This window comes from Myotis myotis, unplaced genomic scaffold, assembly GCF_014108235.1.
Source record: "Myotis myotis isolate mMyoMyo1 unplaced genomic scaffold, mMyoMyo1.p scaffold_m19_p_1, whole genome shotgun sequence".
NCBI classification, from domain to species: domain Eukaryota; kingdom Metazoa; phylum Chordata; class Mammalia; order Chiroptera; family Vespertilionidae; genus Myotis; species Myotis myotis.
In genome coordinates this window covers 64164077-64236165 of record NW_023416313.1, presented here as the reverse complement: position 1 = coordinate 64236165, position 72089 = coordinate 64164077, and the positions used below count along the sequence as shown (strand labels likewise).

The 72089-nt window shown below is 40.0% G+C and overlaps 1 protein-coding gene across 1 annotated transcript; it reads left to right on the top strand.

The window, feature by feature from the left end:
• The first annotated feature begins 21485 nt into the window (after positions 1-21485).
• LOC118655282 (THO complex subunit 2-like) lies at positions 21486-27162 on the top strand. Its single transcript, XM_036306965.1, is given in 3 exon segments — positions 21486-21887; positions 21890-26191; positions 26990-27162. Coding segments are annotated over 3 exon segments (4665 nt in total). The 5' UTR covers positions 21486-21697.
• The last annotated feature ends 44927 nt before the right edge of the window (positions 27163-72089 follow it).

Genomic DNA, 72089 nt, shown 5'->3' with positions numbered 1-72089 from the left:
AACCAACTAAGATGGCCACAGCCATGGAGCTGGAGCAAGCAGGAGGCTTGGGTTGCCCCTGGTGATGGAGGAAGCTAAGCTTCCCACCTGCCCTGGCTGGCCCTGGGCTCCACTCAAGGCTACAAAATTTCAATTATAGAAGATAAATAAATCCCCAATACCTGTTTCCAGCTGGCTGTGGCCTCTGCTCAAAGAGGGGCTGGGAGCCTGGGTTGCCAGGGGCAACTCAGGCTTCCAGCAGGACCTGGGCTCTGCTCAAGGCTACAAAGTTTCAATTATAGAAGATAAATAAATCCCACATACCTGCTTCCAGGCTGCCCTGGGAAAAAGAAAAAGAAAAACAGGAGAGGCTGGGAGCTTGGGTCGCCAGGGGTCATGGCCAGCCTGAAAATGGCCCTCAGCCCCTCACCCAGACTGGCCAGGCACCCCAGTGGGACCCCCCAACTCTGAAGGGGCTGTGGGCAGCCTGAAAATGGCCCTCAGCCCCTCACACAGGCTGGCCACACCCCCATGGGGTGAAGGTCCCCACTGGGGGGATTGGCCAGCCTGAAAATGGTCCTCAGCCCCTCACGTAGGCTGGCCAGGCACCCCAGCAGGACCACCACCCTGATCTGGGACACCCTTCAGGGCAAACCAGCTGGCCCCCACCCATGCACCAGGCCTCTATCCTATATAATAAAAGGGTAATATGCAAATTGACCCTAACAGCAGAATGACTGAGAATGACTGGTCACTATGACACACACTGACCACCAGGGGGCAGACACTCAATGCAGGAGCTGCCCCCTGGTTGTCAGTGTGTTCCTACAGGGGGAGTTCTGCTCAGCCACAAGCCAGGCTGACAACTGCCAGCACAGCAGTGGTGGTGGGAGCCTTTCCCGCCTCCTCAGCAGTGCTAAGGATGTCCGACTGCAGCTTAGGTCTGCTTCCTGCTGGCAAGTGGACATCCGCCGAGGGCTCACGGGCTGCCAGAGGATGTCTGACTGCCAGCTTAGGCCTGATCCCCCCGGGAAGCGGGCCTAAGCCAGCAGGTGGACATCCCCCGAGGGGTCCCAGACTGTGAGAGGGCACAGGCCGGGCTGAGGGACCCCCCAAGTGCACAAATTTTTGTGCACCGGGCCTCTAGTCTATACTAATAAAAGTGTAAAATGCTAATTAGATCGGGTCAACCAGACATCTTCTGGTCATCCTGCCTTCCTTCTGGACAAAGCCATGGTAGCGGGAACTGAGGTAGAGGCAGTTACTGGCGATCAGGCTGGCAGGAGAGAGCAGTTGGGGGAGGGGGGGCAGTAAGAGCAATCTGGCCAGCAGGGGAGGGAAGTTAGGGGTGATCAGGCCATCAGGGGAGGGCAGTTAGGGGCAATCAGGCAGGCAGGCAGAGGGGTTAGGGGTGACCAGGCAGGCAGGCAGGTGAGTGGTTAGGAGCCAGTGGTCCCGGATTGTGAGAGGGATATCAGATTGGAGAGGGTGCAGGCCAGGCTGAGGGGACTCCCCCCCCCATGCACAAATTTTGTGCATCAGGCCTCTTGTACTGTCAAAAATATTCAGAATAGGAATAAAGAAAAAATATTCCTAAAGTTTCCTGAAGGTAAAACAGGTCATGAATAAAAGATCAAGAATAAGAATGGCATTAGACACATCAAAAGCAAAACTGAAATATAAAGAAAATAGACCTATACCCTCACAACTTAAAAAAATAAAGTAATTCCCACTCAACTAAGTGTGGGGATAAGGATATTTTCAAACTTTCAGGCTCTCAAAAAGTGACCACCCATTTATCTTTTTCTTCTCCCAGGAATGAATTGAAGATGTCACACTGACATGAGGCAATAGACCAAGAAAAAGGAAGAGACAGAGTCCTAAAAAGAGGGAAAGACATTGTGAAGGGAATTGTCAGCGTGATGACTGTGTACCAGACCTCGAGAGCAGCCAGTCTAAATTGGAGCAGGAGAATGAGGAGCTGAACTGACATCTCCAGGATAGAGTCTCTGAAGTAGTAGAAATTTTTTTGCCAGGTCTGGTTGAATTTTGGGGTAAAATTAGAGATTGGCACGTAACAATCAACACACACAAAAAGAATATTAACTAGGAAAATAATCATATGAAACATCAATTTAAATTGTAGTATACTTGGCAGCAAACAATACTTACATAGTCACAGTTCTGTAACTCTGACTGCTGGTCTAACAAAACAATTGTAATGTTACTGGTGGAAGTGGAATTCTTGTGATGTTGTGAGAAAAAGAATTTCCTGAGACTCGCACTGGAGGATGAGTTTCTAATGGGCCTTTTCTCTATGACCCGCCATGGAAGAAGTCCAACCCTGTCTTCAGCAGGGCCATAATAAAGGACACTGCCCATCGTTTCTGCTCCATATTAAAGTACAGCCATGGGCTATGCCGGCTGCTAAGGCCAAGTGGCTATGAAGAGAGAATGTGCAAACTCCTGGGCGAGTTCGGGTCACAGAGCAACAGAGAACAAGAGAGAGGAAATTCTTTGGGGATTTTAACCAAGAACTTCTTCAAACTAACCAATTAACTTTCCAAGATTTTGTGTGCTTCTGATGGGGTCCACCCACTAACCGAGCCATTGTTCTCCAGGCTAGACTGACCAGCAAGCACCTCTCCTGCATCACCCCAACTTCTGCACATGTGCCTGCCTCCCACTTTGTTCTATCCCTTCCCCCAAATCCACAATCTGGTACTGGAGGGTGGGAAAAGGGGGTGTTAATCCTCTTGGAGGAATAATGCTATGAGAAGTTGTAGCTTCCTGATGAAGCTTCCTTTCAGACCATGCTTACAGTGTCTGACTTCCCTTTGCTTTCTTTCCTTTATTAATGTTAACTAGCCAACTATGACAATAACATTAATATAAATATATTGGAAAGCAGCAGGTGAGGTGGGATAGTATCTATGAGATTACTAAATCTTCAACTATTTCCACTGCTATTTTATTTTTAAACTATAAATGTGGATTTCTATAATAAAATAGAAAATAATTATAAGCATGGATATATCTATAATTTATATTGAGTCTCCAAAATATTTTTTGAAATAATCTTTTTAACTTAGACCTGCTATCTATGCTTTCAGAACTGATCATTGCAATGCTGATCCAACTGTAAGAGGAATGCAGCTATATATTTTAAGATATTATAGGCAGTCTTCAAGCTTTTACAAGTATTCATTCTAGGCCAAGCTCCATCTCTTGTTTAGATCAATATCCTTTAGCCTCTGGTTTTTAGTGACTGTTCAAACAACTAAAGTTCCCTGGGGGAAAATAGTAATAAAGTTCCATAGAGTCCTTGGTAACAGGTTTCCTTATCCTACAAAAAATGGAAAATAGATGATTTGATGAATAAGGGTCTACCCTAAACAGAATCAAAAGGAATTACATACCACATTTTTATTATTTGAGCACAAGAGTTATATCTTTCAGCAATCATTTTAAATTGCTTACTCTTTCTTCTAACCCTTTGTTCTCCAGAGGTCTTGTCATGCTCTCTGAATAGAATATCTTTCCCACTATTTGCCTCTCAATCCATATTTGTGCCCCTATCAAACATCCATTTAAAATAAGTTTTCTTCATCAAGCCCACTTGAATAGTTCTACTTCACACTGATCATTCCATTATTCCATTTCTCTGAGTGCTGATGTTTTCTGTTGCATTAATTTGTACCTGTTTTCATGTCATCTTTGCATGTGTTGTTATAGCTTTTCATTTGCATGTGTCTCCCTATTATATTGTAAATTCCCTGAGAATGAGGACAATGTCTTCAACTTCATTTGCATATCTCCATGACATCCAGTAGAGAATGCCATTTGAAGGCAGCACTCATTAAATCACATTTTCACTGACAAAATCATGTCTAGCTTTGGAGAATATGGTTTATGAAGCACTCAATGTAGTTATATCCAAAATACAAATTTCATATGTCATGTAATGAAATAGCATTTATATATATGCTATTTAAAGTGACCACCCACAAAGGGTTGTATGTTTTTTGAAACATGTATCTTCTACATAATATTGTGTATGTGTATTTCCTGAAGACTTTTATATAAGATATATATATATATATCTTCAAAGGTTGGAAAAATAAAATTAATTCCTTCCTTCCAGTAATATCCAAAATAAACAAAAGAATATAATTTCCTAGTATGTTCTTTCTTCCCTTAAAAAGTGATCAGACTGAACGATACAATTTCTAACAGCCTTGGTGTTCTATAGTATCTAGAATATATATAAACTCTTTAGCTTTTTTAAAATATAAATTTGCCTCAAACTCCTTTTTATTTTTTTTTTTTTTTATTTTTTTTTTATTGCTTAAAGTATTACAAAGGGTATTACATATGTGTCCATTTTATCCCCCCGCCCTAGACAGTCCCCTAGCCTCCCCTATCCCCCAATGTCTTATGTCCACTGGTTATGCTTCTATGCATGCATACAAGTCCTTTAGTTGATCTCTTACCCCCCTACCTCCTGCCCCGCAACCCTCCCCGGCCTTCCTGCTGCAGTTTGACAATCTGTTTGAGGCAGCTCTGCCTCTGTATCTATTATTGTTCAAAAGTTTATAATGGTCTCTATTATCCATGAATGAGTGAGATCATGTGGTATTTTTCCTTCATTGACTGGCTTATTTCACTTAGCATAATGCTCTCCAGTTCCATCCATGACGTTGCAAACGGCAAGAGTTCCTTCCTTTTTAGAGCAGCATAGTATTCCATCGTGTAGATGTACCACAGTTTTCCAATCCATTCATCTACTGATGGGCACTTAGGCTGTTTCCAGATCTTAGCTATGGTGAATTGTGCTGCTATGAACATAGGGGTGCATATATCCTTTCTGATTGGTGTTTCTGGTTTCTTGGGATATATTCCTAGAAGTGGGATCACAGGGTCAAATGGGAGTTCCATTTTCAGTTTTTTAAGGAAACTCCATACTGTCTTCCATAGTGGCTGCACCAGTCTGCATTCCCACCAGCAGTGCACAAGTGTTCCTTTTTCTCCACATCCTCTCCAGCACTTGTCGTTTGTTGATTTGTTGATGATAGCCAGTCTGACAGGTGTGAGATGGTACCTCATTGTTGTTTTGATTTGCATCTCTCGGATGATTAGTGACTTTGAGCATGTTTTCATATGTCTCTTGGCTTTCTGAATGTCCTCTTTTGAAAGGTGTCTATTTAGGTCCTTTGCCCATTTTTTGATTGGATTGTTTATCTTCCTTTTGTTAAGTTGTATGAGTTCCCTATAAATTTTGGAGATTAGGCCCTTATCGGATATGACATTGGCAAATATGTTTTCCCACACAGTGGGTTTTCTCGTTGTTTTGTTGATGGTTTCTTTTGCTGTGCAGAAGCTTTTTATTTTGATGTAGTCCCATTTGTTCATTTTCTCTTTAGTTTCAAGTGCCCTAGGAGCTGTATCAGTGAAGAAATTGCTTCGGCATATGTCTGAGATTTTGTTGCCTTTGGATTCTTCTAGAATTTTTATAGTTTCCTGTCGTACATTTAAGTCCTTTATCCATTTTGAGTTTATTTTTGTGTATGGTGTAAGTTGGTGGTCTAGTTTCATTTTCTTGCATATATCTGTCCAATTTTCCCAGCACCATTTATTGAAGAGACTATCTTGGCTCCATTGTATGTTCTTGCCTCCTTTGTCAAATATTAATTGAGCATATTGGTTCGGGCCGATTTCTGGGCTCTCTATTCTATTCCATTGATCTATATGCCTATTCTTGTGCCAGTACCAGGCAGTTTTGAGAACAGTGGCTTTGTAATACATCTTGATATCTGGTATTGAGATCCCACCTACTTTGGTCTTTTTCAGGATTGCTGCAGCTATTCGAGGTCTTTTTTATTCCAGATGAATTTTTGGAGAGTTCGTTCTAGATCTCTGAAGTATGCCGTTGGTATTTTAATGGGAAGTGCGTTGAATTTATAGATTGCTTTGGGTAGTATGGACATTTTAATGATGTTGGTTCTACCAATCCATGAACACGGTATGTTCTTCCATCTGTTTATGTCTTCCTCTATATCTTTTTTCAACGTCCTGTAGTTTTCTGAGTAGAGGTCTTTTACCTCTTTAGTTAAGTTTATTCCTAGGTAGCTTAATTTTTTTGGTGCGATGGTAAATGGGATTGTTTTTATAATCTCTCTTTCTGAAAGCTCACTATTGGTGTATAGAAATGCCTCGGATTTCTTGGGGTTAATTTTGTATCCTGCTACATTGCCAAATTCATGTATTAAGTCCAGTAGCTTTTTGATGGAGTCTCTAGGGTTTTGTATGTATAATATCATGTCGTCTGCAAATAAGGACAGTTTTACTTCCTCTTTTCCAATTTGGATGCCTTTTATTTCTTCTTCTTGCCGAATTGCAATGGCTAACACTTCCAGTACTATGTTGAACAGGAGTGGTGAGAGGGGGCATCCCTGTCTTGTTCCTGTTCTTAGGGGAAATGGTGTTAGTTTTTGTCCATTGAGTATGATGTTGGCTATGGGCCTGTCATATATGGCTTTTATTATGTTGAGGTATGATCCTTCTACTCCCACCTTGCTGAGAGCTTTTATCAAAAATGGGTGTTGAATTTTGTCAAATGCTTTTTCTGCATCAATTGATATGACCATGTGGTTTTTTTCTTTCAATTTGTTTATGTGATGTATCACGTTTATTGATTTGCGGATATTGTACCATCCTTGCATCCCTGGGATAAATCCTACTTGGTCATGGTGTATGATCTTTCTGATGTACTGCTGGATCCGATTTGCTAAGATTTTGTTGAGGATTTTGGCATCTATATTCATGAGGGATATTGGCCTGTAATTCTCTTTCATTGTGTTGTCTTTACCTGGTTTTGGTATTAGGGTGATGCTGGCTTCATAGAATGAGCTTGGAAGTGTTCCTTCCTCTTGAATTTTTTGTAGTAGTCTGAGGAGGATAGGTTTTAGTTCTTCCTTGAATGTTTGGTAAAACTCCCCTGTGAAGCCGTCTGGTCCTGGGCTTTTGTTTGCTGGAAGCTTTTTGATGACTGCTTCAATTTCTTCCATAGTTATTGGCCTGTTGAGATTTTTAGATTCTTCCTGATTGAGTTTTGGAATGTTGTATTTTTCTAGGAATTTGTCCATTTCCTCCAGGTTGTCTAGTTTGTTGGAGTAGAGCTGTCCATAGTATTTTTTAACAATCATTTGTATTTCTGTGGGGTCTGTTGTTATTTCGCCTCTATCGTTTCTGATTTTGTTTATTTGGGTCCTCTCTCTTTGCTTCTTGGTGAGTCTGGCTAGAGGTTTGTCAATCTTGTTTATCCTTTCAAAGAACCAGCTCTTGGTTTCATTGATTTTCTGTATTGTTTTTTTGGTCTCTATGTCATTTATTTCTGCTCTAATCTTTATTATCTCCTTCCTTCTGCTCACTCTGGGGTTTTCTTGTTGCTCTCTTTCTAATTCTTTGAGTTGTAGAGTTAGATGATTTACTACCATTTTTTCTTGTTTTTTGAGATAGGCCTGTAGAGCTATAAACTTCCCTCTCAGGACTGCTTTCATTGTGTCCCATAGGTTTTGGATTGTTGTGTTTTCATTGTCATTAGTTTCCAGGATGTTTCGAATTTCTTCTTTGATTTCATTGGTAACCCAATCAATATTTAATAGCATGCTATTCAGCTTCCAGGTGTTTGAGTGTTTTGGGTTGTTTTTATTGTAGTTTATTTCTAATATTATGCCATCGTGGTCTGCGAAGACGCTTTTTATGATTTCAATTTTCTTGAATTTGGGGATACTTTGCTTGTGACCCAATATGTGGTCTATTTTTGAATATGTCCTATGAGCATTTGAGTAGAATGTATATTCCCTGGCTTTCGGGTGAAGTGTTCTGAAGATGTCTATTAAGTCCATCTGATCTAGTGAGTCATTTAGGATTGCTGTATCTTTGCTGATTATTTGTCTAGAGGACTTATCCAGTGCTGTCAGTGGTGTATTAAAGTCCCCTACTATGATTGTATTGTTGTCGATGTCTCCTTTGATATCTTCCAGGAGTTTTTTTATGAATTTGGGTGCTCCTGCATTGGGTGCATATATGTTTACCAGGATTATATCTTCTTGTTGTATTGATCCCTTTAGTATTATGAAGTGGCCTTCCTTATCTCTTGTTATGGCCTTCACTTTGAGGTCTATTTTGTCCGATATAAGTATTGCTACCCCAGCTTTCTTTTCTTTTCCATTTGCCTGAAAGATATTTTTCCATCCTTTCACTTTCAGTCTGTGTGAGTCCCTTCTAATGAGGTGGGTTTCTTGTAGACAGCAGATGTATGGGTCATGTTTTTTTATCCATTCAGCCACTCGATGTCTTTTGTTTGGAGCATTTAGTCCGTTTACGTTTAAAGTTATTATTGAAAGGTACTTGTTTGTAGGCATTTCTGTTTTTGTGTGGCTGTTTTCTTTCTGAGCTTTTTATTTCTTATTTTTATACCAGCCCCTTTAGCATTCCTTGCATTGCTGGCTTGGTGGTGATAAACTCCCTTAGCCTTTTTTTGTCTGTGAAGCTTCTTATTTCCCCTTCAAGTTTGAATGATAGCCTTGCTGGATAGAGTATTCTTGGATTCAGTCCTTTGCTTTGCATCACTTTGTAAATTTCCGTCCATTCTTTTCTGGCCTGATGTGTTTCTGTTGAGAAATCATTTGACAATCTAATGGGAGATCCCTTGTATGTAACTTTCCGTCTCTCTCTTGCAGCCTGTAAGATTCTCTCTTTGTCCTGAACATTTGCCATGGTAATTATGATGTGTCTTGGTGTGGGTCTTTTAGGGTTCACCTTGTTTGGGACTCTCTGTGCTTGTGTGACTTTTTTCTTCCCCACCTCAGGGAAGTTTTCTGATATTATTTCTTCTAATAGGTTTTCTAATCCTTGTTCATCCTTCTGTTGTTCTGGTACCCCTATTATTCGTATGTTGTTTCGTTTCATGTTGTCCCAAAGCTCCCTTAGGCTCTCCTCCTGTCTTTTCATTTTTTTCTCCAATTGCAGTACATTTTGGGTGTGTTTTGCTTCCTTGTCTTCTAAATCACTAATTCGGTCCTCCGCTTCTCCTAGTCTACTGTTGATACTTTCAATGGAGTTTTTCATTGCAGCTATATCACTCTTCATATCTTCTTGGGTCTTACTTAAGTTGTTGATTTTTTCATCTGTTTCTTCTAGCTTCTTCCATATGTTATCGATTTTTTCATCTGTTTCTTCTAGCTTCTTCCATATGTTATCGATTTTTTCATCTGTTTCTTCTTGCTTCTTGCTGAGGTTGTCGATTTTTTCCTCCATCCGGTTTATGCACTCTAGGACCCTTATTCTGAATTCTTTTTCTGTCATGTTGCATGCCTCTGAATTACTTAGCTGCTTTTCTGGAGAGTCCTCCTTCTCTTTCCTTTGGGGGTTTCTTTGTCTACCCATGTTTGATCTCACTGACATATCTAGACGTTGAGTCGTTCAGTGGCTGCTCCCTTGGTGGCAGTGACTCCTTGGTCTGCGGTTCCTCTTCGGGCGGTTGCGGTAGCAGCTGCTCTTCAGTTGGCAGCAACTCCTCTGGTGGGTGCTGTTCACAGCTGTGGTGGCTCTTCTGGCTGGTGGGGCGAGGTTTCACGTACAGCTGCTGTTCCTCAGCAGAGGGTGTGGTGCTCAGGAGGTTGCTGTTGCTTGGATCTGGTGTGTTGATTTAAAGGCACAAAATACAACACAACAAGGCACCACGTACCAGGCACTATACACAAATATATTCACGATATTAATAACCCCAAATAAAGGTGACCACCTGAATTAAGAGAATTAGGGGATAAGGAAGTAGGAAGAGAAAAAGAGAAAAGAGAAAAAAGAAAAGAAAATTAGGGACCAAAAAAAGGAGTGCAAAAATGAAAGTGGGAAAAAGGAGGGGGGAAAGTAAAAGCGAGAAAAGAAAGGAAAAGAAAAAAAAAGGGCGAAAAGAGAGAATGAAGTGGAAGAGGGGAAGAGACTTTTTATATGAGGAGAATGCTCCTATAGAACAGCCATTAATCCCAACAAATTCCAGCAACAGCTCCCTGGAGATAAATGCAAACTAGAAACAACCAATAATATAACGATGAAAATAGAATGGAGAACACTAATCCCAAAATAAAATAAAGAGAAAATAAAATGGCACTTTTAAAAAAATGGTAAAATGGTAGCAGTAATAATACTGGTTAAAAATAAGAAGGTAGTAATTAAAAGGGTAAAATCAGGTGATGGAAAAAAGAAGAAAAAAAAAAGAAGAAGAGGAAAACAAAAAAAAAACAAAAAAAAAAGAAAAAAAATTGGTTTCTTAGTTAAAAGGTGAAAAAAGAAAAAAAAAAATATTGCAGTAGTGAAGGTCCTTCGGTTCTTCTATTCTTCAGTGTGGCTCGCCTTAGACCTGCCAGGTATTCAGGAGAGTGTTGAGTTTCCCTGCGATACACTGTTCCTCTGTGTTGTAAACCACAGTCCTTATTTTAAAGCAAGCCGCATTTGTTTCCCAGACTGCCTTATTTTGTGTTTAGCAAAGAGTCAGTTTGTGGGTCAGCCTCTGGGTGGCAGTGTTCTGGGGTTGGCCTCTGAGGCTACAGGGCCTCTCTGTCCAGTGGAAGTTCACTGCCCAGAGCTGGCTGCGTAAGAGTTACCAGTGCTGTGTTGTTGCTGGGATTGAAAATCCCTCTATAGGCCAGACCCTGTTAACTCCCAGGGACTGATCAGGTTATTTTAATCCTTGATCTTCTACAGGGTGGAATCTGGGTGTGGCTGTGCTCCTTGCCTGGGGGCTGGGGGGAGGAGTCTCACTCTCCGGAGAGAATGGCTGCCTCAGACGTGGGCTCAGGGGTGTCTCAGCACTCAATTCGCTGCCACCTCTCCCGGCCCCCCTTCTCTCCTCAGTCTCTCCCCAGATTCCACTCCTCCGCACACTCTCCCTCTCTTCAGCACAGGTGAGTGTCTGTATCCGAAATGTCCCATGAACAGGGTTCAGTGAAAACAAACAAACAAACTCCGGCCGCGGAAACGGGGAAGGCTTGGTTTCTGTAAGCTTCTTCTCTTACCAGGACTGCATGGTCTGATCAGCTCTTCAGGCTGCCCCCTTTAGGCTCAGTCCTCTGTGATCACAGACCGAGCTCTCAATTCCCCCGGCAGCGCCAGGAATCCCGCGGTTCTCCTTTCCCCTGTTAGGGGCTGTGCCTGTCCCAAGGGACGCGGCTGTCTGCCACGCGGTCTCCCTCCGACTCTCTGGGCTCAGAGGTCTGGCAAACTTTCCTGCCCAAATCCCTGGTTTTTTTACCTTTCCAGGGGAGTTCTGCTCTTCCCGGCTGTAAACTGTCTCGCCAGCTGAGGAATTTCGCCAATTCGGGGTGGATGTTACTAGTTTCAGCTGCTCACTCCATTTGCTCAGGGACACGACCTGGGACGCGTCTGCCTATACCGCCGCCATCTTCCTGAATCCTCAAACTCCTTTTTAAAATCTCATCAAAATTGCATCAAATTCTCAGTCCCAGAATTCTGCTTGTTTCCCTAAACTCAGAATCTTAAAACCTAAAAGCTGGAAGAGTTCATATTTTAACAATTTCTAAATATGCCAAAACAACAGGTTCAGGAAAGAATTCATAAAACTGAATATTCCAAGCTCCACTATCAGCACTTATCATATGAGATAGGGCCTAAGAATTTGTTTTAACAAGGACCCTACTTATTCCTGATGTTTTGGGAAACCAATGACTTTGTCTGGTTTCTTTGTTAAAGATATAAATAAATGAAGACATTATACGTGTGTGTGTGTGTGTGTGTGTGTGTGTGTGTGTGTATAGCTACACTAATAAAAGACAAAGATGCTAATTGACCATACCTTCGGTATGCCCTAAGCCATGCCCACCAGCCAATCAGAGCGACCATATGCAAATTAACCCAACTAAGATGGCGGCCAGCAGCCACGCAGCTGGAGCAAGCTGGAGGCTTGGTTGCCTGGGCAATGGAGGAAGCCAAGCTCCCTGCCAGCCCCGAGCCAGCTGAGGCCTCCACTCATGGCAACAAAGTTTCAATTATAGAAGACAAATAAATCCCAGATACCTGCTTCCAGCCAGCCTCCACTGGAAGCTTGGGTGGCTGGGGGTTGTGGCCAGCCTGAAAACAGCTGTCAGCCCCTCACCCAGGCTAGCCAAACCCTCATGGGGTGAGGGTCCTCGCTAGGGGGCTTAGCCAGCCTAAAAACGGCCCTCAGCCCCTCACCCAGACTGGCCAGGCACCCCAGCAGGACCCCCCACCCTGAAGGGGCTGTGGCCAGCCTGCAAACGGCCCTCAGCCCCTCACCCAGGCTGGCTAGGCACCCCAGTGGGGTCCCCCACACTGAAGGGGCTGTGGCCAGCCTTCAAACAGCCATCAGCCACTCACCCAGGCTGGCCACACCCTCATGGGGTGAGGGTCCCTACTGGGGGGCTTGGCCAGTCTGCAAACTGCCATCAGCCCCTCACCCAGGCTGGCCAGGCACTCCTATATAATAAAAGGGTAATATGCAAAATGACCCTAACAGCAGAACGACTGGGAATGACTGGTCACTACGACACACACTGACCACCAGGGGGCAGATGTTCAATGCAGGAGCTGCCCCCTGGTGGTCAGTGCGCTTTCACAAGGGGAGCTCTGCTCAGCCACAAGCCAGGCTGACGGCTGCCAGTATAGAGGTGGTGGCGGGAGCCTCTCCCACCTCCTCAGCAGTGCTAAGGATGTCTGACTGCAGCTTAGGCCTGCTCTCCGCTGACAAGTGGACATTCCCCAAGGGTTCCCGGGCTGCCAGAGGGGTGTCTGACTGCCAGCTTAGGCCAGATCCCCCAGAGAGAGGGCCTAAGCCAGAAGGTGGTCATCCCCCAAGGGGTTCCAGACTGTGAGAGGGCATAGGCCAGGCTGAGGGACCCCCTGAGTGCACAAATTTTTGTGCACTGGGCCTCTAATGTATATATATTAAATGTCATGCTGCTCTTCAGATCTAGAACTGTCATTCTTAATTCCTCCCTGTCCCACACCCCCTATTCCCCTCTATTCCCTGGGCAGTTTCATCTTCAATGCTTTGCCTAGGCCTTGCCCACATACTTTCTCACGTCGAAAATCCTTTCTTTCCCTTTCTTGCCAAATCAGTCTTTATGGTGCATATCTATCATGATGCCATTCCTGATCTCACATTTATATAGTCCTATTTCTTCACTGAATTCTTTGTTGAGTCATTTATCTGACATTGCCTCAGATACCCATGGCATGAAGATTCTCTGTGGATAATATTAAATTCTATTCTGGCTTGTGTTCCCATCAAACCTATTAAAAATTCTACCACTGGGAAAAAATTCTACCACTAGGAAAATACAATTTATCAATGCCAATAAATCCTTACTTATTTTGGGAAGTTTTTTTAACTACTGGAAAACCATATCAATGATCTGTGTAGTATGAAAGTACTATGATAACTCATTTTCTTAGCAAAGTGGTTCTCAAACATTAATGTACAAATAAGTCAGCTGCATTAGAATCTCTTAGTCTGGTCCTGTGGTATTTTAATATGCACATATTGTGTTATTACATAGCTTTTGATTTAACTTTATTTCTCATTAAATTTTAAATCTCACAAAGCATTCTATCTTCTCCACGTGCCCAATAACATCTGTGTTTCATATACATAATAAATGATTAATAAACACTTGCACTGAATAATTAAATTTGTCAAAGACTGCTAACTAACTTTCTAATCTTAAAATATCTTATTAAAGACTACTAAAGAGAAAAGTTTGATTGCAAGAAATCTAAAATGCACCATAGAAAATCCTTACTTTTCTGTTTATGCCAATAATTAAAGGTAAGAAAAAGGTAAAAGATGTCATTTTCAGAAAGGAAACTCCACAATATGTAAAGAATGGGTTTTCTTTTGGTACCATCAACCAGTTCACACAAATGTTTATATAAAACTTACAAACTAAATTACCTTTCTTTTTAAACAAAATCATCAGTGGTAAATTTTGGAATTTAGGAATAACACTCACCCATGAAGGATTAATAACTGTTAGAATAGATGCTCTTGTCCCAGCTGGCTTTAGACTATAACTAAAAAAATCAGAAAGGCCTGTTTCTTGAGAAGAGCTTTGTTGGAATCAGAGCTTTGTTGTAGAGAACGCTTTCCCTATTATCAGGTTGTTAATCAACTTGCATCTCTTATATACACATCTAAAAGTCATGTGTGACTGAGACTTAATGGATCACCAAAGTAGTTAATTAGGGATCCTATCTGACAAGGGTGCAGGTAGTAGTAGGTAGTAGAAGACACTCAGTGGACTTCAGACCCTCATTCCTATGAGTCTCTTTGCAGTAAATACTTCTGGAGATGCACAAACTTTTTCAGATTTCTAGAACTCATTTAGACCAGTGACTATCATAGTTTTTAATCAAGAATTTCTTCTTTTGGATTAAGGCTCAATGCTTCACTTGCTATAATCACAAACATTATTCAGTTCATGAACAGATGGCTATATCAGTCTAAATCCATTTACAATTATCCTTCATGTCATCTTAAATACATAAAGAAAAAAAAAGCCACTAAATTTACAGTTGTATATTTTTAAAATTTTGTTTTGGCTCCTCATTAAACTGGAAAGCATTAATTTTGTTTGCAAATTTTGTTATTATCAAAAGACATCTATTTCCAATTTACTTGAGAACTGCTTTCCCTTGCTTATAATTATTTTATTAGTGACTATGGATAATATCTCTGAGATATAGGTTGGTATTGTTATCTTCATTTTATGGTTACTGCATTTAATCTTATTTTATTCTTATCTCTGGTCTCATGTTTAGGGCAATATGCATCCTGGCAAAAGAGTCCAATTTCCCACATTCCCGTGATATAGCCCAAGCCCTTTGTTCCACATTTAACAATGTACCCTCCTCTAAACCATATTATCGCCATAGGTATGCTGATTTCTGCAGGTTTTCTAGGTGTGAAGTTATAGCCCATATTTATTACCTCCAGTAAACATTAGCATTGGGCTGTGATTGAAAGTGTGGCAAGTGGGATTTTATTCTCAGCATTCAACAATGAGGAGAGTCCTTGCATGCATCTGTGGTTCTATCAGAGACTTTCCATCTTGTGTTCTCACCCTCCCTTATTTTATTTTATCCTCTGACAAAGACATTCTCATTTGTTTATAAATGAATTTCATGTTCTCAGATACAGGGAGGAGCTGAAGAAGGAAAAATAGAGAACCTCAGAGACTACATGGGAGAAGGTTCAGCGCACAGACTGCAGACACGTGGCCTGAGTAGTATCAGGGTCTGCCACTAATGGTCCAGTATTTGGGGAAGTTACTTTACCTCATCATGCCTCAGTTTTTCTATCTATAAAATGGGGATAAAAACCAGAATTCTCCTAATAGAGTTGTTCTGAGGATTAAAGGAATTCGTATTTGTAAAACACTTAGAAAGATGCCTGGAATAGGAGTGATATATAAATAGGTAAATGACAGGTGTTCTGGGTGATTGAAATGGACAATGGAGAAATAACTAATTATAGTTTTAGGACTTTGCACCATCTTAAGAATTTGAATCATTTTAATATACACATTTATGTAGAAAAATCAAGGCCTCTATATTTCATACACTTCTTTGTTGCTTTACCAGTGGTCGGCAAACTGCGGCTTGTGAGCCACATGCGGCTCTTTGGCCCCTTGAGTGTGGCTCTTCCTAAGCCTTTGGAGTACCCTAATTAAATTAATAACAATGTACCTACCTATATGGTTTCAGTTTAAAAAATTTGGCTCTCAAAAGAAATTTCAATCGTTGTACTGTTGATATTTGGCTCTGTTGACTAATGAGTTTGCCGACCACTGCTTCAGGCCATTAATTAGACAGTGGAAGAGAAATCACATGAGTAGTTTTGGTATGTTCAAATGGTTATCACAAGAGGCACTTTTTGGAGATCGTTAAGTCCATCTTGTAAATAAATATAAAAATGGTACTTGTTACTTCCTCCAGGAATCTCTTGCACCATGCTACAGACTCTTTGCTTGAAAATTCCTGTAAATAAGTGGCTAACAATTTGCTAATGAATGAATCATTAAGTATATCATTGGTTTTTACCTACACAAGGAGAATACTTTTTTCCAAAAACTCTCTTTCCTTTCAGGCATAGCAAGGCCTGAAACATTTGCACAAAAATTTTTTAAATTAATTAATTTATTTTTTATTGTTGACTAGTGACCCATCGTGCGAAATCGTGCGAGACCAGGGACCACTCCTCAAGCCATGGGACCTTACCCGAAGGCTCTGAACACAAACCCCTGCACTTGCTACTGGGATGAGGTTCATGCAGGCAACCATCTTGGCTACGCCCCTCATGCCGGTCACGTCATTTCGCTTATTCACATTATGCCCCTGTCTGCCCAACAGTGCTTTAAACCACACCCTGGCCACACCCCCTAAGGGCACCTTGGCTTTGCTCAGAGCCTCTTCCATGGTCAAGCACCTGCATGCTAACTTGTCCCCGCCCCTGTCCTCTGCCTGGGTTCAAACCTCCTTCTAGCAGGACTTTTTTCATGACGCCTCTGAGGGCAGCAAAGCTATACCCTACAGACCGGGCGTGCCCCCATGTTCAGGGTACGTCCTTGTGTACACTACTCCATGGCACCTCCTCTCTATTGGTGTTCACCCTCATTCTGCTGACTCCACGTCTGTCCCTTGTGCCCATGTCCCTGCTTTTAACTCTAGTAATTCCTGTGCTTGAGTTTACCCCTCCTGCACTCTCTGGGCTAGGCCAAGGTCATGCCTCTACCCACAGGGCCAGTGCCTGCACTCCTTCCCACACTTCCAGGCTCTGCCCCTCTGGTCCGAGTCCCGGAGTCCTGCCCCATGTGGCCGGTGCGCTGCAGGACGGCCCCAAGTCCTGGAGTGCCGCTCTGATGCCCTGCCTCCAGGCACATGGGGCCACAGAAACCCTGGTAGAAGCCACGCAAAGTGGCCGCCAGCCCCGTCCCCTCTGCCCTGCCCCTGTTGTGCATGCCGCCATCTTGTGATGGTGTTATGGTGTGAGGGTTAATTTTCATATTATCTCTTTATTACATAGGATAGTATTACAGATATCTCCCATTTCCCCACCTTTATCCCCTGGTCCCAGCCCCTACCTCCCCCAGGAGGCAAGGTCTGATCAGCAGCTGCCACAAAAGCTGCAGATCAGGCAAGGAGATAGGCCTGGAGAGAGAGGCTCTGTCTGATCCACCGCTGCCATGGCGGCTGTGGATCAGGCCTAGAGATAGGCCCAGAGACACTGACTGGCAAAGAAACCGACCTATAAGAACCAAATCTGGGTGAACTCCAAGGAGCCAATGGCTGCCTAGGAGGTGGAGCTTTTGACGCTGACTGGCATAGAAACTGACTAATCAGAACCTAATCTGGGTGAACTGCAAAGGCAGAACCTATGTGGGGGCTGAGGAGGGGTTTTAAGGGCAACAGCTGTTTGGTGTAAGGTGTAAGAAAACGGTTCAATTTCTTTTTTTTATATTGCTTAAAGTATTACAAAGAGTATTACATATGTATCCTTTTTTTCCCCCTGCCCTTGACAATCCCTTGGCCTCCCCTACCCCCCAGTGTCTTATGTCCATTGGTTATGCTTATATGCATGCATACAAGTCCTTCACTTGATCTCTTACCCGCACCCCCTCCTGCCCTCCAACCCTCCCCGGCCTTCCCGCTGTAGTTTGACAGTCTGTTTCAGGCAAACTGTGATGTGGTATTTTTCCTTCATTGACTGGCTTATTTCACTTAGCATAATGCTCTCCAGTTCCATCCACACAGTTGCAAATGGTAAGAGTTCCTTCTTTTTTACAGCAGCATAGTATTCCATCATGTAGATGTACCACAGTTTTCTAATCCATTCATCTACTGATGGGCACTTAGGCTGTTTCCAGATCTTAGCTATTGTGAATTGTGCTGCTATGAACACAGGGGTGCATATATCCTTTCTGATTGGTGTTTCTGGTTTCTTGGGATATATTCCTAGAAGTGGGATCACAGGGTCAAATGGGAGTTCCATTTTTAGGTTTTTGAGGAAACTCCATACTGTCTTCCATAGTGGCTGCACCAGTCTGCATTCCCACCAGCAGTGCACGAGTGTTCCTTTTTCTCCACATCCTCTCCAGCACTTGCCGTATGTTGATTTGTTGATGATAGCCAGTCTGACAGGTGTGAGATGGTACCTCATTATTGTTTTGATTTGATCTCTCACATGATTAGTGACTTTGAGCATGTTTTCATATGTCTCTTGGCTTTCTGAATGTCCTCTTTTGAAAGGTGTCTATTTAGGTCCTTTGCCCATTTTTTGATTGGATTGTTTATCTTCCTTTTGTTAAGTTGTATGAGTTCCCTATAAATGTTGGAGATTAAACCCTTATCAGTGGGAACATTGGCAAATATGTTCTCCCAAGCATTGGGCTTTCTTGTTGTTTTGTTGATGGTTTCTTTTGCTGTGCAGAAGCTTTTTATTTTGATGTAGTCCCATTTGTTTATTTTCTCTTTAGTTTCCAATGTCCTAGGATCTGTATCGATGAAGAAATTGCTTCGGCATATGTCTGAGATTTTGTTGCCTTTGGATTCTTCTAAAATTTTTATGGTTTCCCATCGTACATTTAAGTCCTTTATCCATTTTGAGTTTATTTTTGTGTATGGTGTACGTTGGTGGTCTAGTTTCATTTTCTTGCATGTATCTGTCCAATTTTCCCAACACCATTTATTGAAGAGACTATCTTGACTCCATTGTATGTTCTTGCCTCCTTTGTCAAATATTAATTGGGCATATTGGTTCGGGCCGATTTCTGGGCTCTCTATTCTATTCCATTGATCTATATGTTTGCTCTTGTGCCAGTACCAGGCAGTTTTGAGAACAGTGACTTTGTAATACAGCTTGATATCTGGTATTGAGATCCCACCTACTTTGTTCTTTCTCAGGATCACTGCAGCTATTCAGGGCCTTTTTTTAATCCAGATGAATTTTTGGAGGGTTCGTTCTAGATCTGTGAAATATGCCGTTGGTATTTTAATGGGGATTGCATTGAATCTGTAGATTGCTTTGGGTAGTATGGACATTTTAATGATGTTGATTCTACCAATCCATATACACGGTATGTTCTTCCATCTGTTTATGTCTTCCTCTATATCTTTTTTCAACGTCCAGTAGTTTTCTGAGTAGAGGTCTTTTACCTCTTTAGTTAAGTTTATTCCTAGGTAGCTTAATTTTTTTGGTGCGATGGTAAACGGGATTGTTTTTTTAGTCTCTTTCTGAAAGTTCACTATTGGTGTATAGAAATGCCTTAGATTTCTTGGGGTTAATTTTTTATCCTGCTACATTGCCAAATTCATGTATTAAGCCTAGTAGTTTTTTGATGGAGTCAATAGGGTTTTGTATGTATAATATCATGTCGCCTGCAAATAAGGACAGTTTTACTTCCTCTTTTCCAATTTGGATGCCTTTTATTTCTTCTTCTTGTCTAATTGCAATGGCTAATACTTCCAGTACTATGTTGAACAGGAGTGGTGAGAGTGGGCATCCCTGTCTTGTTCCTGTTCTTAGGGGAAATGGTGTTAGTTTTTGTCCATTGAGTATGATGTTGGCTGTGGGCCTGTCATATATGGCTTTTATTATGTTGAGGTATGATCCTTCTACTCCCACCTTGCTGAGAGTTTTTATCAAAAATGGGTGTTGAATTTTGTCAGATGCTTTTTCTGCATCAATTGATATGACCGTGTGGTTTTTTTCTTTCAGTTTGTTTATGTGATGTATCACGTTTACTGATTTTCGGATATTGTACCATCCTTGCATCCCTGAAATAAATCCTACTTGGTCATGGTGTATGACCTTTCTGATGTACTGCTGGATCCGATTTGCTAAGATTTTGTTGAGGATTTTGGCATCTATGTTCATGAGGGATATTGGCCTGTAATTCTCTTTCATTGTGTTGTCTTTACCTGGTTTTGGTATTAGGGTGATGCTGGCTTCATAGAATGAGCTGGGAAGTGTCCCTTCCTCTTGAATTTTTTGTAGTAGTCTGAGGAGGATAGGTTTTAGTTCTTCCTTGAATGTTTGGTAAAACTCCCCTGTGAAGCCATCTGGTCCTGTGCTTTTGTTTGCTGGAAGCTTTTTGATGACTGCTTCAATTTCTTCCATAGTTATTGGCCTGTTGAGATTTTTAGACTCTTCCTGATTGAGTTTCGGAATGTTGTATTTTTCTAGGAATTTGTCCATTTCCTCCAGGTTGTCTAGTTTGTTGGAGTAGAGCTGTCCATAGTATTTTTTAACAATCATTTGTATTTCTGTGGGGTCTGCTGTTATTTTGCCTCTATCATTTCTGATTTTGTTTATTTGGGTCCTCTCTCTGCTTCTTGGTGAGCCTGGCTAGAGGTTCGTCAATCTTGTTTATCCTTTCAAAGAACTAGCTCTTGGTTTCATTGATTTTCTGTATTTTTTTTTTTTGGTCTCTAGGTCATTTATTTCTGCTCTAATCTTTATTATCTCCTTCCCTCTGCTCACTCTGGGGTTTTCTTGTTGCTCTCTTTCTAATTCTTTGAGATGTAGAGTTAGATGATTTATACCATTTTTTCTTGTTTTTTTGAGATAAGCCTGTGCCAGAAGCCGGTCCATCCTTGCTGCTTGACACAGTCTCTGCAGGAAAGAAACATCTGCACAGCATATGTTTCAAGAGACCCGGCATATATAGCATACTGTTCTTTATATGTTTGCTCTCCTTAGCGCTATGTGTTTTAACCAAGGTCACCTCTCAGAGAAAGGTTGTTTCCCCAGGTAGGGATTTTTCCCTGAAGTTAGGGAGGGGATAAAACCCCTTAACTAAGTGCCAGGCGGGTAGTTAATCACTTTAACTACAAACAATCACGCTTAAGCTACATAATCTTTACTCCCTGGAATGGAGATAAGAAACGCCCTAACCTTTGCAATAGAAATTGACAGGATTAAAATCAACTGGTATAAATGCAGATGTAACAAGACAATAAACACCAGAACTTGGCTGGAGATCCTAACCAGAACCTGGCTGGAGAACCTAGACAGAACTTGGCTAGAGATCCTGACTAGGCTGCTGATCAACTGAACACTGTCTCCGTGTCATTCCTTCTTCGCCGACTTTGTCCACACCTTTGGGACCCCTGGACCTGCTGGGGCTGGACCCCAACAGGGTAGCACACTTCCCGCTCCACGTTGCTGTCTGCCAGTGCGGAGAAGCGCTTCAGCTCCAGCGTGAGCACCCAGGAGTCCGCGTGCAGGCGCAGCGTCTTCGTGGCTGGCACCAAGCAAAAAATCCGCCAAGAGACAGCGGGTATCTCAAAAAACTCGTTAGTTGGGACACTCCCAATCTCAGCAAGTGGGTGTGGCCTATGAGGAGTCCTTTAAAAGGCTCATCTGTGCAGAGAACACATCACTTCTCCAGAGCAGACTGACTGAAGTTGGAGCTGCAAGGTGAGTGAAGAGAATTCCTACTGACCCTGATATCGACAGAACTTACCGAGGTGGGAGCATTCATAGTAGACTCTGAAATCATTGGGGCCTGAAACTCGAAAGGCAAACGCGCAGTTCCCGGCATTCTTCGTGGGCGGTACTTCCCTTTGACCCCATGCTGACCTGAGGCACTCCAGGGCCTCTGTCACTAAGGCGGGGAAGATGGAGGCAGCATCAGTGTCGGTCCAGGTCGAGTGGATAAAGAACTGGGAGAAATCAGGGAGAGGCGACCTGTTGGACTTATGTTGGCTTCTCAGCGAAAACAAGAGCCTCGGCAGTTCGGCTTACAGAGATTTCCAGCGAGCTCTCTATGAGTTATCACACCATGTCACTCCAGGAAAACTGAAGCCCGAAAAGCAGCTGATGTTTTCAATGACAACAGCGAGTTTCGTGAGGATATTCTTGCTGATGTCTTTTGCATGTTAGATACTGAGACAACCGTTTTAGAAGAGAAGACCAAGAGAGACTGCTTTATGCAATTGGTATTAGCATGTTTGTATTTCGTCTCAGACACGATTCTAAAGGAACACCTGGATCCAGAAACATTGCCATTATTAAGACTTATCAAACAATCACGGCAATTCGATCAAAGATCAGTTAAAATAAAGACAAAACTCTTTTATAAGCAGCAAAAGTTCAATTTTTTAAGAGAAGAGAATGAAGGGTATGCTAAGCTGATTGCTGAATTGGGGCAAGATTTATCGGGAAATATTACTAGTGATTTAATCTTAGAAAATATCAAATCTTTAATAGGATGCTTTAATCTAGATCCCAATAGAGTTTTGGGTATCATTTTAGATGCGTTTGAATGCAAACCAGAATATAATGACTTCTTTATATCTTTATTAGAATCTTATATGAATAGGTGTGAACCGCAAACACTTTGTCATATACTTGGGTTCAAATTCAAGTTTTACCAGGAGCCGAATGGAGAGACTCCTTCATCTTTATACAGAGTTGCGGCAGTGCTCCTACAAGTTAATCTTATTGATTTAAATGATCTTTATGTATATCTTCTTCCGGCTGATAATTGTATTATGGATGAATATAAACGAGAAATGGTGGAAGCTAAGGAAATTGTTAGAAAACTTATGGTGGTTGCATTGTCTTCTGAAAAAATTGATAAGCAAGAGAAGGAAAAGGAAAAGGAGGAGGAGAAAGTAGAAAAGCCACCTGACAACCAAAAACTTGGTTTGTTAGAAGCCTTATTAAAGATTGGCGATTGGCAGCATGCGCAGAGCATTATGGATCAGATGCCTCCATACTATGCTGCTTCCCATCAGCTAATAGCTCTTGCTATTTGCAGGCTTCTTCACATAACTATTGAGCCCCTCTACCGAAGAGTTGGCGTTCCTAAAGGTGCTAAAGGCTCACCTGTTAATGCTTTGCAAAATAAGAGAGCGCCAAAACAAGCAGAGAGCTTTGAGAATTTGAGGACAGATGTCTTCAATATGTTCTGTTACCTTGGTCCCCACCTTTCTTGTGATCCCATTTTATTTGCAAAAGTGGTGCGCATAGGCAAATCCTTTATGAAGGAGTTTCAGTCTGATGGAAGGACACAAGAAGATAAAGAGAAAATGGAAGTTATTCTTAGCTGTTTACTTGGCATTACTGACCAGGTACTATTTCCATCTCTTTCTCTAATGGACTGCAATGCTTGTATGACTGAGGAACTATGGGGAATGCTTAAAAAATTTCCATATCAGCATAGATATCGTCTGTATGGCCAGTGGAAGAATGAAACTTACAACAGTCACCCACTTTTAGTAAAAGTTAAAGCTCAAACAATAGACAAAGCTAAATATATCATGAAACGTCTAACCAAGGAAAATGTGAAGCCTTCTGGAAGACAAATTGGGAAACTGAGCCACAGCAATCCAACTATTTTGTTTGATTATATCTTGGCACAAATACAGATGCATGATAACTTAATAACACCTGTAGTAGATTCACTGAAATACCTCACTTCATTGAATTATGATGTCTTGGCCTATTGTATCATTGAAGCTTTAGCAAATCCAGAAAAGGAAAGGATGAAACACGATGATACAACCATTTCAAGCTGGCTTCGGCATCTTGCTAGTTTCTGTGGTGCAGTTTTTCATAAATATCCAATTGATCTTGCTGCTCTTCTGCAATATGTGGCTAATCAGCTAAAGGCAGGCAGAAGTATTGACCTTCTCATATTGAAAGAAGTGGTACACAAAATGGCAGGAATAGAAATTACTGAGGAAATGACAACGGAGCAACTAGAGGCCATGACTGGTGGAGAGCAACTAAAAGCTGAGGGAGGTTATTTTGGCCAGATCAGAAACACTAAAAAATCCTCCCAGAGATTAAAGGATGCACTATTGGACTATGATCTTGCTCTTCCCCTTTGTTTGATGATAGCTCAGCAGAGGAATGGGGTGATCTTTCAGGAAGGTGGAGAGAAACATTTGGAACTTGTGGGAAAGCTCTATGATCAGTGTCATGATACCCTGGTACAGTTTGGTGGATTTTTAGCATCTAATCTAAGCACAGAAGATTACACAAAGAGAGTACCTTCAATTGATGTGCTCTGTAACGAATTTCATATATCCCATGATGCAGCATTTTTCTTGTCTAGGCCAATGTATGCACACCATATTTCATCCAAATATGATGAACTTAAAAAATCAGATAAGGGAAGTAAACAGCAACATAAAGTCCACAAGTACATAACATCATGTGAAATGGTGATGGCCCCTGTCCACGAAGCAGTAGTCTCATTGCACGTTTCCAAAGTCTGGGATGACATCAGCCCTCAATTCTATGCCACATTCTGGTCATTGACAATGTATGACCTTGCAGTTCCACACACCAGCTATGACCGGGAAGTCAGTAAACTTAAAGTCCAGATGAAAGCAGTTGATGACAATCAAGAAATGCCTCCAAATAAAAAGAAAAAAGAAAAGGAGCGCTGTAGTGCTCTTCAGGACAAGCTTCTTGCAGAAGAAAAGAAACAGATGGCACATGTACAGCGAGTTCTACAGCGACTGCAACTGGAAAAGGACAACTGGCTTTTAGCAAAATCTACCAAAAATGAGACTATCACAAAATTTTTACAGCTGTGTATATTTCCTCGATGTATTTTTTCAGCAGTTGATGCTGTTTACTGTGCTCGTTTTGTTGAATTGGTACATCAGCAGAAAACTCCAAATTTTTCCACACTTCTTTGCTATGATCGAGTTTTCTCTGACATAATTTTCGCAGTTGCAAGCTGTACTGAAAATGAAGCGAGTCGATATGGGAGGTTTCTCTGCTGTATGTTAGAGACTGTGACCAGGTGGCACAGTGATAGAGCCACATATGAAAAGGAATGTGGAAATTATCCAGGATTCCTTACTATATTACGGGCAACTGGATTTGATGGTGGAAATCAAGCTGATCAATTAGACTATGAAAATTTTCGACATGTGGTACATAAATGGCATTACAAACTAACCAAGGCATCAGTACATTGCCTTGAAACAGGTGAATATATTCACATAAGGAATATCTTGATTGTGCTAACAAAAATACTTCCTTGTTACCCAAAAGTTTTAAATCTGGGTCAGGCTTTGGAAAGAAGAGTGCATAAAATCTGCCAAGAAGAAAAAGGGAAAAGGCCTCGTCTATATGCATTAGCTAGTGGCTACTCTGGGAGGTTGAAATGTAGGAAGTCATACATGGTACCTGAAAATGAGTTTCATCACAAAGACCCTACTCCGAAGAACGCAGTTGCCAGTGTACACAATGGGCCTGTTGGTGGGTCTTCATCTTCCATAGGAAGTGCATCTAAATCTCATGAAAGCAGTGCTGAGGAGAATGATAAATCAATGGAAAGATCTCAGTGTGGTGTGAAAGCTGTAAATAAAGCTTCTAGTGCCACACTCAAAGGCAATTCAAGCAATGGCAATAGTGGCTTTAATAGCAGCAAAATTATTAAAGAAAATGACAAAGAGAAAGGGAAAGAAAAGGAGAAAAGAGAAAAGGCTCCAGAGGCCAGGGTACTTAGTAAAGATGGCAAAGAAAAACCAAAGGAAGAGCGGCCAAAGAAAGATGAAAAAGCAAGCGAGACAAAGGAAAGAGCACCTAAGACCAACAAAGAGAAAGAAAAATTCAAGAAGGAAGAAAAAGCTAAAGATGAGAAATTCAAGACCACTGTCCCCAACATAGAATCAAAATTGACTCAAGAAAAGGAAATAGAGAAGGAGTCATTCAGAGAAAGAGATATAGCAAAGGAAATAAAATCAAAAGAAAATGTTAAAGGAGGAGAAAAAAGACCAGTTTCTGGGCCCTTGAAGTCACCTGTTCCCCGATCAGATATTACTGAGCCTGAAATGGAACAAAAACGCTGCAAAAGTGATATACACCCTTCTCCATCACATACCTCCACAATAAAGGACAGTCTCATCGAACTCAAAGAGTCTTCAGCAAAGCTGTACCTTATTCATCCTCCTTCACCACTAATCAAGAGTAAGGAGAGAGAAACAGACAAGAAAGAATTGGACAAGTCAAGGGAAAGATCCAGAGAAAGAGAGAAAAAAGATGAAAAGGACAGAAAAGGTCGGAAACGGCATCACTCAAACAATGACCGGGAAGTGCTACCAGACTTAACCAAGAGGCGAAAAGAAGAAAACGGAACAATGGTGGTTTAAAAACCAAAGGACTTGTATGCATGCATCTAAGCATAATCATTGGGCATAAGACACCGGGGGGTAGGGGAGGCCAGGGGATTGTCAAGGGCGGGGGGAAAAAAAGGAGACATATGTAATACTCTTTGTAATACTTTAAGCAATAAAAAAAACCAAAAAACTGGAGAGCGGATAAATACCACATGATCTCACTCATTTGTGGAATATAATGAACAACATAAACTGATGAACAAGGACTGATCCCAGAGATGGAGAAGCATTGATTGGACTGTCGGGCCTTTGAGAGAAGGTAGGGGAGGGTGGGGGTAAGAGGGAAAGACCAACCAAAGGACTTATATGCAAGCATATAGGCCTAACCAATGGACACAGACAACAGGAGAGGTGAGGGCATGAGCGGGGGGTGGGGGGGTAAAGGGTAACGTGGGGATAAGGACACATATGTAATATCTTAATCAATAAAAAATATATTTAAAAAAAGAATGTAAACACCACACAAAAAAAACACATTTTAATAAAATTTTGTAACTTAAAAAAAATAATAAATAAAAATAAAAAAATAAAAACACAAAAGTGGCCCTAACCGGCTTGGCTTAGTGGATAGAGCATCAGCCTGCTGACTGAAGGGTCCCAGGTTCGATTCCAGCTAAGGGCACATGCCTGGGTGCAGCTCGATCCCCAGTGAAGGGTGTGCAGGAGGCAGCCGATCAATGATTCTCTCTCATCATTGATGTTTCTATCTCGCTCTCCTTCTCTCTTCCTCTCTAAAATCAATAAAGAAATATATTTTTTAAAAAATAAAAACACAGAAGTGAAAATCCATGTGATTCTCCTTATCCAAATGAGAAAAACAAGGAAAAAAAAAAGTCAAAATCTTCAGGCAATGAAAAAGGCAGCCATTCATTTAAATCTGAAAAGATGGATAAAATCTCCTCCAGTGGCAAAAAGGGTATATACAGTCCCCTAAGTTGAAGGTCTCCTGGAGGAGGATGCCAATGCTCCATGCATCACTCTCAGAACAGCATCTCTCATAATTCAGAGCTTCTGGTGTTGTCCATTTCAGGGGAATCTGCTTTAAGTAAGAAGATGACTACAACCCACCATCCTCTAGACAAGTCATTCCAAAGTCACCAGTTGCCAGGATGTTATTTTCACCTCTAGTCAGTACCTTGCAGCACGGTTCCTGTGTATACAATCTTCATTTGAAATTCGCCACCCAGAAGCAGCATCTGATGAAAATTTCATCCTTTTTTTCTCAGAAAAGAGAGGAAACTGCCTCCGGGGACTAGTTCCTTAATGATGTAAATAGACTGCGTTTATGTGCAAACTCCTATACCTTTGACAATATTGGGATGACTGATTGTATTACGTGAGGATTTTGGCTTCTTGTAAAAAATTTAACTTTAGTTCCTGCCAGGAGCCGATCCACTCTTGCTGCTTGACGCAGTAGCTGCAGGGAAGAAACATCTGCACAGTTTATGTTTCAAGGGACCTGGTGTATATGACTTATGTTTGCTCCCCCTCTTAAGCGCTATGTGTTTTAACCAGGACCACCTCCCTGAGAAAGGTTGTTTCCCCAGGTTAGGGGTTAACAGGACTAAGGAAGAGAATAAATCAGTAAATCCCCCTAGTGTTACAGGGGGAAATACCATGTACTACTTATGAAGAACTTGGACTAAGACTGTTGGCAATAAATGTGGGACTTGTTGGGCCCACATCCCCAGGGGTCTGCCCACCAGGGAAAGCACCAAAGCCTATACCCCTGGAGACCCACTGACACAGGGAAGTCCCAGGGAAGGCAAGCAGCGAGGCTGGGAGGATGGAACCTTGACTGGGTAGGATAAAATTCTTCAGTAACTTCCTTGTAGCTTATCAGTAGAGCAGTAGAATAGTGACCTTGGAATAGCCCTTATAATGGAACACAAGAGAGTAACCAAACAAGATCAAAATCCACAAAACTAGATAGAGACAGGATTATGGACATGAAACCGGGAACTGCAGAAGGTTTCCTGAAACATACCATGATGTAATTATAGAGGCATGCTTATGGGATCAAATAGGATAAATATAGATATAATAGAACAATAAAAAGAGAACCCAACCATGCTGATCAACTGAAGGCTGCCTCTGTGTCATTCATTCTTCGCCGAGTCCGTCTACACCTATGGGAACCCCTGGACCTGCTGGGGCTGGATCCCAGCATTTGGTGCCTCAAACAGGATTTCCCTAGGTAAGCCCCCCGACACTCGGGACGGATAGGACTCCACCGTAGGAAGAGGGTAGATAGTCTTCGCCGACTCTGTCCACACCTTTGGGAACTGCTGGAACAGGATTCCCCTAGGTAAGCCCCCCCCCCCCCCCCCCCCCCCGCACTCAGGACGGATAGGACTCCACCGTAGGGTGCTGCAGACACCCCTATGGAGGATAAGTAGGGTAAAGAGGGTGGATAGTACAGAATTTAGATTGAGAAGATGTGCCATCCTGAGTCCAAAAGAAAGAAGACTGTATTGATCTTTAGATTAAGAAGATGTGCTGTTAGAAAAGCATATGCTTGCTAGCAGAGGAGTTAAGGTTACTCCCAGTCAGACAGAACGTTTTATACAAGAAATATGTCCATGCTTTTCTGAGGAAGGAAATGTAAATGTAAAGGCATGGGAGGAGGTAGGCCCAAGGAGCCTTATCCTTAACCCCACTGCAGCCTTTCCACCCCGGGAAAGTGCAGGACTGGCAAGCTCTCCCTGGGGTGATAGATCAGGACTCAGGTAATAGCGGAATGCGCCAATCCTACTCTTAAAATGGATACAAGAGAGCATTTGGGGTGTTTCTTTTTAATGCCTGCTTTGTATTGAGTAAATTCATTTTACTTAGTTTTAATACACCAAAGTTAGCTTTTGACACAAAAAGAAAAAACTGACAATTCCATCAATATAAACCTTTTCTATAAAAAACAAAAAAGGGGGAGAATAATGATATATGTTAGATTTTTTGGAAATACAATGCAGAGGGTTGTACAGCAGCCAAAAGGCATTGGGCCTCCTGTACAATAGCCTCTGCTGACTCAGCCTGGTAGAAGGATACACAAACCAGACAAGAGTTTTACCAGATCTAGTAATGATGTGGGGAAGAGGTTGTGTTTTATATCTTTCCAGAAGGAGCAGCCTCTGCCTCCCTCCTGGGGACCGTCACGCCTGGGAGGCCGAGTTAGCACACCTGACCAGTGCCCATCTGCAGAAGATGTGCAGCCCTGAGCTGGAACCACCTGTCCATTGGGAGGATCACATGTGCCTCCTTTTTGTCTGTCCATATGCCCCAGCTTTGCCCCACATCTCCTTTCCTTTTTTCTTTTTAAATCTGACTACTTGTTTGCTGGTTCCTTGGCCTTTCTCCTTCTCTCCTGAACACAGCGTTTTCTAGAATCTCCCTACCCTACTGTTCCAGGAAGGGCACCTCCCTTTTCTGCCATGACTGGGGGTGTCTGGTATATGTCCCATATATGGAATTGTCATGTGCCAAGAGCCTGACATCCTGGGCTGAGAAAGCCCTGTCCCGGACTCTCCTTTGTCCTGTATTGGCCCCTCTTGCCTTTGTGTCAAGAGGGACCCTCTTCTCACAATCCAATTGCCCACAGCTGTTGCCTGAGCTCTCTGTTCATGCTGAGGTGGAAGCCTCATGGTGGCTGGTACCGTGGATCTGTCTCTCCCCCAATGGCATGGGCTGGGCCCTCTCTGGAGAAGAAACCTGGGTTCCCCAAGATATGTGATTAATGCCGGGGTCCCGCAAGCAGGCGAGGGGATCCCAAGGCAGGTGCTGGGCGTGGAGGCCACAGGGGCATAGGCTACCAAGGAGACAGAACTGAACCTCTTGCAAGGGGGCGCTGCCTCTCCCTCATTCGCACACCTCACATCACCCTGCTTGGCCCCGGAGGATGTGTTTTAACCAAGGTCACCTCTCGGAGAAAAGTTGTTTCCCCAGGTAGGGATTTTTCCCTGAAGTTAGGGAGGGGATAAAACCCCTTAACTAAGTGCCAGGAGGGTAGTTAATCACTTTAACTACAAACAATCATGCTTAAGCTACATAATCTTTACTCCCTGGAATGGAGATAAGAAACACCCTAACCTTTGCAATAGAAATTGACAGGATTAAAATCAACTGGTATAAATGCAGATGTAACAAGACAATAAACACCAGAACTTGGCTGGAGATCCTAACCAGAACCTGGCTGGAGAACCTAGACAGAACTTGGCTAGAGATCCTGGCTAGGCTGCTGATCAACTGAACGCTGTCTCCGTGTCATTCCTTCTTCGCCGACTTTGTCCACACCTTTGGGGACCCCTGGACCTGCTGCGGTTGGACCCCAGCAGACCTGTAGAGCTATAAACTTCCCTCTCAGGACTGCTTTCATTATGTCCCATAGGTTTTGGATTGTTGTGTTTTCACTGTCATTAGTTTCCAGGATGTTTTTAATTTCTTCTTTGATCTCATTGGTAACCCAATCAATATTTAATAAGGTGCTATTCAGCTTCCAAGTGTTTGAGTATTTTGGGTTGTTTTTATTGTAGTTTATTTCTAATATTATGCCATTGTGGTCTGAGAAGATGGTTGGTATGATTTCAATCTTCTTGAAATTGGGGAGGCTTTGTTTCTGACCCAATATGTGGTCTATTTTTGAATATGTCCTATGAGCACTTGAGTATAATGCATATTCCGTGGCTTTGGGGTGAAGTGTTCTGAAGATGTCAATTAAGTCCATCTGATCTAGTGAGTCATTTAGGATTGCTGTTTCTTTGCTGATTGTTTGTCTAGAGGATTTATCCAGTGATTTCAGTGGTGTATTAAAGTCCCCTACTATGACTGTATTGTTGTCGATCTCTCCTTTGATATCTTCCAGGAGTTTTTTTTATGTATTTGGGTGGTCCTGCATTGGGTGCATATATGTTTATCAGGGTTATATCTTCTTGTTGTATTGATCCCTTTAGTATTATGAAGTGGCCTTCCTTATCTCTTGTTATGGCCTTCACTTTGAGGTCTATTTTGTCCGATATAAGTATTGCTACCCCAGCTTCCTTTTCATTTCTATTTGCCTGAAAGATATTTTTCCATCCCTTCACTTTCAGTCTGTGTGAGTCCCTTCTTCTGAGGTGGGTCTCTTGTAGACAGCAAATGTATGGGTCATGTTTTTTTATCTATTCAGCTGCTCGATGTCTTTTGGTTGGAGCATTTAGTCCGCTTACGTTTAAAGTTATTATTGAAAGGTACTTGTTTGTAGCCATTTCTTTTTGTGTGTGGCTGTTTTCTTTCTGAGCTTTTTATTTCTTCTTTTTTCACCAGTCCCTTTAGCATTTCTTGCATTGCTGGCTTGGTGGTGATAAACTCCCTTAGCCTTTTTTGTCTGTGAAGCTTCTTATTTCCCCTTCAATTTTGAATGATAGCCTTGCTGGATAGAGTATTCTTGGATTCAGTCCTTTGCTTTGCATCACTTTGTAAATTTCTGTCCATTCTTTTCTGACCTGATGTGCTTCTGTCGAGAAATCATTTGACAATCTAATGGGAGATCCCTTGTATGTAACTTTCCGTCTCTCTCTTGCAGCCTGTAAGATTCTCTCTTTATCCTGAACATTTGCCATGGTAATTATGATGTGTCTTGGTGTGGGTCTTTTAGGGTTCACCTTGTTTGGGACTCTCTGTGCTTGTGTGACTTTTTTCTTCCCCACCTCAGGGAAGTTTTCTGATATTATTTCTTCTAATAGGTTTTCTAATCCTTGTTCCTCTTTCTGTTGTTCTGGCACCCCTATTATTTGTATGTTGTTTCGCTTCATGTTGTCCCAAAGCTCCCTTAGGCTCTCCTCCTGTCTTTTAATTTTTTTCTCCAATTGCAGTTCAGTTTGTGTGTGTTTTGCTTTCTTGTCTTCTAATTCACTAATTTGGTCCTCCGCTTCTCCTAGTCTACTGTTGAAACTTTCAGTGGTGTTTTTTATTGCAGCTATATTGCTCTTCATTTCTTCTTGGGTCTTACATAAGTTATTGATTTTTTTCATCTGTTTCTTCTTGCTTCTTGCATAAGTTGTTGATTTTTTCTTCCATTTGGTTTATGCACTCTAGGACCCTTAATCTGAATTCTTTTTCTGCCATGTTGCATGCCTCTGTATCACTTAGCTGCTTTTCTGGAGAGTTCTCCTTTTCTTTCCTTTGGGGGTTTCTTTGTCTACCCATGTTTGATCTCACTGACATGTCTAGATGTTGAATCATTCAGTGGCTGCTCCCTGAGGAGCTGTGGCTGCTCCTCAGGCGGTTATGGTAGCAGCTGCTCCTCAGTTCGCAACAGCTCCTCTGGTGGGTGCTATTCACAGCTGTGGTGGCTCTTCTGGTTGTTGGGGGAAGGCTTCACATATACCTGCTGTTCCTCAGGCAGAGGGTGTGGTGATCAGGAGGCTGCTGTTGCTTGGATCTGCTGAGTTGATTTAAAGGCACAAAATACAACACAACAAGGCACAACGTACCAGGCACTGAATGAAAATGTATTCACGATATCAATAACCCCAAATAAAGGTGACCACCTGAGCTAAGATAATTAGGGGATAAGGAAGAAAGAAGAAAAAAAAGATAAAAGAGAAAAAAGAAAAAAAAGGAGTGCAAAAATGAAATTGGGAAAAAGGAGGAAAAAAACTAAGAGTGAAAAGAGAGAATGAAGTAGAAGAGGGGAAGAGACTATTTATATGAGGAGAAAACTCCGATAGAACCGCCACTAATCCCAACAAATTCCAGCAACAGATCCCTGGAGATGAATGCAAACTACAGACAACCAATGATATCAAGCAAGGCAAGGGAAAACAGAAGCAAAAAAATAACTGGGGGCAGGGGGGAGACCAGCAGAAAAAGAAAAAGAAAAAGCAAAACAACCTCACAAACAATCCTAAAAAAAACAACCCAATATACTCAACAATCAAGCAAACAACAACAAAACAATAGAAAGAGAAAAGAAAAAAAAATTTGGATAGTGAAGAAAGATAAGGGAGAGTTGTATAAGGATTTAGAGCAGGGTGCCGGGGTCCAACCCCAGTGGGTCCAGGGGTTCCCAAAGGCATAGATGGAGTCGGCGAAGAAGGATGGACACGGAGACTGCCGGGAGCCGGTCCATACTTGCTGTTTCAAGGGACCTGGCATATATGGCATACTGTTCTTAATATGTTTGCTCACCTTCTTGGCACTATGTGTTTTAACCAAGGTCTCTGAGAAAGGTTGTTTCCCCAGGTAGGGATTTTCCCCTGAAGTTAGGGAGGGAATAAAACCTCTTAACTAAGTGCCAGGTGGGTAATTAATCACTTTAACTACGAACAATCATGCTTAAGCTACATAATCTTTACTCCCTGGAATGGAGATAAGAAACACCCTAACCTTTGAAATAGAGATTGATAGGATTGGAATCAACTGGTATAAATAGAAATGTAAGAAGACAGAACCAAGAGAGACAGAACCTAGGCACAGAACCTACACAGAACGTTCTCTAGAGACAGAAGAACTTCGCTGGAGAGAACATGGCAAAAGTTCCCGGACAGAAACTGGCCTCAGAACCTAGAGACAGAACCTAGCGAGAGAACATGGCAAAAGATCCTGGACTGAACCTGACTACAGAAATTGGCAAGAGAACCTGACTAGAACCTGGTAACTGAACCTGGCTGGAGAACCTGGGCAGAACCTGACTGGAAAACCTAGCGAGGGAACATGGCAACAGAACCTGGCTGGAGAACCTGGAGAACCTAGCAAGAGAACATGGACACAGAACCTGGCTGGAGATCCTAAGCAGAACCTCTCTGGAGATCCAGACCAGAACTTGGCTGGAGATCCTGGCTGGAGATCCTGGCTAGGCCGCTGATCAACTGAACACTGTCTCCGTGTCCTTCCTTCTTCGCCGACTCCGTCTACACCTTTGGGGACCCCTGGACCTGCTGGGGTTGGACCCCGGCAGGAGACAGTGTTCAGTTGATCAGCAGCCTAGCCAGGATCTCCAGCCAGGATCTCTAGCCAAGTTCTGGTCTGGATCTCCAGAGAGGTTCTGCTTAGGATCTCCAGCCAGGTTCTGTGTCCATGTTCTCTTGCTATGTTCTCCAGCCAGGTTCAGTCACCAGGTTCTAGTCAGGTTCTCTTGCCAATTTCTGTAGTCAGGTTCAGTCCAGGATCTTTTGCCATGTTCTCTCACTAGGTTCTGTCTCTAGGTTCTGAGGCCAGTTTCTGTCCAGTATCTTTTGCCATGTTCTCTCCAGCGAAGTTCTTCTGTCTCTAGAGAATGTTCTGTGTAGGTTCTTTGCCTAGGTTCTATCTCTCTTGGTTCTGTATTCTAAGTTCTGTGTCTTGCTGTCTTGTTACATCTGTATTTATACCAGTTGATTCAATCCTATCAATCTCTACTACAAAGGTTAGGGCGTTTCTTATCTCCATTCCAGGGAGTAAAGATTATGTAGCTTAAGCATGATTGTTCGTAGTTAAAGTGATTAATTACCCGCCTGGCACTTAGTTGAGGGGTTTTATTCCCTCCCTAACTTCAGGGGAAAATCCCTACCTGGGGAAACAACCTTTCTCAGAGACCTTGGTTAAAACACATAGTGCCAAGAAGGTGAGCAAACATATTAAGAACAGTATGTCATATATGCCAGGTCCTTTGAAACAGCAAGGATGGACCGGCTCCCGGCAGCAGGGGATTGGAAATAGGATATATAAGTAGGGTGAAAAGAAGGAGTAGGGAAAATCTAAAGCAGGAATAGGGTAAGAGAAACAGGACAACAAAAGGGGAAAAGTGAGGAAGAGGGTTTTAGCATAGAGGTAAAATTGAGGTAGAGAAAAATGATGCTAAAGGCACGATGAAAATAGAATGTAGAACACTATTCCCAAAATAAAATAAAGAGAAAATAAAATGACACTTTAAAAAATGGTAAAATGGTAGCAGTAATAATACTGGTTAAAAATAAAAATGTAGTAATTAAAAGGGTAAAATTAGGTGATGGAAAAAGAAAAAAAATTGGTTTCTTAGTTAAAAGGTGAAAAAAGAATAAAAAAAAATTTGCAGTAGTGAAGGTCCTTCTGTTCTTCTACTCTTCAGTCTGGCATGCCTTAGTCCTGCCAGGTATTCAGGAGAATGTTGAATTTCCCTGCGATACACTGTTCCTCCGTGTTGTAAACCACAGTCCTGCTTTTAAAGCCGACCGTATTTGTTTCCCAGACTGCCTTAATTTGTATTTACCTAAGAGTCAGTTTGTGGCTCAGCCTCTGGTGGCAGTGTTTCTGGGTTGACTGCTGAGGCTCTACGGCCTCTCTATCCAATAGTTAGGGTTTATTTTCTCTATTGCACTTAAAACTGGTTTGGGGACGTCCCCTGTCCAGAGCTGGTTCTTTAATCCTTACCCCGCTGCATGCTGTTGCTGGGACTCCATTGTTAACATCTTGACCATGCCCTTTACCTAGTTTAGTGGTCGGCAAACTGCGGGCTCACAAGCCACATGCAGCTCTTTGGCCCCTTGAGCGTGGCTCTTCCACAAAATACCCCATGTGTGCGTGCACATACAATGCGATTGAAACTTCGTGGCCTATGCGCAGAAGTCGGTATTTTGTGGAAGAGCCACACTCAAGGGGCCAAAGAGCCGCATGTGGCTTGCAAGCCTTAGTTTGCTAACCACTGACCTAGTGGAATCTGACTATAAAATAAAGACTTGGCTTGTGGGTACTGTCACTGTCTCTCCATCAGAGAAGCAGCGTCCCATGGAGACCCAGCTTTTATTCTCTTGTCTGTCTTTTCTAAATCCTTCACCGCCCCCGCGCCGCCCCCCCCCCCCTCCCCGCCTCAGGTTCACTCTTGGCTGTGCTAGTGCAGCACATGTGGTGCCCAACATGGGGCTGAGTATGCCATGGCCATGCCGGCTCGCCACAAATTTCAATTCCTCTTTTGGCAAAATCTATTTTATCCCTACTTGTTCATTTTCCACATGCATGGTCCTCAAAATACTAGACATGCTAAAGGTATCTGACTACCTACTGTCTTTTCACTTTTAAAATAGGCATTCAAATACTTTTCTGTAATTTGAAATTGTAGCACTGTTGTAATGAAATCCTTTTCAATTTTAAGCTTGCATACTTATATTCAATGGAGAGAAAGGCAACTAATATAATTTAACTTAATTTAAAATTTGTGGTGCTTTGAAAGAATATGTCTTGTATATATGCATGGTAAATGAACATCCTCATTGATTCAGCATGGATCTCCTAATCTGAGAGATAAGATCACTTAGCCTGTCCAGTAAAGAGATCAGTGCACTATACCAGTGAACAATACGTGACACTAAATGCCTCAGTTCAGCCCTCATAGATCAGAAGCATAGGGATCCATATGTTAAAAACATACACAGTAAAAGATATTACATGAAGGACTGGGCTATTGTCATGAAGCAGGTCAGAGAAATTCTGTAATGGTAGGACATTAAGGCTGCATTGCCATGGGCAATTAAACCAATGTTTGGTAACCCAACACCATAAAGTAAAGACGTAAGAACTTACAGGGAATGAGTCCAATTTGGGGTACTCAAAGAAGTATCCAAACCCTTCTATTTTTGTGAAAGAACCTAGAAGAAGCCTAATTTCAAAATGACTATTTTTTAAAATGCCTGTATATATCTCAAGTATATGTTTAAGAGGCTCAAACTTGCATTCAAGCACTTAATGTGTAGAGAAGCTGCAGTAAAATCTCATAAATTATAAACAAGTGATATTTTATCAAAATGCAAGTTTTTATTTAGATAATAGAAATTTTAGGTAATACAAAATATAAATAAGTGTCTTCAGAAACCGCATTGGTTAGTTGCATGCTAAAATACACTATGCAAAGATAATTTACACTTGATAAGAGTGTTCAGTGTAGATGTTGGTTAAATTTTATGACATATGAGAAAATTTGATTTTTCTATAACAGCGACAACATTTACTAAAAAAAAAAAGATGGCCTATGGAAATTTAAAATGTTTATTTTTTCATCCAAACAAGCAATTGAAATTTGAATTCACAAAAATGTGAGTTTTTACTTTAATAAATATATTATGAAGTATATTTCTTTAATCAAAGTGGTATAATCTTAAGTCTAATGAGAGTGGTTTTCCTCAAATTGAAGATATATTCCCTACAAATGTGAAGATAACTTGCTGTTCTATTTACTAGTAACTATTCCACAAAGCTAAATGTTATCAGACTATGAAAATTATTCAGAAGAAAATCATCTTTGTCAATGTGAGATTTCACTGCTGAAATACTTAAGAACCCAAATCACCAGGCGTGTTTTATACACCAAACTACAGATGTTCTCTGTGTCATAACCTGCAGCAACTTTTTAGGCATTCCATACGGCTAGCAGAACTATTAACAAGCACATGCAAAAATTGTGGGATGAAGCAAAACTGAATAATTCAGATAATTGATTTATGCCTGATAAGTGTCACTCAAGTAATTTTATGACATTATTTAAATTAAAAAAAATGGTATGGTAGGTTTTAATTCCAGCTATAAAAATCATTGAGTGATTGCAATTTTGAAATTAGGTTGGGAAACATTAACACCCACAGTCCTCCAGAGATAATATTTTTAGATTTTAAGTGGTGAATAAACTCTAATTGTCATAGTTATGCAGGTAGATACTTGTTAATATAAATAGAAAATATTAAGCTAACAACTCTTCATAATGTTATATAAGAAACAATTCTCCATGTAAGCAGATAATTGTGCCAGTTTATTGAATACAATCTGGTAAATAAGAAACCTGAATAGACTGCTATACATATAATCACAAGTCCTGGTACATTAGGAAAAAAGCATAGGACTGAGAAAGCAGAGGAACTGAGGGCTTGGATCTGCTTAGTTACTTGGAATCAAACCTTAAGACAATTATTTCGCTTCTTTAGGCCTAAATTTATTTATCATGAAAGTTTTGGGAAATGTGCTACAAGATTTTTAAAATTACATCCAGTTCTATAGTTAGATAATTCTGCTTACCTCCTATTTTATATTTGTATCTCATTAAGAGAGAGAGTGAGTATAAGAGAAAGACGCATTAAATGAAGAGGCTTTTGTAAAGAAACATACTCTGGATGCACCTAACTATGCTGGCTCAGACAGATTTCTCTCTCCCACCGCTCCCCCCCCCCCCCAAACCCCAACCTCCGTGCAGAACTGTCATGAATGATCTTTGAGGAAAAGTAGAAAACATACCTGTACTGGGCAATGGTCTATTCATCCCCACACCCCCACCCAGAGAGAGAAGGTAGCTGGCTGTCAGATACAGACACTTGTCCAAGATCCAGGGGACCAGGATGCCTTTCTTGCCCTCAGGTCCCCTGAGTCAACCGGAACCCTTTCTATGAAGTCTTCTCCGTATTTAAACCAGGGCTCAGAAAGGCTTTTGTTACTTGCAGATAAAAACATTTGGCCAAAGACTTCTAATAGCAAAGTGGATGAACAATCTGAATAGCTCTTTTGTAATGGAGAAAATAAACTTAAGAAAATATATGCTACCTCATTTAAAAAATAAAGAAGTACAGTGGAAATACTATGAATTCCTTCTTTTGCCCATTAGACTGGCAAAGATTAAAATGTTACACCCAGATTTTGCAAGAGAAAGGAAAGTAGGTCTGTTGTTGGGTGTGTAAATTGCTACAAACAATTTGAAGGGAAATTAGACAACACATAACAAAACATATATTGTGTATATCATTTGAACTAACACCTCACTGCTGGAAATTTATAATAATTGTACATATTAAAGAAGATTTATGCTAAAGGATGTTGATTGCAGCATTTAATGAAACAGTAAAGATTTTGGAATAACATTAGAGAGAAGATAATTTGTTATTACTTTAAATAATGTGATTTATTTATATATTTTTATTGTCCATCTCATTCCACTAGCATGTAACCTTCATAAGGCAAAGGCTTTGTCATTAGGGTATTTTTCCATACCTGAAACAGGGGCTTAATAAATGTAGTTGAATGAATGAATAAATTGAAAATGGCAGTTGAAAGATATTCATGATTTTCTGTTGAAAGAAGAAAAAGAACAAAAGAAATGCCCAGCCAATAATTAAGAAAAATGAGGATAAAGATGAAATGAACAAATTAATAATAGAAAAATAGTTAATGGAATCTCAACATTTCTATGGGAGTTTAGTTTTGGACTTTAACAACCAAATTTTAAAATGTATCTGAAAAAATAATTGGGTGGTGGTAACTATGAAATTTTTGGAAAAGATAATTACTTGGAGTGTTTGTGGGTGTAGGAGGTAAGGAGGAAGAGCTTATCTCATAAGGTAAATGGCATATTACTGAGTTAAAGTAATTTATGTGTTATAATGGCACTAGAATAAACTGATAGGTCAATGGAACAGAATAGAGCGCCCACCAATTTATATAGCATTGAGAATCACTGGGGGGGTGGATGTTATACCCAGGCTAGAGTGAATTAAATACCTATGTAATCCTGGTTTCAACAAGGCTTTCTTAAGCCTAAAGGAAAAGAAGGCTTTATAAAGGGAAAAAAAAGATAAGTTTTACTACAATAATTTAAAACTAAAATGAAATGGCTAAGTAAAAAAAGAAAAACTATTTGTACTAAGTAATAGAGTTACTAGAAATCTAATATGTAAATGAGCAAAAACACCAATGTAACTAATAAAAAATAAATGAAAATGGCTAATGAATATGTGAAGAAGTATTTGAAGAGGTATTCAACAGCAATCCAAGGTACACAGATTAAACCTTTTTAGTTGTTTATAAATTATTTTTAAAAAATAACCAGCGTTAGCAAGAAAGGATAAGACATACTCTCTCACACTGCTTATGGAAATGTGAATTGGCAGAAACTTTCTGGGGAAAAAACTTGAAGATCTTCAAATATGCCACATGTTACATTTACTTTTAGTATTATTTATTTTAGCACAGTTCTTTAAAAGTATTATCCAAACATATCAGCATTGTTAAAGGAAAAGGGTACAGAAAAGGCAGAAATTCTTTTATACTACTTTACTACTATTTTCAATAATCCTTATTATGTTTTCTTATAGGTCTCTTTCAATGGAAAAATATATTATTTGGCTTTGAATGATTTTTAAAAATAGGATATTTACACAAGTCAAATTTGACCATCTGGTTCTGTGATAACAAGCCACCAACAAAATCTCAGTGGCTTCATATGTAAATGTCCATTTTTCACTCTGCAAGGCCATTCTACCAAGCAGTGAGGGCAGGATCGAGACCTGCATGCTGTGACTTTGTCATCTGGAACACAAATTTTCCAGGTTTCTGCTGCAAGAGAAGAAAGTGAGAGAGGGTCATGTACTGGCTTAGAATGCTTTAGGTCAGAAATGGCTCATTGGCTAAAACAAGTCCCATAATGTGCATATTCAATGTCTGCGTAATGTGGTGAAACACAGACATTTGGTAAATCAGTATTTGTAGTAATTATTTCTGCTATAATATTGCATGTATTGTTTTATTCACATAAAATGTATTAGCAGACAGTAGAGATGAGCTCAGACAAGAACTGACTAGATTTCAAGTAGAGCTCAAAGGAAAGAGTGTCCAGTAAATAAGGTCAAATAGGTTTGAGGACTCAAATGTTTCTGTTTACTAAAATAAGAGATAACCCTGCAATGATTACTACAGTCATTTCACTATGAATATATATATATGAACTCATTGTACAGCTTAGATATATATACACTGCTTTTTAGAAATAAAAGTTTTATTTATTTTTTTTTATTTTATTTTTTTATTGCTTAAAGTATTACAAAGGGTATTACATATATGTCCATTTTATCCCCCCGCCCGAGACAGTCCCCTAGCCTCCCCTACCCCCCAGTGTCTTATGTCCATTGGTTATGCTTATATGCATGCATACAAGTCCTTTAGTTGATCTCTTACCCCCCTACCTCCTGCCCCCCAACCCTCCCAAGCCTTCCCGCTGCAGTTTGACAATCTGTTTGAGGCAGCTCTGCCTCTGTATCTATTATTGTTCAAAAGTTTATAATGGTCTCTATTATCCATGAATGAGTGTGATCATGTGGTATTTTTCCTTCATTGACTGGCTTATTTCACTTAGCATAATGCTCTCCAGTTCCATCCACACAGTTGCAAATGGTAAGAGTTCCTTCCTTTTTAGAGCAGCATAGTATTCCATCGTGTAGACGTACCACAGTTTTCTAATCCATTCATCTACTGATGGGCACTTAGGCTGTTTCCAGATCTTAGCTATGGTGAATTGTGCTGCTATGAACATAGGGGTGCATATATCCTTTCTGATTGTTGTTTCTGGTTTCTTGGGATATATTCCTAGAAGTGGGATCACAGGGTCAAATGGTAGTTCCATTTTCAGTTTTTTAAGGAAACTCCATACTGTCTTCCATAGTGGCTGCACCAGTCTGCATTCCCACCAGCAGTGCAGAAGGGTTCCTTTTTCTCCACATCCTCTCCAGCACTTGTCGTTTGTTGATTTGTTGATGATAGCCAGTCTGACAGGTGTGAGATGGTACCTCATTGTTGTTTTGATTTGCATCTCTCGGATGATTAGTGACTTTGAGCATGTTTTCATATGTCTCTTGGCTTTCTGAATGTCCTCTTTTGAAAGGTGTCTATTTAGGTTCTTTGCCCATTTTTTGTTTGGATTGTTTATCTTCCTTTTGTTAAGTTGTATGAGTTCCCTATAAATTTTGGAGATTAGGTCCTTATCAGATATGACATTGGCAAATATGTTTTCCCACACAGTGGGTTTTCTCGTTGTTTTGTTGATGGTTTCTTTTGCTGTGCAGAAGCATTTTATTTTGATGTAGTCCCATTTGTTCATTTTCTCTTTAGTTTCAAGCGCCCTAGGAGCTGTATCAGTGAAGAAATTGCTTCGGCATATGTCTGAGATTTTGTTGCCTTTGGATTCTTCTAGAATTTTTATGGTTTCCTGTCCTACATTTAAGTCCTTTATCCATTTTGAGTTTATTTTTGTATATGGTGTAAGTTGGTGGTCTAGTTTCATTTTCTTGCATATATCTGTCCAATTTTCCCAACACCATTTATTGAAGAGACTATCTTGGCTCCATTGTATGTTCTTGCCTCCTTTGTCAAATATTAATTGGGCATATTGGTTCGGGCCGATTTCTGGGCTCTCTATTCTATTCCATTGATCTATATGCCTATTCTTGTGCCAGTACCAGGCAGTTTTGAGAACAGTGGCTTTGTAATACAACTTGATATCTGGTATTGAGATCCCACCTACTTTGTTCTTTTTCAGGATTGCTGCAGCTATTCGGGGTCTTTTTTTATTCCAGATGAATTTTTGGAGAGTTCGTTCTAGATCTCTGAAGTATGCTGTTGGTATTTTAATGGGAAGTGCGTTGAATTTATAGATTGCTTTGGGTAGTATGGACATTTTAATGATGTTGATTCTACCAATCCATGAACACGGTATGTTCTTCCATCTGTTATGTCTTCCTCTATATCTTTTTTCAACGTCCTGTAGTTTTCTGAGTAGAGGTCTTTTACCTCTTTAGTTAAGTTTATTCCTAGGTAGCTTAATTTTTTTGGTGCGATGGTAAACGGGATTGTTTTTATAATCTCTCTTTCTGAAAGTTCACTATTGGTGTATAGAAATGCCTTAGATTTCTTGGGGTTAATTTTGTATCCTGCTACATTGCCAAATTCATGTATTAAGTCTAGTAGCTTTTTGATGGATTCTCTAGGGTTTTGTATGTATAATGTCATGTCGTCTGCAAATAAGGACAGTTTTACTTCCTCTTTTCCAATTTGGATGCCTTTTATTTCTTCTTCTTGCCGAATTGCAATGGCTAACACTTCCAGTACTATGTTGAACAGGAGTGGTGAGAGGGAGCATCCCTGTCTTGTTTCTGTTCTTAGGGGAAATGGTGTTAGTTTTTGTCCATTGAGTATGATGTTGGCTGTGGGCCTGTCATATATGGCTTTTATTATGTTGAGGTATGATCCTTCTACTCCCACCTTGCTGAGAGTTTTTATCAAAAATGGGTGTTGAATTTTGTCAGATGCTTTTTCTGCATCAATTGATATGACCATGTGGTTTTTTTCTTTCAATTTGTTTATGTGATGTATCACGTTTATTGATTTGCGGATATTGTACCATCCTTGCATCCCTGGGATAAATCCTACTTGGTCATGGTGTATGATCTTTCTGATGTACTGCTGGATCCGATTTGCTAAGATTTTGTTGAGGATTTTGGCATCTATGTTCATGAGGGATATTGGCCTGTAATTCTCTTTCATTGTGTTGTCTTTACCTGGTTTTGGTATTAGGGTGATGCTGGCTTCATAGAATGAGCTTGGAAGTGTTCCTTCCTCTTAAATTTTTTGTAGTAGTCTGAGGAGGATAGGTTTTAGTTCTTCCTTGAATGTTTGGTAAAACTCCCCTGTGAAGCCGTCTGGTCCTGGGCTTTTGTTTGCTGGAAGCTTTTTGATGACTGCTTCAATTTCTTCCATAGTTATTGGCCTGTTGAGATTTTTAGATTCTTCCTGATTGAGTTTTGGAATGTTGTATTTTTCTAGGAATTTGTCCATTTCCTCCCGGTTGTCTAGTTTGTTGGAGTAGAGCTGTCCATAGTATTTTTTAACAATCATTTGTATTTCTGTGGGGTCTGTTGTTATTTCACCTCTATCGTTTCTGATTTTGTTTATTTGGGTCCTCTCTCTTTGCTTCTTGGTGAGTCTGGCTAGAGGTTTGTCAATCTTGTTTATCCTTTCAAAGAACCAGCTCTTGGTTTCATTGATTTTCTGTATTGTTTTTTTGGTCTCTATGTCATTTATTTCTGCTCTAATCTTTATTATCTCCTTCCTTCTGCTCACTCTGGGGTTTTCTTGTTGCTCTCTTTCTAGTTCTTTGAGTTGTAGAGTTAGCTGATTTACTACCATTTTTTCTTGTTTTTTGAGATAGGCCTGTAGAGCTATAAACTTCCCTCTCAGGACTGCTTTCATTGTGTCCCATAGGTTTTGGATTGTTGTGTTTTCATTGTCATTAGTTTCCAGGATGTTTTGAATTTCTTCTTTGATTTCATTGGTAACCCAATCAATATTTAATAGCATGCTATTCAGCTTCCAGGTGTTTGAGTATTTTGGGTTGTTTTTATTGTAGTTTATTTCTAATATTATGCCATCATGGTCTGCGAAGACGCTTTTTATGATTTCAATCTTCTTGAATTTGGGGATACTTTGCTTGTGACCCAATATATGGTCTATTTTTGAATATGTGTCATGAGCACTTGAGTAGAATGTATATTCCGTGGCACTGGGGTGAAGTGTTCTGAAGATGTCTATTAAGTCCATCTGATCTAGTGAAAAAGTTTTAAAAATTAATATAAAAAAGGGGAGACAAGCCTGAAATAGGCTTTCAGCAAAAATAGTCTATAAGACAATTTGATTGTACTTAAATGCCACTGAACTGTACACATACTTAAAAATGGCTCATGTGGTACATTTTATGCCATGGTATGGATATTTTACCATAATAAATATGCCTATGATAATTACCAGTTAAACAGAGTGAATCAGACTTGAAGTGAAGATTAGATTAAGGCTATTGCCTTCCCACCCAAACCTGCTATGTCAGAGGCCTCAAAGTAACCACCACTGTTGAAAGAGAGGGAGCAGCATTGGGATGAAAGAGTAAGGAAATACAGTGGGCTTGAGAACTGTGTCTATCAAAGAACATAGGTGATGGTCAATAGTACATGAAACTGATGGGAAGCAAATAAATCAATGTGTTTGAAGGAATTGTATTATCAAAGATAGCTTGCTTCTAGACTAAAATAATTCCATTTCAATAAAACAACCTTGAAATTCACCGCCTCCCCAGCTTTATTGAGGTACTAGAGGCCCAGTGCACAAATTTGTGCACCAGTGGTGTCCCCCAGCCTGGCCTGTGGGATTGGGCTAAAACCAGCTCTCCAACATCCCCTGAGGGGTCCCGGATTGCGTGAGGGCACAGGCCAGGTTGAGGGACCCCACCAGTGCATGATCAGGGCCGGGGAGGGACGTGGAAGGTTGGCCAACCAGGGAGGGACTGCAGGAGGGCTCCAGGGCATGTCTGGCCAGTCTCACTCAGTCCTGATCGGCTGGACCCCAGCAGTAAGCTAACCTACAGGTCCGAGCGTCTGTCCCCTGGTGGTCAGTACACGTCATAGCTACTGGTCTATGGGTTGACTGTCTGCCCCCTGGTGGTCAGTGCACGTCATAGCAAGCAGTTGAGCAGCCTTAGCATATCGTTAGCATATTACGCTTTGATTGGTTAAATGGCTGACCAGACGACCAGACACTTAGCATATTAGGATTTTATTATATAGGATAATTGACAAATAAAAGTTGCATATATTTAAGGTATACAACTTGATGTTTTGATGTAGGGATACATTTTAAACTAATCAGCACAATCAGGTTAATTAACATATTTGTCACCTCACTTTCTGATCATTTTCTTTTCTTTTATGTGATGGGAATACATAAGGTTTACCATCTTAGTTGCCATATCTATTCTTTCAGTTTGGAGTAGTTCCCCAGTTGTTCCTTGATTTTCATGACTATGACATTTTCAAAGATTCAGGACAAGTAGCTTATAGAATACCTTCATCTGTGTCTGATGTTTCCTGTTATTAGATTCAGGCAATGCATCTTCTGTAGGAATATCACAAAAGAAATGCTGTGGTCTTCTCATTGAATCCTATCAAGTGGTACATATTTTCATTTATTTCATTATTGGTGAGGTTAACTTTGATCACCTGATTAAGGTGGTGCCTATCAGGCTTCTTTGCTGTAAAGTTGCATCTTTACACTCTGTAATTCATAATTATTTTGTTGTGAGTTCCTTTGAGTTAATACCTTGTTTCTCATCCAATTAAAAATATTTTCATTTATGTATTATACTAGAGGCCCGATGCACAAAATTCATGCAATGTGCAAGAGTAGGCCTTCCTTCCCCCGGCTGCCAGCACCGGCTTCCCTCTGGCACCCAGGACTCCGGCTTTCCTCTGGTCACTGGCAGGCACCCAGGACCCAGGCTTCCCTCACAGCCCTGGCTTTGTCCAGAAGGATGGAAGGATGTCTGGTTTAATTAGCATATTACACTTTTATTATTATAGATCATTATGGACTCATGGATCTGTTTTATTCAATGAGTTGTAATTTATTACTCTTACTTATTTTGTTGCAAATATTGTGCCAGATTTGGTCAGTGTCCTGTGCCTTCAAGTTCCTTCTGTGAAATGTCATCATTTAAAAATAACTTCCTTACTTTTTGACACAATAAGATGTTCTAGGTCAGTGATGGCGAACCTATGACACGCGTGTCAGAGGTGACACGCGAACTCATTTTTTGATTGATTTTTCTTTGTTAAATGGCATTTAATTATATAAAATAAATATCAAAAATATAAATCTTTGTTTTACTATGGTTGCAAATATAAAAAAATTTCTATATGTGACACGGCACCAGAGTTAAGTTAGGGTTTTTCAAAATGCTGACACGCTGAGCTCAAAAGGTTCGCCATCACTGTTCTAGGTTCACCTTGTATTTTCTTGGCTCCAGAATCAGCCATTCTTCCAAAGAGGTTTGTCTCCTCATAGTGAAGAATGATATTTAAAAAGCAGTATCTGGGCCCCAGGTGTGTGAATTGCTATTTGAGGGTTGCAGCTCTTGGAATTTCTCAGTGGCCAGAGCTAGAGAACACACACACACACACACACACACACACACACACACACACACATGTTTATATCTATATATATTTTTATATCAACCTTATAGCTTCAAAGCCATGATTTTATTACCATATTTCTAATTTCAGTCTAACACCACAGGGTTCAATCTAGTTTCTCCCCTTCTACATTTGTAACTCGCATCTCTGACAGTGAGGAACCTGGCTTCCATCAGTTTTAATACATTTATTTGAGCAATCTCCCTGTCTGTAACCAATCTTATGTTGCTGCTGCTTTCGCCCACCCCACATGAGTGCACTCCAGTCTGAGCTATTACACTCTACTCTGGGTTATCACGAACCCCCTTCCTTCTCCTCATCCTATCCTCCCACCATCCCCATATTTCCTCGGTTCCGATTCATGGATTCTGGATTGAGTTGTTTAGGAAAGAAGAGAGAGAGAGAGAGAGATAGAGAGAGAGAGAGAGAAGAGGAGAGACGAGAAGAGGAGAGGAGAGGAGGGGAGGGGAGGGAAGGGAAGGGAAGGGAAGGGAAGGGAAGGGAAGGGAAGGGAAGGGAATGGGAGAAGAAGAAATGGAGGAAAAAGGGAGAAGAGTGAAAAGCGGGAGAGAAAAAATAGGAAAGAGAAAGAGTAAAATGAAGAGAAAGCTGAATGTCACAGATTCTTTACAGCCCAATGATTGTTTGACCCATGGACACTGTCGAGAGAGGCCATTTAAAACTATTCCAGGCTGAACACTCTGTTCAGGGCTACCTGAGGTCAGTGGTTCTTAAGTGATATGATTTTGCCACCAGGGAACATGTGGCAATCCAGCTCAAAATGCCAATTGTGCTAAGGAGCTCTAACTTAGGTTATGATATTTTGAACTTCCTTCTTTAATGTGACTTAATTTGTAGTTAAAACCCAACTCAATATAAACAAAAATAAAATAAACCACCACACAATGAGGGAAATGAATAAAGCTAATTGTTAATTGGCAGTTATAGTATTCCTGATATCAAAACACAGCTAAAGTAACTTTTCACTCTCCTAACTATATTATATTATCTATGAAAATAGTAAAGCCAGCATCATTTTTACAGTTGTTCTACATTCTTATGTATTCCCAGTCCTGGTTTTCATAATGGAGCATCAAATACCAGATGCTTTCCAGGTTTCACCTTCTCATAAATGCCATCATCAAAAGTGAAGGCAGCAATCTGCTCCTAGCAAAGGAAAATCCCCCAAAGAGGTGCATGGCTAGAGAGTCTGAAGCACAGTGTTTGTGGGGGATCATAACCACATATGACTACAGAGCTGGTGGGAAGAAAGCCAAAGTCTCAGTGGTGTCCCACAGTCTTGCCAAGCATTCACAGCTGTTTAAGAGGCGTTAGATAACACCTAGAGGTCCCCTCAGGTCTACTGTTTTCCTTAGAGCTACTCTGGGATTAGAGAATAGAATTGTGTGAAAGTGTAAAGTCACAAGGTAAGGAAGGTACAACATGTACTTTCTTGCCACCTTAACACAGACTCTATTGACTTCAGAGAACCTCACCCTATTCTTACAAACCTGGCAAGCATTAAAACACACACACACACACACACACACACACACACACACACACACACACCATCAGCCTGGCTCACCTGGTGTGTATTTTTTTCTTTTCTAAGTATATTCAAGTTCAAGTTTTGAGAGGTGGTTCAGACTTGTCAGTCAAAAAAAAATAGTTGGTTGTAGTCCTCCTATTCAGGGCAGTGTAACTGGTAGAAAAAGTTCACACTCATTTGGGGAATGTATATAAGATGGCTCCTCTGAAGATGTCACTATTTTTCACCATTTGGCTAGAGAAGAAACATAAAATAAATTTATTCTTACTTGGAATAATACTTTAAAAATAAGTGGTTTTATTTAAAAGATTAACATTTGTAAATAGAGTTAAATATCACTGACATGAATTAACTACAGGCAAGGCCCATAATAAATTAAAAGAAATGCTCAAAACAAAACAAAACAATGCTCTAACTTTTGAGTACTTACAACCATGTGTAATAATGCTAAATGAAATTCTTCTAAAGAAAGAACATTCCAGAAAATTGTCTGGTGCTGTGAAGTATAATCAGTAGCATTTATCTTAATTTTAAAAGTTGTGTACTAAAGTCATTAAAATAATTTATAGTAATTAAGTAGGTTAACAATGTCCATAGATGTGGTATTTTTACTACTAATTTGTCAACCAAACTCTTTCTTTGGAGATTTGGCGAAGGAAAATTTTAGCTCAGATTAAAGGAATTGATAAAAATTACAAATTATAAGAGTTGTAAATCAGTGAGATATATTACACTATACAAAAGAGAGGTAAAGGGTGTTGAACTTGGCAAGTCAGCAGTTAGGGATGACTTTTGGGGAAAGAAATGAACCTACAATGGACTGAGGAGGATTCAAGGGAGAGGAGACCTGGGAGGAGAGTAATAATGGACTTGTGAGAATAGAGGAGACTGAAAATGGAGGCAAATGATAGTCATTGTTTTCTCTGGGAGGTAAAGGATAAAAACTGTAAAAGTCTGGAACAGTCACTCGCCGTGGAAAGCACAGAAAGAGCTTACTGGAATAATCAAAGTATTGCTGGTTTAGGCTGAAAACCATAAAAGCACAACAATAGAAAAGAGCCAATGATAGGAAATCTAAAACAAAAATAAAATTGTTTTGATACATCTAAGAGCTGGGGTCATTAAGGCAAATGTCTGACACGAATCTTGTTTGATCTGTCGCATTTTCGCAGTCTTCTACATGCCTCTGGTCAGTGGCTTCAGCTGAGATGACCCGTTTCAGCCACACAGCTTGTCAGTAGTGGAACTGCAGGCCCTGGTTCTTGTCTCTAAGAACTAGTTTGTTATACATCAAATTCGGCAGCTGCAGCACTTTTTCAATAAGGCAGTTCATTGCTCAAATCCAATTTTTAAATAATTTGTAACGTTAATTTTTCACTTATAGAAAATTACAAGGAAGAAAGGATGGGAGTAAAAGAAGAAAAATAAAAATATAGAATTAACCAGGCAACATGTTTGTGTCGAACTAAAAAAATCATTCGTCTTAATTCAATCTTGGTCAAAGAGCCATTGTTTTCTTTCCACAGTTTAACTGCCCATTTTTATAGGACCTTGTTGATTCAGGATTCACTAATTGGTAATATTCAGATAGGTCCTGGGGTTAAATATCTTTAAGGTTCAATGAAGTAATCTTAGGCGAGATGATAGTATACATAAGGTTAAAGAATGAATATTAAGCTACTTCTTAAAATAAAATATTTTAACACCTCTTCAAGAATTTAATAGGCCTTCATAGCCTATAAAACTGATACGCTAATGTAAAATAATCCAAAAGTCCTGCCGCACAAAGGCCCTGGATTCAACTGGAGATAATAACAATGCATCTTGCTAGTTTCATCTTTTCCAATGAGTTTCACACAGTAAGTGTATTAGACTCAATAGTGCAAGATTCTTAAACATGGTGGCTTCTTGGTATCACCTGTATAGCTTTTCAAATGCTGTTCTGCAGAGAGTGTAAGTTGTTGGAATGGGGTTCAATCTCATATATTCCTTCGTTTTAAAATCTTCCCAGATGAGGCCTTGGCCGGGTAGCTCAGTTGATTAGTGTCATCCCGATAGGCCAAGGTTGTGGGTTCAATCCCCAGTCAGGTCAGGGCACATACAAGAATCAACCAATGAATGCATAAATAATTAGAAGAACAAATCTCTCTCTCATCAATAAATAAAATTTTAAAAATCTCCCAGGATAATTTTAATGGATAGCTAGGTATGAGAAACACTCTCTGTACATTGTAAAAATAATTACTTGATCATAAGCAGTGGTTACAAAGTGAAATACAATATGTATACAGGAAGGGTAACCTTAATTTGTGAAACTTTTGTGTTGCCTATGTTTGTGAGTGTCAGTGTGTGGACATAAGTATTTACTTGGTTGCTATCTAAAATTTTTGACTGAATTATGTTGATCTGTAGTAGGTAAATATAAGTACATTTTTATTAAATAAATAAGATGAAAAGACCTCATTTGGATCTCCATTTAAAGAAACAGCAAATTTTTATTATGGATAACAACATATTTTACTGTCAAAAGAATATAGCCAAAGCATTGAATTTATAACTAATAATTTACTGAAGAAAGAGGTGCAAACATCTAACCTAACTTTATATTAAACTGGTTGGAAAAATAAGTCCTAGAGATAATGAATGAATGTGTTCCTAGTTGGTGCTATGTGCAAAAACATTTAAAATCACGTGCATTTTTATTTTAGCACATTGAATGCTTTAGTATTTAATGCTGAAATGATTTTTGTCCCTATTTTAGTCAAAATTGGATGTGCTGCACTGCCTTTTTAATGCTGTGTGAACATCCTGGCATCTTTTCATGCACTAAGTCTAATCAGATGAAGCTCCCTGGAAGGTATTTTGTTTAGCACTTTTGATGTTGCAAGTAAAGCCCAGCTAGGAGGGGTGGGTGAAATATGTCAGTTCCTGTAGCACTTGGGTAGATGTCGGTTTTGGATTTGAGAAATTATAGGCTCCATGATAAATATTTCAGACTGTTGACTACAATGAAAAGTAATTAAAGCAGCTATGACAACAGGTGCTGGATGGGAGAAATGGTGCCTTTTATCATGAGGTTGTGGGTGCATGTGCTAAACGTGCTCACCATTTTCTCTTTGCTATTATTCACTGAATACCCTGGGGAGATTATTCTATTGCCAGCATTTATAGGATATAATGAAACCACATTAAATATGTATCTGATTGCTACCAACTGTGTAGAAAGCGTATGCTAACTATGGTTATGTGCGGCGAGTTCAGGACCAGCAAAGTTTGACTTCACCGTGACTTCATTGTGCTTGACCCACAGGCCCTCACTGTGTCGTTGGCCTTTAATTCAAGCACCAGATAACCTTTTATTTGTTTGTTTGTTAAATGAAATCTTTAAAAGGGTTGTAATGAGCTATATACTTCTTTTAGACCTAAGGGTTTCCATATAGGGAACTCCTAAACATATGGCATATGAACAGCCACAATGGAAAATGATTTTAATCTTATCAGTCTTAATTACATATTTCTTTGGAATATTGAGCACCATATTTCACAGCACACTTCATTTTATCTCCACCCAACTCACAGGCTTCCTTCTTAAAAACAAAAAGAAAGGGCTTCTTAAAGAATAGAGTGGCTCAATTTTGGTTAACAAGGAACTATGTCCATGATAAACGTCTACAATGAGGCAGTGAATAACAGTGTCTCCTAAAGTAATGTGCTGTACAAAATGACTTGTGAATAATGCTTTTATAAAACTTTCTTTTCTTAGAGGTTAACTAAGATAAAGTTTCTAATCTTTTACTTCCTACTTGTATAGAAGATGATTATAATGGAATGGTGATCAGACTGCTGCTCTAAATGTAGCAGGAACATTTATGTACACACTATCCCTTTTTTTATTATAAGTTTTCCTTTTAAAAGAATACACATTCTCCCAATATTATAAAGGTGTAGAAGTCACTTCTGTGTATACAGATCAGTACTTGTTCATAGATGGCAACAACTTTATGATGTATAGTTAGGTTACTGACCTCAGAAGTAAAAACAAACTAAATCTGATTATGTAATCTTTAACTATTTTACTAAAAATCTAATGAAATAAATTTAAAGATTAAATGCCTTAAATTTGTACAATATTGACATCTTTATAATATTTCAAGTAAATTTGCTATGGAAGTACCTGAGAACTTTGGAAATGTCATATAAAATTTGATGAGAAACTAAATCTGCTATATATTGTAGCTTTGTGAATACAGAAAAAGAAGGATAGTGCTAAAGAAAAAGAGATGGTGAGTCTATCCTGCATTTTCAATCATTTTTTCAAACAAATGTTTACAGTTGAGTGCCTACTATGTGTCTGGCACTGGGTCAAGCATTTAAGACAACCAGGCTGAATACAGGCACTCTTGTTGATTCAAACACTTCGGAAATTGTATTTTTCTCCCAGAGGGAGAGTTGAGGAACCACCTTCCCATCCCTGTATAGTGTTTGAATTATTGATCTGAAAGGCAGACTTTCTCTATGGTTGTAGTTCTACTGTGGTGAGAATTCCCTGGGCCTATGGTTTAAACTCCCTGGGTCCCCCAGGGGGGAGTGGAGCCACTGAGAAGGCAGAATTTTAATTGAAATTGACTTAGAACTTTCTAATGCTTTATAAGCATTATAGCAGAATTCTGCAATATAGGGGCTGGGCAAAAGCAGGTCTACAGCTTGTATGAAAAAAGACATGCAGGTTATGGTTATTACAATAGCTTTATTAGCTGTGTTTCTCGGATTCATAACTATAAACCTACTGTTGCCCATCCCTGTATATGAACAATAGCATTCCTGCCTTCTGGTTGATGAGAGGGTAACTAGGTTTTGTTATTCCTTTATCTGAAATCTTTTATTCATTGTCTGGTATGCTGGGCAGTGGGTTTCCAAGTGAGCAAGAGAGACACCATTTCTGCCCTCTTGGAGCTTATGCAGATCTAGTTGGGAAGACAGATGAAGGAGCAGCGGTTACAATACAGTGTGGTGACTGCTGTAGGAACAGAGAAACAGGGTGCCTACTTGAGCCATGAGGGGAATGGCGGTGAGCACCCAGCGAAGGCTGTCTGGAGGAATTAATAGTTGAACAAAGACCTGTAAAAATAAGTTAGGAAATTGTGAGGGCCTGGGAGAATGGAGGACAGTGTTCCATGCAATGAGAATAGCAAGAGCCCTCTGAGAAGGACTTCAGACAAAGAATCTGTTTGCCCGGATCACAGGAAGTGAGGCTGGAGGCAGAATCACAGACTTGTTGCCCATGTTAAGAGTTTGAGTTTTGTCCTAAGGATAATGCAGAATCATGTAAATAGTGCAAAAATTTTAGAGAATCATCGTCATAAGAAGAAAAAGAAAAAGATGGGTGGCCGAGAGAGATAAATCAGAAACTGTGGCAATAGTCCTCAAGAAAGATTTTTTTTTATTTATTTTTTATTTTTTTATTATTAGTTAAGGTATTACAAATGTGTCCTCATCCCCCCCATTAACCCCCAACCTCTCCCCCACACACAAACTCATGCTCCCATCCCCCTGTTGTCCATGTCCATTGGTTTGGCTTATATACATGTATACAAGTCCTTCGGTTGATCTCTTCCCCTTACCCCCGCCCTCCCCTACTTTCCTTCTGGGGATTGATAGCCTGATTGCTGTTTCTCAGTCTTTGGGTCTGTCCCTTTTCATCAGTCTATGTTGTTCTCTATAATACACAAATGAGTGAGATCATGTGGTATTTATCTTTCTCTGACTGGCTTATTTCACTTAGCATAATGCTCTCCAGTTCCATCCATGCTGTTGCAAAAGGCAAGAGTTCCTTTTTTTTTACCGCAGCATAGTATTCCATTGTGTATATGTACCACAGTTTTCTAATCCATTCATCTGCTTATGGGCACTTAGGCTGTTTCCAAATCTTAGCTATGGTGAATTGTGCTGCTATGAACATAGGGGTGCATATATCCTTTCTGATTGGCGTTTCTGGTTTCTTGGGATATATTCCTAGTAGTGGGATCACTGGGTCAAATGGGAGTTCCATTTTTAGTCTTCTGAGGTAGCTCCATACTGTTCTCCACAGTGGCTGCACCAGTCTGCATTCCCACCAGCAGTGCAGAAGGGTTCCTTTTTCTCCACATCCTCTCCAACACTTGTTTGTTGATTTGTTGATGATAGCCATTCTGACAGGTGTGAGATGATAACGCATTGTCGTTTTGATTTGCATCTCTCGTATAATTAGTGACTTTGAGCAGGTTTTCATATGTCTTTCGGCCTTCTGTATGTCCTCTTTCGAAAAGTGTCTATCTAGGTCCGTTGCCCATTTTTTTATTGGATTGTTTATCTTCCTTTTGTTAAGTTTCATGAGATCCCTGTAAATGTTGGAAATTAAACCCTTATCGGTGGTATCATTGGCAAATATGTTCTCCCATGTAGTGTAGTGGGTCTTCTTGTTGTTTTGTTGATGGTTTCCTTTGCTGTGCAAAAGCTTTTTATTTTGATGTAGTCCCATTTGTTTATTTTCTCTTTAGTTTCCATTGCCCTAGGAGCATTATCAGAGAAGAAATTTCTTCGGCGTATGTTTGCGATTTCGCTGCCTGTGGATTCCTCTAGTATTTTTATGGTTTCCCGTCTTACATTTAAGTCTTTTATCCATTTTGAGTTTATTTTTGTGTATGGTGTGAGTTGGTGATCTAGTTTCATCCTTTTGCATGTATCTGTCCAATTTTCCCAACACCATTTATTGAAAAGACTGTCTTGACTCCATTGTATGTTCTTGCCTCCTTTGTCGAATATTAATTGGGCATAGTGGTTTGGGTTGATTTCTGGGATCTCTATTCTATTCCATTGATCTATATGTCTATTCTTGTGCCAGTACCAAGCTGTTTTAAGAACAGTGGCTTTGTAATACAGTTTGATACCTGGTATTGAGATCCCACCTACTTTGTTCTTTCTCAGGATTGCTGCAGCTATTCGGGGTCTTTTTTTATTCCAGATGAATTTTTGGAACGTTCGTTCTAGATCTGTGAAATATGCTGTTGGTAATTTAATGGGGATTGCATTGAATCTATAAATACTACCCATTGTTTTGGGTAGTATGGACATTTTGATGATGTTGATTCTACCAATCCATGAACACGGTATATTCTTCCATTTGTTTATGTCTTCCTCTATCTCTTTTTTCAGTGTCCTGTAGTTTTCAGCATATAAGTCTTTTACCTCCTTAGTTAAGTTTATTCCTAGGTATTTTAATTTTTTTGGTGCAATGGTAAATGGGATTGCTTCTGTAGTTTCACTTTCTGTAAGTTCACTATTGGTGTAAAGAAATGCCATGGATTTCTTAGCATTAATTTTGTATCCTGCTACATTGCCGAATTCATTTAAGTCTAATAGTTTTTTGATGGAGTCTTTAGGGTTCTGTATGTACAGTATCATGTCATCTGCAAATAAGGACAGTTTTACTTCTTCTTTTCCAATCTGGATGCCTTTTATTTCTTCTTCGTGTCTGATCGCAATGGCTAGTACTTCCAGTACTATGTTGAACAGGAGTGGTGAGAGGGGGCATCCCTGTCTTGTTCCTGTTTTTAGGGGGAATTGTTTTAGTTTTTGCCCATTGACTATGATGTTGGCTGTGGGTTTGTCATATATGGCTTTTATTATGTTGAGGTATGATCCCTCAATTCCTATCTTGCTGAGAGTTTTTATCAAGAAAGGGTGTTGGATTTTTGTCAAATGCTTTTTCCGCATCAATTGATATGACTATGTGGTTTTTCTCTCTCAATTTGTTTATGTGATGTATCACATTTATTGATTTGCGGATATTGTACCATCCTTGCATCCCTGGGATAAATCCTACTTGGTCATGGTGTATGATCTTTTTGATGTACTGCTGGATCCGATTTGCTAGGATTTTGTTGAGGATTTTGGCATCTATGTTCATGAGGGATATTGGCCTATAATTCTCTTTCATTGTATTGTCTTTATCTGGTTTTGGGATTAGGGTGATGTTGGCTTCATAGAATGAGCTGGGAAGTGCTCCTTCCTCTTGGATCTTTTGACATAATCTGAGGAGGATAGGTTTTTAGGTCTTCCTTGAATGTTTGGTAAAACTCCCCTGTGAAGCCATCTGGCCCCGGGCTTTTGTTTGCTGGAAGCTTTTTGATTACTGCTTCAATTTCCTCCATAGTTATTGGCCTATTGAGATTTTTAGATTCTTCCTGGTTAAGTTTTGGAAGGTTGTATTTATCTAGGAATATGTCCATTTCCTCCAGGTTGTCTAGTGTGTTGGAGTAGAGTTGTTCATAGTATTTTCTAACAATCCTTTGTATTTCTATGGGGTCTGTTGTTATTTCTCCTCTTTCATTTCTGATTTTGTTTATTTGGGTCCTCTCTCTTTGTTTCTTGGTGAGCCTGGCTAGAGGTGTATCAATCTTGTTTATCCTTTCAAAGAACCAGCTCTTGGTTTTGTTGATCTTTTGTATTGTTTTTTTGGTCTCTATGTCGTTTATCTCCGCTCTGATCTTTGTTATTTCCTTCCTTCTGCTTACAGTGGGCTTTTTTTGTTGCTCTCTTTCTAATTCTTCGAGTTGTAGAGTTAGGTCATTTATTTTCATTGTTTCTTGTTTCTTGCAGTAGGCTTGTAGAGCTATGAACTTCCCTCTCAAGACTGCTTTTGCTGTGTCCCATAGGTTTTGGATTGTTGTGTTTTCATTGTCATTTGTTGCCATGATGTTTTTTATTTCTTCTTTGATCTCACTGGTGACCCAGTCGTTGTTTAATAGCATACTATTTAGTCTCCATGTGTTTGATTTTTTTGGATTGTTTTTGTTGTAGTTGATTTCCAGTTTTATGCCTTTGTGGTCTGAGAAGATACTTAATATGATTTCAATTTTCTTGAATTTGAAGAGACTTTGTCTGTGACCCAATATATGGTCTATCTTTGAAGATGACAAATGTGCACCCGAGGAGAATGTATATTCTGTGACTTTGGGGTGAAATGTTCTGAAGATGTCAATTAATTCCATCTGATCTAGTGAGTCATTTAGGATTGATGTTTCTTTGCTGAGTTTCTGTTTAGAGGATTTGTCCAGTGGAGATAATGGGGTGTTAAGATCCCCTACTATGATTGTATTGCTGTCAATCTCTCCCTTGATCTTCTCCAGAAGATTTCTTACGTATTTGGGTGCTCCTATATTGGGTGCATATATATTTACCAGAGTTATTTCTTCTTGTTGGACTGCTCCCTTTAGTATTATGAAGTGGCCTTCTTGATCTCTTTTTATGTCCTTCACTTTGAGATCTAATTTGTCAGATATAAGTATTGCTACCCCGGCTTTTTTTTCACTTCCATTGGCCTGAAAAACCTTTTTCCATCCCTTCACCATCAGTCTGTGTGCGTCTTTTTTTGTGAGGTGGGTTTCCTGTAGACAGCAGATATATGGGTCATGTTTTCTTATCCACTCATTTACCCTATGCCTTTTGACTGGGGAATTTAATCCATTTACATTTAAAGTTATTATTGATAGAAACTTGTTAGTCGCCATTTTTGTTCTTTACCGCTGCGTTCCTTCTTTGTTTCCTGTTTTTTCTACTTACAGCAGACCCTGTAGCATTTCTTGCATTGCTGGTTTGGTTGTAATAAACTCCCGTAGACCGTTTTTGTCTGTGAAGCTCCTGATTTGACCCTCAATTTTGATTGATAGCCTCGCTGGGTATAGTATTCTTGGATTCAGACCCTTCCTTTGCATGACTTTGTATATTTCATTCCATTCCCTTCTTGCCTGATGTGTTTCTGTTGAGAAATCGGTCGCTAGTCTGATGGGGGATCCTTTGTAGGTAACTTTCTGTCTCTCTCTGGCTGCTTTTAAGATTCTTGCTTTGTCGTTGGTGTTTGCCAATTTAATTATTATGTGCCTTGGTGTCGGTCTTTTCGGGTTCATTTTGTTTGGGACTCTGTGAGCTTCTTGGATTTGTGTGAGTTTTTTCCTCCCTATATCAGGGATATTTTCTGTTACTATTTTTTCAAACAGGTTTTCTATTCCTTGCTCAGTTTCTTCTCCTTCTGGCACCCCTATTATTCGGATGTTGTTTCGTTTAGCATTGTCCCATAGTTCTCTTAGGCTCTCCTCCTGCTTTTTAATTTTTTTTTCTAGAAGCTGTTCTGTTTGGGTATTTTTTTCTACCTTGTCTTCTAGCTCGCTGATGCGGTCCTCTGCTTCTTGTAGTCTACTGTTGATGCTTTCTATTGAGTTCTTTATGGCAGTGATGTCGTTTTTCATTTCTTCTTGGTTTCTCTTCATTTCCTCTTGGTTCTTCTTCATTTCCTCTTGGTTCCTACACATATTGTTGAATTGGTCTTCCATTCTTTTCATCCACCTTATGGCCATTACTCTGAATTCTTTCTCTGACAGGTTGCTTGCCTCCATTGCCTCCATTTCGTTTACTTCCTTTTCTGATGATGCCTGTTTTTCTTTCATATTTGGGTTGGTTCTTTGTTTCACCATGATTTCTCTTCTCAAGGTGTTTGGTTATGTAGTTCTCTCTCTGCTGCGCTGATTCAAAGGCACAAAATACAACACAACAAGGCACAACGTACAAGGCAACAAACTAAATGCATTCACGATATTAATAACCCCAAATAAAGGTGACCCCCCGAGCGAAGAGAATTAGGGGATAAAGAAGAAAAAAGAGAAAAAGATTAAAGAGAAAAATAAAAAACAAAAAGGAGTGCCAAAATGAGATTGGGAAAAAGGAGAGAAGAAAAAAACAAAAAGACAAAAAAAAAAAAGTAAGAGAATGAAATAGAGGTGGGGAAGAGGCTATTTGTATGGGGAGAGCGAGGGATTGGAAATTAGATATATAAGTAGGGTGAAATTTAGACAGTGGGTAGAAAGAAGGAATAGGTAAAATCCAAAGCAGGAATAGGGTAAGAGAAACAGGACAACAAAAGGGGAAAAGTGAGGAAGAGAGTTTTGGCTTAAGGGTAAATGTGAGCTAGAGAGAAATGATGCTAAAGGAACGATGAAAATAGTGTGTATAACACTAATCCCAAAATAAAATAAAGAAAAATAAAAAAAAATAATAAAAAATAAAATGACACTTGAAAAAATGGTAAAAGGATAGCAATAATACTGGTTAAAAAAATGTAGTAATTAAAAAGGTAAAATCAAGTGATGAAAAAAATAAAAAATAAAATAAAATAGGTTCTTAATGAAATGGTGAAAAAAGAATTTAAAAAAGTATATATATATAAAAATATTCGGAAGTGAAGGTGCTTCAGATCTTCCACTCTTCTTTTTGGCATGCCTCAGTCCTGCCAGGCATTCAGGGGAGTGTTGAACTTCCCTGCGATACACTGTCCCTCCGTGCAGTAAACCACAGACCTGATTTTAAGGCAGCTTGTATTTGTTTACCAGACTGCCTTTATTTGTGATCGCAAAAGAGACAGTTCGTGGCTCTGCCTCTGGGTGGCAGTGTGTCTGGATTGACCTCCGAGGCTATAAGTCCTCTCTATCAGTAGGGTTTTGTTTTGTTGTTTTTTTTCCTCTATGGTATTTGGAACTGATTCGGGAAAGACCACTGCCCAGAGCTGGTTCCTTGCCACTGCCCGCTGTTTCCCAGGCTCCCCAAAAAGAACTTTCCCCTACAGGCTCTGCGAATGACCCCAACTGGGGAATCCCATGCACTGGGTTTAATAATCAAATGCACGGATCTAAGGGGAACTGTAACAAGAGCCTGATAGTTGTGCGAATTCGCAAGCCTCCACCTTCCAGGTCTGCGCACAGTCTCCGCGCGCCCACTCGCCCCTGGCACCAAGCAGCCAGTAGATTGGCAAAGTCCAAGGCTGCTCCTTTACATCCAGTCCAGCTATGGGCTCATTTTTCGTGTTCCCTTCTGCCAGCAGCCCTGTGGGGACCCTTCCCCACTCGCGGGTCACGCTGGTCCCAACGGCTGCATACTCTGTGGGGCGCAGATTCCGCCCCGCGCGCGCGAGCTCGGTCCTCCCTCCAACCCGAACTGCAAACCGCACCTTTAGGGGATGTCCAACCTTTCCGTGAGAAGAAGCAGTGCTCGTCTGAGTTCAGGCAGTCACGCTGCTTGAGATCCCTTGTTTCCAGGTTAGTAGCTGGTCTCTGGATGCCGGCAACAACCACCCAAGATGGCGCAGTCTCCACTGCTTAGCTGGCGCACCACGAGAGGCTTCAGCTGCAGTCTCCAACCGTCCTTTTTTTCCTGGGGGTTCTCGGTCTTTCCTAGCTGCAGACAGTCTCTCAGCTGAAAATCCTCTGCCTATTCGGGCTGCATGTTACCCGTTTTAGCTGCTCACCCTTATCTGCTCCAGGACAAGGCACAGGACACGTCCGTTTATACTGACGCCATTTTCCCTCTCCTCAAGAAAGATTTTTGAAGAGAGAGCTAGAGTGTGGCGGCAGTGGGGATTCAGTGAGATACCTGAGCTGTTTAGGAGTTAGTGTACGAAGGATTTAATGCCACTCATGTGAAGAATGCAGGCGAGGGAAGAATCAAGTATGACTTCTAGGTTCCTAGTTGGAGTAACTGATTGAGTAGTGGTGCTATTTCCCAATATAAGAGGAGCACAGGAGAGAAAAAAGGTTTATGTAATTGGTGTGGAGATACTGAGCTTGCAGTGCTTCTGGAACATGTAGGAAATATCTGGAGTGGACCTATCAGAGGTAGATAAAGCCGTGAGATGAGTACATGCCATGGCTTAGAAAGAGTGTGCATAGGAAGGGGGAAGAGATAGGCCTGAATATAATAAAATATAAAGCATACCTAAATGCCTAAGACTGAATTTGAGGAGAGTCAGAGATCTACAAAGCAAAGCATGACAGTCCAGGACAACAAAAGCCAGCAGTAGAGTTTCAAAGGGAGAAAGTGGTGGTCAGCACCCTGTGTGGCCAAATAAGATGACTATTTATTTTACAAATAAATGTTCATTAGCTTTATTTATTTATTTATTTATTTATTTATTTATTTATCTATTTAGTAATTTGGTGATGCAGAGTTTGGTCATTAGATTTAGACACAGGATCTTTTGTTGATTTGCCAAGAGTATATATAACTTCTGCATTATATGTTAGGTGTAGCCACTTTCTTGCTGTTCTAGTGCCATGATGTTCTAAGTACTGGGCTAGGCCTGTTAGATATACTGCCTCTTGTGGTCTTCCCAATAGCCCCATGATCTGGATTGTTATGTCCATTTTACAAACAAGCAAGTCAGGAATACAAAACTTGTTTTGAATTGAATGTAGGTTTGCTTTTCCCTCTCCTCCACTCCGTCTCCTAGGAGTGCTGGCCCAATCCCTGAGAACGTGGGGCCAATTCATAACTGTTGTGAGGCCCCTCCTGATCTCTTTTTAATTGAGTTTGTGCCGACACCTGCTTCCCACCTTATAATCCAGTTTGGACTTCAGTGTTATTGTTCTCTGTCCAACTTCTGCCTTGGAAATCAGCGTAGAGCAGCGTTTCTAAATAGCACTCCCATTGATATTTTGGGCCAGATAACCATTTGTTGTGGGGCTAAGTGTGTTGTAGGATGTTTAGCAGCATCCTGACATCTACCCACTAAATGCCAGCTTACACTTGCTCACTCTTAACAGTGACAATCAAGAGAAAAAAGTCTCCACATTTTAACACATGTCCCTCGCGGGATTGCTCCCAGTTGAGAACCACAGTGCCTTTAGGACGGAGGCTCTGCCTCATTCCTCTGCCACACCACCAAGAAACTGGGACCCAGTCCCTGACCGCTGGGCAAGTTGTTATGGTGCCTCTATCCAATCACCACTGGCTCTGACTTGGATTCTGAATACCCTTCTCCTGGATATACAGCTGCTGGGCTCCACCTGCCTACGGGGAAAAATTGGTTACAGCACCTAAACCCCCTCCCTTCCGGCCTTTTCCACCTTTCTCTCTTAGCCAGTCTGTGGCTGAACTGTATTTCTTCTTCATTCCTGCAGCCAAACAACTCCCTGTCTAAAGTCCAGTTTAAGGTCCAAATGCCCACTTTTTGTCTCTTCTGCTGTACTTACCCCGGAAGTTTCTGTCCATATTCCAATATAGTAGCCTGTGCAACACTACTAATGACACAAAAGTGTGTTTAAGAGGCAGGGTCTAGCCCTAACTGGTTTGGCTCAGTGGATAGAGTGTCAGCCTGCGGACTGAAGGGTCCCGGGTTCTACTCCGGTCAAGGGCATGTACCTTGGTTGCAGGCACATCCCCAGTAGGGGGTGTGCAGGAGGCAGCTGATTAATGATACTCTCTCATCGATGTTTCTAACTCTCTATCCCTCTCCCTTCCTCTCTGTAAAAAATCAATAAAATATATTTTTTTTAAAAAAAGAGGCAGGGTCAAGCAGCCCTTGAGACAATTTCCAAAGCATCTCTCCTTTCAAAAGGCAACCTATTATAGCATCAGTTAGTTTTAATCCACCTCCAAACTTTATTTTCTGTATTATTCCTTGGAGTAATGTCTCAAGTAAAGTAGTACCTCATTTAATATTTACTATGCATAGCTTTTTTTCAAATTGCTTTTTTCAAATTCCAGGGTTGCATATCGTTTCAGAACTAAGGGCGTTAGTGAATACAATGACGCCCTCTGGCACCCGCAAACCTATGCCTCTGATCTTTAATTATCACCCTCACAAGCGTCGGGCTCCAAACTTGGGCTTTTCTTTTCCTAGAGTATTCGGAGGCAGTCTCCTCTTCTTGATGATTTCAGTTCTGATGACTCAGTCCTCTCTTAGTTTATGCTGGTTTGAGGGTTAGCACACAACACTGCAGGAAGTTCCTCATGCAGGCCCACTGGGGTTTTGCTTTGTTTTGTTTTTGTGAGAGTAAAATAATATTTTCTTCCTGTTGATTTTCAATACTGGGCCATATCAGCCAATTCCATGAAACAATTTATAAAGACAGCTTATTCAATAAAATATTCAAGTCACCCTAGTTGACGGCAATTTATGTGAAATTCCTTCTTCAACATCAGATGGTTTATTTTGCTAGTTTACATCACGAATCAACTACATCTACATTCCAATACCATAGGTATGTGTTTCTAATATGAATATTGATCGCTCAACTGTGGTCTGTAAGACAATTACATCCCTAGGGTAAGGCCTGGACTCTTTTGAAAATGGGTCATCCATCCAGGAAAACTAAGGTATAATTTATTTAGGCAGGTGAGAGAATAATATTAAGTGTTCTTGAGAGTTTATTCTCTTAAACCTAGATTTGATGAATCTAACACTAAAGGGAGTTCCTTGGTAGCAGGAATTAAGAGTATAAATAACATTAGTCATAACTGAATGATTTTTATGTGGAAGGCCAATAAGAAATTTATAGTTTTATTTAATCTCACAGTAGCCATAAGATGCAGGTGGGCTCTATGTTATTATCTCTGTTTTGTAGCTGGGTAAATTCAGATAGAGAGTTTAAGTAATATTTCCAAAGTTATTCAGAAGTGGGATATAAAGTAAGATCTGCTTAAATCCAAAATCTCCAAGCTAAGCCAATATGTTCTTCAAACTTCTACAATGGTGGCAGGCTCGGAACAAGACAGGAACATTACTAGAGCATTTTGTTAGAGTACTGTCCAATATAAACATAATACAAATCATACTTAGAATTAAAATTTTCTAGTAGCCACTATAAAATAAAAATAAACAAACGAAAATTTTGTGTATTTTATTTAACTTAACCTAATATGTCAAAAATATAGTTTAAATATGTAATCAATTATTATTAATGAGGTGGTTTATATTCTTTTTGTGTGTTAGGACTTTGAAATCCATTGCACATTTTACACTTTTAGCACATCTCTTGGGACTATGCATATTTCAAGTGCTTAATAGTATCCTGTGGCTAATGGCTACTGTTTAGCACAGCTCAAGAGACCTCAAAACAGGTTTGGGGTAACATGTTTTAAAGATTGCCTTGTATCATTCCATTTTATTTCACTTTAAAGTATTTTCTGGCCTTGAGTAATTTCATGTTTGGATCCAGTCTTAAAAGATTAACGAGGCTCAGTAAGCCTCTTACCCCTACTAGTGGCCATTAGAAATGAGGCAGGTGAAATCAAAGGACAAAAGTCAGGATTTCAGATCAAGCTGCTCCTTCTCCATCACAAATGCAGGAGTTTTCTATTCTTAGGAATTTAATAATTGTCTTACATTTATTACAAAAATTTAGAATTAGAGTGATTTTCTGTATATTGATCTTTGGCCTTTCCTTTCTTGCCTAATGATTTTTTATTCATCTGGTAAATTTACAAATAGATGGCTCCCTGAAAAGTGTGGGCATGGCCTTTCTCTTTTTCCTAAGATTAATCCAGTGAGTGATTTGCGAGTGGATGATTAGTTTCTCCTCACCTGTCATCTCCATGAGCTACCCCCACCAAACCAGTGCCACAAATGCAACAGCCTAGGAGGCAATAAACTGCTATGCAATAGCCCTTCTCTTTAGAAGTTCTAGTACCATTAAAGAGCTTATGAGCATATACATAACCCATGGACACAGATAATAGTGCAGTGAAGACCTGGGGGTGGGGGGAGGCGAGAGCTTGGTGGAGGGAGCTAATGGGGGGTAGGGGGCAGGGGGGCATCTGTCATAGTTTCAACAATAATAATTTAAAAATTAAATAAATAAATAAATAAAAACAACCCTAGAAGCAAAATTCAGAAATTATTAACAGACAGTTGGATAAGAAAACCAGCCACCCATAGCTACTGACAGTACTTATGAACAAGAACTGGTTCACAAAATGAACAGAGTGCATTACCAAAACCAAGAAACTACATATTTACAATGAAGAGCTTTGGCAAGGTACTTTTACCAGTAAGATAATTCAGGGCATTTGTAATGTAATCATGGGATTTGGGGAAATAAATAAAAGGATGACAATTGTAAAATTTGCAATAAAGAATTCTTAAAAATCTTGTACTTGTTGAAATTTCATTACAAATGGACTTGTGTGGGGGAAAACCTGGATTCTACAAATTGAACTAAGACAATTTGTAGCAATAAAAATGTGTACAGAAAAATATTCTCAATATTCATCCTCTTCTCTGGATGAAATCTTGTAAAGATTTTCCCTTTTCTACATTCTTCCTTGTTCATGACATATATATTTATAACTCAAAGGTGGATGTGAGTTTAAAGGAGATAAGCAGGGTGTGGAAAAGAGCTCTATATTTGATGGCCCCTGAGGTGATCAACACTGGTATGGTGACTTAGACACCAATAGGAAAATGCAAAGACAGCTCAGAAGACATAATAACACAAGTATGATTTAATGATTAGGCATACATTTGACTTTGTACCAAGCAAACGAACAACTAGAATTTGAAGCCCCATCTTCACTATTTCTTTTTTATTTATTTTATTTTTAAAAGTATATTTTTATTGATTTCAGAGAGGAAGGGAGAGAGAGAGAGAGAGAGAGAGAGAGAGAGAGAGAGAGAGAGAGAGAGAAACATCAATGATGAGAGAATCATTGACTGGCTGCCTCCTGCATGCCCAACACTAGGGATTGAGCCTGCAACCTGGGCATGTGCCCTGACCAGGGATGGAACCATGACCTCCTAGTTCATAGGTCGATGCTCAACCACTGAACCATGCCGGCCGGGCCATCTCCACTATTTCTTGAACAGACCTAAAAATGGAAAGGAGTTGACTAAAGTGACAACGTTACTTGATTCCCTTTACTCGCTGCATGCAACCTTATATTCTAGGACCAAATCAGATGTTAATCTGGGAAACATTTCAGCTTATTTTCTTAGCATGTAAGGTATTCTGTCCTAACAAGTTTCTCTAATTGGTCACACTCAGTATCACTGAGACTAGATCCTCAACAAAACAACAGCAACAACCAAAAGGACAATGAGACCTGCAAGTGCAGGTTAGAGACATTTGTCCTTTATCAGACAGATGGAACAGTGCTGCTCTCCTACCCCCTTTGTCCTCCAATGAAAAGTCAGAAGCCCAAGGAAATTGAAATAGACTTTGTCTTTTCAAATAGGGCAATAGGGTGAATCTAGTGCAGTTCCGGATTACCGAAGTTTTTATCACTGTTTGGGAAATTTAAACATAACCATCATGGAACTAAAAGACTTCGTAGAGAAGCAAAACATGGAAAGCTCTGACTGGTAGCTTCTTCCCTCTCTTTCCTGCTTTTTTGTACTCAAATAAAGAAGCCTAGAAAGGAAGATTTTACTGACATCCCTCATGGGAATGTTTCTAAGAAAACCATAAGTCAACCTGCCCCTGTTTTTGTTTTTACTGCCATTAAAATTTACAAAAAATTATATTTAACAATGTCAGGCTAGTTTCTCAGTTCTTTGCATAACAGCTTTTTACTTAGAGTATTAGACATCTCCTGGGGAAAATATTTTGCATCTACTGGAGAATAAACTTGATTTTACCTGGATAATTCATCCCTTGCCCTGGGCTGACAACAAAAGGGCCAAGCTCTCCATATGCTGAACAACATTCCACAATGGCATAAGCTCACAGACAGGTTCTGTGGCTGTTACTACTTGTTCCTATGAGAGAGAGGGACGTTTTCACTTCTCAAAACTTTCCTAACTTTTCCTTTCCTTTTCTAAATAGATTTTACTGCTCTATGGCAACATACCAAAGTAAGTTTAGTGGGATTTAACTAGTACCTATGAAGTCATGCAATTCCTTTTCAGCTACCTACATGGCCCTTCCTAAAACAAAACAAAACAAAACAAAACAAAACAAAACAAAACAAAACAAAACAAACAAGCAAACCAGTTCCTTCAAATGGTACTGCATCTGAAGTCCTGTGAGGCCCTTATTTGAATCAGTTAACCTTTGGTTTAACACATGTCACAATCGCCTCATTAAATAAACCTCTGTTTGTAATGGTATAAAATTGTCTCTTGCAGGGTATTGCCAGGCATCTCAAACTCTAGTATACATCAAAATTTGCCTCAGAAATTCTCATTATTAAATCCTTTGTTTCACTTAGGCTAAATAGGGAGAAATGTTTTCTACAGGAGGCTCCTGTTAAAAGGGAAACGTACCCTATATATTGGTAGAGGGCATAGTTTTGCTCTAATTATATCAATCCATCTTTGATCTCCCCTATGGAACAGTGAGTGCTGTGGGTGTGGAATCTCTACTCATTTGCATGCTTAACTAATCAGCTTCCCCACCATGCCCAGCTATCTACCAAACATTTGATGCTGCTGAAGTAAAAGAATCGAGGTTTAGGGAATTATTGGTCTACTTCACACCAATCAGCCTTTAAACTTTTCTGAGAAGGTAAGAAGTTGTCTTAATTGTACATAAAGTTTTTCAAAGGAATGCTTTTGACAGCAACTCATGTATACTAAACTTCCCAGTGGGAAAAATTTTGTATCCCCTAATTATGTTTAGAGCCACTATAAAAATAACCAAAAAGAATTAAAGAGGAGTTAAAGACCCACAGGAAAAAAATCCCTACAAGTTAAGAAAGTACAATTGCAATATTTTCTTGTTAAAATTATAAACCAGAATTTCTTCAAACTGGGTAATGAAAAGTTAACATATCTTTTAGATTACCATATACTTGAATATAATCTGTAACAGTGACATCTGGTGGTTTTTATTATAATGCTGTGGCATCTTTTGTGCAAAGCCATGCCATAGTTAAATAGAATTGTAACATAGCTTGGTGCTTTATGCATGAACAAATAAAGAGTTGCATATCCACTTTTCCCCGAAGTATGCCTTATGAACTTGCTACATCAAAATGTCAAATACTTTTGCAAGTTCACAAATTTGAAACTTTCAGACAAGGACATACAAATTAATATTAAACTTTTTGAGTCACACTACCGTGAACTTGCAGGCTTTAAATGTATGTATATTTAACTTTAATTTATTTTCCTTGTGTTAATGGAGTGCAGGCTCAGATTGGCATACTCTTTCATAGCTGCCTCCAACACCAGTCTGTCACTCACAGTAGCTAAAACCCCAGGTCGCCTGGAATAAATTTAATTCATTGCCCTCTTGAGCTCCACGAGGGCTAAATGAAGAGGGAAGGGTGAATAGGTGAATCTCAGTCTTTCTCTCACCGTGTTAAATGTTAACGATGACCTTGACTTGTCCATGTGCACTTCTCCCCTCCCCCCAATCCTGAGGTCTAGCAGCCCATATTCTGAAAAACTTTGCAAACACAATGGAAAAACCAGGAGGCTGTATATTAGCAATAAAGGTTCTTTGGAAAATTATCATGTTTTAGCTCCACAGAGTTTTAGAACACTATCCATTTACTTGCACTTTTTTTCACTGGTTGGAGAGCAGTCAAGAGATTGATCTCTTTGGCAATTCTCAGCTCTTAAACTGGATAGTCCCTTTTATAAATGTTGGCCGATGTAGAACTCCTATGCAGAAATTGTACCATAAAGGGACCTTTAATCTTGTATTTTCTGTAGGCCAGGCACTTGGATAATTTATATTAAGTAATCTGCACTGTTTAATTTGGACTATTGAGTCTGGAGAAAAAAATTGGCTCAGATGGCAACATTTGCAATTGTGTGTGCAAGTTGAAGGTGATCTAAGCATCAGATCAAACTGGTGGCATTTCCAATTGAAATGTGATATTTTTAAGTATATGCAAACAAGCAAATGCTCACTTTAGTATCTTGCAATTTTTGCTTTTTTTTTCTTTCTGTTGGCCACATTATTTGTGGTAGGTAACAGCACTTAAGAAGGGGAATACTTTATTAGTTACACAGAGAAACAAACTATATTCAAGCAAGATTTTCTTCAAGTAACTGAATTGCATTATCAACAATTTATTGTTCCCACAACACTAAATTGTGAATATATTTAGGCAAAGAAAATACTAGGTATAGATGCCATTTTGTACATAGGCCATGTTGTAGAGCTATCAATTCAAAGAATATATCAATACTAATAGTCAGTTTTATTATCTTTTAATTCTTCTTGGGGATAAGGAATTCTATTTCCAGGAAAATCTAATCTGTGAAATAATGGATCAGGATTAGTGTCCATCTGCTCTTTATGACTGTTTACTTCAGTTCCCATAAAGAGCAGAAGCCTCTTTGATGAACTTTTCCAGTCTGATGAACCATCTAAACATAGAAATCTCCAGCCTGGTTGGTGTGGCTCAGTAGTTGAGCGTTGACCTATGAACCAGGAGGTCACAGTTCAATTCCTGGTCAGGGCACATGCCCAGGGTTGCTGAGGGCTCCATCCCCAGTAGGGGGCATGCAGGAAGTAGCCGATCAATGATTCTTCTCATCATTGATGTTTTTACCACTCTCCTCCCTTCCTCTCTGAAATCAATAAAAAAAAACATATTTTCTAAAAACACAGAAATCTCAAAATTGATAATTCCATGTTTGTACTAATCTCTAGACTGGTAACTATCATTTAACTGAATGTCCAGTAGACATCTCAAACTTAACATGTCCAAAGGATCCATCATCTCCCCACCAAAGCATCTTCTCCCATAGTATTCACCATCTGATTAAATGGCACCTTTATTCTTCTAGCAGCTCACTTTAACTATCTTGAGTTATCCCTGACTCCAATGCACTCCATCAACAACTCTATTAGTTTGCTACCATCAAAATATAACCTGATTCAATCACTTCTTATCACTCTCATTATTATTTTTGTCCAAGCAACTATTTCATTCACCTCATTATTCCACTTTTTTACATTATTGCATAATGTCATTTCAGCAGCCAGAAAAATCTTTTTAAAATCTAGGTTATACCACGTCATCCTTTTACTGAAACCTTCCCCAAAAATTCACTTCTCATGCAGAATAAATTTTTAAAATTGCTTGAAAGGTTCTAGATCAGAGGTTCTCAACCTGTGAGTCACGATCCCTTTGGGGGTCACAGGGGTCACCTAAGACCATCGGAAAACACATATATAATTACATATTGTTTTTGTGATTAATCACTATGCTTTAATTATGTTCAATTTGTAACAATGAAAATACATCCTGCATACCAGATATTTACATTACGATTCATAACAGTAGCAAAATTACAGTTATGAAGTAGCAATGAAAATAATTTTATGGTTGGGGGTCACCACAACATGAGGAACTGTATTAAAGGGTCATGGCATTAGAAAGGTTGAGAACCACTGCTCTAGATAGTCCTCTACTTCCTTTATTTCATACTATACTCTCCTTTGCTTAAGATTCAACACCTGGTTTTCTTGCTTTTACTGACTATGCCACCAGGCTGTTGCTTTGTGGCCTCTGCGCTTTCTGTTCCCTCTGCTTGGAATATTCATTTCCTAGATAATTTATTTGCTTGTTCTCTCATTTTTTGGTAACTTTTTGTGAGAGCTATCATCATCGCAGTGAGGTTTTCCTTGCTCATCCTCTATGTGATTATCTACCTACATCTACCCCCATGCTCCCTATCTTCCTCCACTGGAATTTTCCTCCATTTATCACCAACTGGAATTTCACATATTTTATGTCTTTATTTATTATATGTTTATCCCATACTTATTTCTCAGAATATCAACTCCATGAGGAGGTTAATGTCTGTTTTGTTCACTGCTGTGTTCCCTGCACGTAGAATAATGTCTGGAACATAACAAAAAAATCAATAAATATTTACTGAGTGAATGAATGGATTGATTACCTGCAGCTACATCTTGTACACTCATTTCCTCAAGTATGAAGCATCATGTTTCTGATTAATCTGCTCTAAAAAGCTCTTGTTGTTATTACAGAGCTTCAAAACTACTAAATGCACCACACTACACTTTTTCAGTAATTGAAAACTACCTTGGGGAATCTATGAATTAATAGCCATTCCATTTTGCTTTTATTTCTATTGACTCCAAGAAATTCTTGAAATGCATTTTCTACCTTGTTCTTGAGAGCAAACAAAGATTAATATGTAAATTAAACACTTTGTCGTTCTAATGTGACATTGCCTAGCAGGTTAGAGGTCAGTTACTTATTTTGGTTACCTATTGCTGTGTACCTATCACCCCTAAAACATTAATTTGCTCATAAATCTCAACTGGGAAAAGGCTTGGCAGAGATAGCTTGTCTCTGCTAGACTCAGCATCACCTGGAATGGCTCAAAGGGGCTGGAGTCATCTGAAAACTCAGAGTTGACTTTACCTATGGGCTGAGACTTCAATTAGGATACCTTGACATGCTTCCACAGATAATTTGGACTTCCTTACTATATGGTGACTGGGTTCCAAGGGTGAGCATTCCCTAGAGCGAAGCTCAGGTAGAAACCATATCACCTTTTGTGAACCAGCCTTGGAAATCACGTAGTGTCACTATTGCTGCATTCTATTTGTCAAGGCCATCGAAAGCCTGAGTTCAAGGCAAATAGAAAGAGATCCTTCCTCTTGCTGGGGGAAGTGGTAAGATTCTGAAAGAGCAGATGGGACCAGAAATATTATGGTCCCATAATATGTTAAATATAATAAAATGTAATTTGTCACAGCTACTACATGGTATCTGAGGTGATTTGAGCTCTACATGGACTAAAATGATATTCTACATTGTGAGAGCTCATG